This window comes from Macaca thibetana, chromosome 16 (assembly GCF_024542745.1).
Source record: "Macaca thibetana thibetana isolate TM-01 chromosome 16, ASM2454274v1, whole genome shotgun sequence".
Taxonomy (NCBI): domain Eukaryota; kingdom Metazoa; phylum Chordata; class Mammalia; order Primates; family Cercopithecidae; genus Macaca; species Macaca thibetana.
In genome coordinates, this window is record NC_065593.1 from 21324286 (window position 1) to 21396374 (window position 72089).

The following is a 72089-nucleotide window of genomic DNA, read 5'->3' on the forward strand; positions in this document are numbered from 1 at the left end:
AGAGCAACTTCTTGGAACGCTTATTTTTGGGTTTTATTTCAGGATATTTCACTGTTCGCCATAGTCTTCAATGCACAGCAAAGTATCAGTTTTTCAGTTTTGCATGAACAGTGTTCAAACACTGCCTTATGAGAAAAAGGATATAACTCACTAAGTGGAATGCAGACATCATAAAGCAGTTTCTCAGAAAGATTCTCTCCAGTTTGTATCTGAACATATCTCCTATTTCTCCAGAGGCCTGAATGTACTCCCGAATGTCCCTTCGTGAATCCGTCCATGACGCAGATTCAAAACTGCATGAGAGAAAGAAAATTTTATCTATGTGAGATGAATAGACATATCTATCCCAAAGCAGTTTCACAGCAATCTTCTTTCCATTTGTTGTCTGAGGATATTTCCTTTTTCAAAATTGCCATAGATAGAATCCTGATAGTCCCCTGGTAGCTTTTTCTCCAAATGGAATTGCCCAATCCTCTATGAGAAGAAAGGTGTAACTCTGTGATAGAATGCACAGGTCACAAAGCAGCTCATCGGAAATCTTCTCTCCAGTATCTAACTGAAGATATTTCCACTTTCACCATAAGCCTCAAAGTGCTCATGAGGCTTCCTTAGCTGACTCACCTAAAACAGTTTTAGAATACTGCTTAATGAAAACAGAAGCTTAACTGTGCGAGTGGAATTCACGTGACCTAGAGAAGTTTCACAGAATGTTTCCTTCTGGTTTTTATCGGAAGGCATTTCTTTTTCAATGCATTCTTAAGAGCGTTCACAAATGTCCTTTCTAAGCTTCCTCTAAAACAGTGATTTCAAACTGCTCAATCCAGAGAATGATTTAACTCTCTGAGATGAATACACCCAAAAGAAAGGAGTTGCCCCAAAATCTTCTCTCCAGTTTTCATCAGAACACATTTCCTTTCTCACCACAAGCCTCCGATGGCCACTTAATATCCCTTCACAGATTCCTCAAACACAGAGTTTCCAAACTGGGCAACCTAGTGAAACCTTTAACACTCTGTAATGAATGCACACGTCAGAGAGCAGTTTCCTGGAATGTTGCCTTCTGGGTTTCATTTAAGGATATTTCACTTTTCGCCATAGTCTTCAATGCCCTGCAAAATATCACTTCTTCAGGTTTACAGGAACATTGCTCAAACAGTGCCTTATGTGAAAAGAGGTATAACTCCCTGAGTGAAATGCATGCATCACAAAACAGTTTCTCAGAAAGCTTCTCTCCAATTCATTTCTGAAGATATCTCATATTTCCCCACAGGCCTGAATGTGCTTCTGAGTGTCCCTTCAGGAATCCATCCATGCCCAGATTCAAAACTGCGTAATACAAAAAAGTTTTATCGATCTGAGATGAATAGACATATCTATCCCAAAGCAATTTCACAGAAAACTTCTTTGCAGTTTTTGTCTGAGGATATTTCCTTTTTCACCATAGCCGTCCATATACTTCTGAATGTCCTCTGGTAACGTTTTCACAAATTAGGGTAACAAAATCCTCTATGAGAAGAAAAGTATAACTCTGTGAGTGGAATGCAGACGTCACATAGTAGCTCTTCCGAAATCTTCTCTCCAGTATCTATCTCATGATATTTCCGTTTTCACCGTAAGCCTCAGAGTGATCCCGAGTATCACTTAGCTGACTCACAGAAACAGTGTTAGAATACTGCTCAATGAAAACAGAAGGTAAATATGAGAGTGGAATTCACGTGAGTGTAACCTCATGTAAAAGATATAACTCCCTGAGTGGAATGCACACACAACAAAACAGTTTCTCAGAAAGCTTCCCTCCAATTTTTTTCCAAAGATATCTCCTATTTTTCCACAGGCCTGAATGTGCTTCCAAGTGTCCCTTCACGAATCCATCCATGATGCAGTTTCAAAACTGCATAATAGAGAAATGTTTTTTTCTATCTTAGATATAGCAGTTTCACAGAAAGTTTCCTTCTGGGTTTTACCAGAGGGTATTCCTTTTTCAGCATATTCTTTAGAGCGTTCCCAAATGTCCTTCTCAGGCTCCACTGAAACAGTGATTTCAAACTACTCAATCCAAAGAATGATTTAACTCTATGAGATGAACACACACATCATAAAGCAGTTGTTGTGAAAGCTTCTGTCCAGTTTTCGTCAGAAGACTTTTCCTTTCTCACCACAAGCCTCAGGGCGCCACGTAGTATCCCTTCACAGATTCCTTAAAGGCAGAGTTTCCAAACTGGACAACGTATTGTAAGCCTTAACTCTCTGAAATGATTGCACACCTCAGAGCCCAGTTTCTTGGAACACTTCTTTCTGGATTTTATTTCAGGATATTTCACTGTTAGTCGTAGTTTTCAACGCACTGCAAAGTATCAGTTTTTCAGTTTTACAGGAACAGTGTTCAAACACTGCCTTACGAATAAAGAGGTATAAATCTCTGAGTGGAATGCAAATGTCAAAAAGCAGTCTGTCAGAAAGTTTCTGTCCTGTTTTTATTGGAAGATATCTCCTTTTTCCCCACAGGCCTGAGTGTGCTTCACAATGTCTTTTCACTAATCCATCCATGACGCAGTTTCAAAACTGAGTAATAGAAAGAAAGCTTTGTTTATGTGGGATGACTAGACATACCTATCCCAAAGCAGTTTCACACAAAGCTTCTTTCCACTTTCTGTGTGAGGATATTTCCTTTTTCACCATAGCCATCCATATACTCCTGAATTTCCCCTATTAGTGATTACTTCAAAAGGGATTCCAATCCTCTATGAGAATAAAAGGGTAACTCTGTGAGTGTAATGCACACGTCACAAAGCAGCTTCTGGGAAATCTTCTCTCCAGTTGATACCAGAAGGTGTTTCCTTTTTCACTGTAAGCCTCATAGCGCTACCGAATATCACTTCGCAAACTACACAAAAACAGTTAAAATACTGTTCAATGAAAACAGAAACTTAACTGTGCGAGTGGACTTCATGTGACCTAGAGTAGTTTCACAGAAAGTTTCCCTCTGGTTTTTATTGGAGAGTATTCCTTTTTCAGCATATTCTTAAGAGCATTTCCAAATGTCCTTTCTCAGATTCCACAGAAACAATGATTTCAAACTGCTCAGTCAAAAGAATGATTCAACTCTATGAGTTGAATACACGCATCACAAAGCAGTTGCTCTCATAGCTTCTCTCCAGTTTTCATTGGAAGACATTTCCTTTCTCACCACAAGCCTCCAGTCACCATGTAATATCCCTTCACAGATTCCTCAAAGGCAGAGTTTCCAAACTGGACAACGTATTGTAAACTTTAACTCTCTGAAATCATTGCACACTTCAGAGAGCAGTTTCTTGGAACGATTATTTCTGGGTTTTGTTTCAGGATATTTCACTATTGTCTGTAGTCTTCAATGCACTGCAAAGTATCAGTTTTTCAGTTTTACAGGAACAGTGTTCAAACACTGCCTCATGAGAAAATAAGTATAACTCCCTGATTGGAATGTGTACATCACAAAGCAGTTTCTCAGAAAGATTGTCTCCAGTTTTTATCTGAAGATATCTCCTATTTCTCCAGAGGCCTGAATGTGTTCCCGGATGTCCCTTCGCGAATACGTACATCACGCGGTTTCAAAACTGCGTAATAGAAAGAAAGTTATCTATTTGAGATGATTAGACATACCTATCCCAAAGAAGTTTCACAGAAAGCTTCTTTCAAGCTTTTGTCAGAGGATATTTCCTTTTTCACCATAGCCATCCATATACTCCCAAATGTCCCCAGGTAGCATTTTCACCGAATGCGGTACCAAAATCCTCTATGAGAAGAAAAGTATAACTCTCTCAGTGGAATGCACACGTTACATAGCAGCTCCTCGGAAATCTTCTCTCCATTATCTATCTGAAGATATTTTCGTTTTCACCGTAAGCTTCAAAGCGCTCTCGAGTATCCCTTAGCTGACTCACCAAAAACAGTGTTAGAATACTGCTCAATGAAAACAGAAGGTTAACTGTGAGAGTGGAATTCACGTGACCTATAGCAGTTTCACAGAAAGTTTCCTTCTGGATTTTACCAGAGGGTATTTGTTTTTCAGCATATTTTTAAAAGTGTTCCCAAATACCCTTTCTCAGGTTCCACAGAAACAGTGATTTCAAACAGCTCATTCCAAAGACTGATTTAACTCTATGAGATGAATACACACATCACAAAGCAGTTTATCCAAAAGCTTCTGTCCTGTTTTCATCGGAAGACGTTTCCTTTCTCATCACTAGCCTCCGGGCGACACTTAATATCCCTTCACAGATTCCTCAATCACAGAGTTTCCAAACTGGGTAACGTAGTGTAACCTTTAACTCTCTGTAATGAATGCACACGTCAGAATGCAGTTTCTTAGAACATTTCTTTCTGGGTTTTATTTCCAGGTTTTTCACTTTTTGCCATCATCTTCAAAGCTCTGCAAAATATTACATTTTCAGTTTTACAGAAACAGTGTTCAAACACTGCCTTATGAGAAAAGAGATGTAACTCCCTGAGTAGAATGCACACATCACAAAATAGTTTCTCTGAAAGCTTCTCTAAAATATTTTTCTGAAGATATCTCCTATTTCCCCACAGGCCTGAATGTGCTTCCGAGTGTCCCTCACAAATCCATCCATGACACAGATTGAAAACTGCGTAATAGGAAAATATTTTATCTATCTGAGACGAATAGACATATCTATCCCAAAACTATTTCACAGAAAGCTTCTTTCCAGTTTTTTTTAGGATATTTCCTTTTTCACCATAGCCATCCATATGCTCCCGAATGTCCCCTAGTACCGTTTTCACCAAACAGGTTGCCAAAATCCTCTAAGAGAAGAAAAGTATAACTCTGTGAGTGAAATGCACAAGTCATATAGCAGCTCTTCAGAAATCATCTCTCCAGTATCTATCTGAAGATATTTCCATTTTCACCTTAAGTGTCAAAGCGCTCACGAGTATCCTTTAGCTGACTCACAAAAAACAGTGTTAGTATACTGCTCAATGAAAACAGAAGGTTGACTATGCGAGTGGAATTCACGTGACCTTTTGCAGTTTCACAGAAAGTTTCTTTCTGTGTTTTACTGGAGGGTATTCCTTTTTCAGCATATGCGTAAGAGTGTTCCCAAATGTCCTTTCTCAGGTTCCACAGAAAGATTGATTTCAAGCTGCTCAATCCAAAGAATGATTAACTTTAGGAGAGGAATACACACATCACAAAGCAGTTGCTCTGAAAGCTTCTGTCCAGTTTTCGTTGGAAGACGTTTCCTTTCTCACCACAAGCTTCCACATGACACTTAATATGCCTTCACAGATTCCTCAAACAGAGGGTTTCCAAACTAGGCAACGTAGTGTAAACTTTAACTCTCTGAAATGAATGCACAGATCAGAGAGCAATTTCTTGGAACGCTTCTTTCTGGGTTGTATTTCAGGATATTTCACTTTTCGCCATAGTCTTCAATGCACTGTAAAATATCACTTATTCAGTTTTACAGAAACAGTATTCAAACCCTGGCCCTTGAAAAAAGATGTATAACTCCATGAGTGGAATGCAAACATCAAAAATCAGTCTCTCAGAAAGATTCTCTACAGTTTTTATTTGAAAATATCTCCAATTTCTCCAAAGGCCTGAATGTGCTCCCAATGTCCGTTTGCGAATCCGTCCATGACACATTTTCAAAACTACATAATAGAAAGAGAGTTTATCTATGTGAAATGACTAGACATACCTATCCCAAAGAAGTTTCACTGAAATCTTCTTTCCAGTTTTTGTCTGAGGATATTTACTTTTTCACCATAGCTGTCCATAGAATCCCAAAAATCCCCTGGTAGCTTTTTCCCCAAATGGAATTCCCCAATACTCTATGAGAAGCGAAGTGTAACTCTGTGAATGGAATGCAGAGGTCACAAAGCAGCTCCTCGGAAATCTTCTCTCCAGTATCTATCTGAAGACATTTCTGCTTTCACTATCAGCATCAATGTGCTCCTGAGTATCCCGTAGCTGACTAACCCAGAACAGTTTTAGAATACTGATTAATGAAAACAGAAGCTTAATTGTGCGACTGGAATTCAAGTGACCTAGAGCAGTTTCACAGAATGTTTCCTTCTGGTTTTTATCGGAAGATATTTCTTTTCCAACATATTCCTAAAATCGTTCCTAAATGTCCTTTCTAAGGTTCCAGTTAAGTAGTGATTTCAAACTGCTCAATCCAAAGAAAGATTTAAATCTATGAGATAAATACACACAGCAGAAAGGAGTTGCCCCAAAACCTTCTTTCCATTTTTCATCAGAAGACTTTTCCTTTCTCACCACAAGCCTCTGGGCGCCACTTAATATCCCTTCACAGATTCCTCAAACACAGAGTTTCAAAACTGGGCAACGTAGTGTAACCTTTAACTCTCTGTAATGAATGCACACGTCAGAGAGCAGCTTCTTGGAACGCTTCTTTCTGGGTTTTATTTCCGGGTTTTTCACTTTTCACCATCGCCTTCAATGCCCTGCAAAGTATCACCTTTCCAGTTTTACAGGTACAGTGTTCAAACAATGACTGATGAGAAAAGAGGTATAACTCTCTGAATGGAATGCACACATTACAAAACAGTTTCTCAGAAAGCTTCACTCCAATTTTTTTCTGAAGATATCTCCCATTTCCCCACAGGCCTGAATGTGCTTCTGAGTGTCCCTTCACAAATCTGTTCATGACGCAGATTCACACCTGCGTAATAGAAAAAAGTTTTATCTATCTGAGATGAATAGACATATCTATCCCAAAGCAAATTCACAGAAAGCTTCTTTCCAGTTTTTGTCTGAGGATATTTATTTTTCCACCATAGCCGTCCATATACTCCCGAATGTCCCCTGGTAGCATTTTAACCAAACTGAGGACAAAAAATCCTCTATGAGAAGAAGTATATCTCTATGAGTGGAATGCGCACATCAGATAGTACTTCCTCAGAAATCTTCTATCCATTATCTATCTGAAGATATTTCCTTTTTCACCATAAGCCTCAAAGCACTCCCAAGTATCCCTTAGCTGACTCACCAAAAACAGTGTTAAAATACTGCTCAATGAAAACAGAAGTTTAATTATGTGAGTAGAATTCAGGTGATCTATAGCAGATTCACAGAAGGCTTCCTTCTGGTTTTACCAGAGGGTATTCCTTTATCAGCATATTCTTTTTTTTTTTTTTTTTTTTTTTTTTTTTTTTTTTTTTTTTTTTTTTGAGACGGAGTCTCGCTCTGTCGCCCAGGCTGGAGTGCAGTGGCCGGATCTCAGCTCACTGCAAGCTCCGCCTCCCGGGTTCACGCCATTCTCCGGCCTCAGCCTCCCGAGTAGCTGGGACTACAGGCGCCCGCCACCTCGCCCGGCTAGTTTTTTTTTTTTTTTTTGTATTTCTTAATAGAGACGGGTGTCCCTTCTCAGGTTCCACAGAAACAGTGATTTCAAACTGCTCAATCCAAAGAATGATTTAACTCTATGAGATGAATACACACATCACAAAGCAGTTGCTCCAAAAGCTTCTGTCCAGTTTTTGTCAAAAGACATTTCCTTGCTCACCACAAGCTTCCAGGCGACACTGAATATCCCTTCGCAGATTCCTGAAACACAGAGTTTCCAAACTGGGCAACGTAGTGTAAGCTTTAATTCTCTGAAATGAATGCACATGTAGGAGAGAAATTTCTTGGAACACTTCTTTCTGGGTTTTATTTCAGGATAATTCACTTTTCACCATAGTCTTCAATACGCTGTGAAATATCACCTATTTAGATTTACAGGAACAGTGTTCTAACACTGCATTATGAAAAAAGAGGTATAACTCACTGAGTGGAATGCAAACATCAAAAAGTAGTCTCTCAGAAAGCTTCTCTCCAATTTTTATTTGAAAATATCTCCTTTTTACCCACAGGCCTGAATGTACTCCCGAATGTCCCTTCGCAAATCCGTCCATGATGCAGTTTTAAAACTACGTAATAGAAAGAAAGCTTACTCTATGTGAGATCACTTGACATACCTATCCCAAAGCATTTTTACAGAAAGCTCCTTTCCAGTTTTTGTCTGAGGATATTTCCTTTTTCACCATAGCCGTCCATATACTCCTGAAAGTCCCTGGGAAGGGTTTACTCCAAACTCTATTCCCCAATCCACTATGAGAAGAAGAGTATAATTCTGTGAGTGGAATGCACACGTCTCAAAGCATCTTCTGGGAAATCTTCTCTCCAGTTGTTTTCTGAAGGTATTTCCTTTTTCACCATAACCGTCAAAGCGCTACCGAATATCACTTCACAGAATAAACAAAAACAGTGTTACAATACTGCTCAATGAAAACAGAAGCTTAACTGTGCAAGTGGCCTTCACATGATATAGATCAGTTTCACAGAAAGTTTCCTTCTAGTATTTATTGGAGAGTATATATTTTTCAGCAAATTCTTAAGAGTGTACCTAAATGTCGTTTCTCAGATTCCACAGAAACAGTGATTTCAAACTGCTCAGTCCAAAGAATGAGTTGAGTGCATGTATCACAAAGCAGTTGCTCCAATAAGTTCTCTCCAGTTTTCATCGGAAGATGTTTCCTTTCTCACCGCAAGCCTCTGGGCGCTACTTAATATCCCTTCACAGATTCCTCAAAAACAGAGTTTCCAAACAAGGCAACGTAGTGTAACCTTTAACTCTCTGCAATGAATGCACACGTCAGAGAGCACTTTCTTGGAACGCTTCCTTCTGGGTTTTATTTCCAGGTTTTTCACTTTTTGCCGTAGTCTTCAATGCCCTGCAGCATATCACCATTTCAGTTTTACAGGAACAGTATTCAAACACTGCCTTATGAGAAAAGAGTTTTAACTCCCTGAGTGGAATGCACACATCACAAAACAGATTCTCAAAACGATTCTCTCCAATTTTTTTCTGAATATATCCTATTTTCCCACAGGCCTGATGTGCTTCCAAGTTCCCTTCACGAATCCATCCATGATGCAGATTCAAAACTGCGTAATAGAAAAAAGTTTTATCTATCTGAGGTGAATAGACATATGTATTCATATACTCCCGATGTCCCCTAATAGTGTTTTCACCAAACGAGGTATGAACATTCTCTGTGAGAATAAAAGTATAACTCTCTGAGTGGAATGCACACGTCACATAGCAGCTCCTCAGAAATCTTCTCCCCAGTATGTATCTGAAGATATTTCCGTTTTTGCCCTAAGCCTCAAAGCGCTCCCGAGTATCCCTTAGCTGACTTATGAAAAACAGTGTTAGAATACTGCTCAATGAATACAGAAGCTTAACTATGTGAGTGAACTTAATGTGACCTAGAGCAGTTTCACAGAAACTCTTTCTGGGTTTTACCAGAGGGTATTCCTTTACCAGCATATTGTTAAGAGCATTCCCAAATGTTCTTTCTGAGGTTCCACAGAAACAGCGATTTCAAACTGCTCAATCCAAAGAATGATTTAACTCTATGAGATGAATACACACATCACAAAGCAGTTGCTCCGAAAGCTTCTGTCCAGTTTTCATCAGAAGACGTTTCCTTTCTCACCACAAGCCTCTGGGTGACATTTAATATCCCTTTACAGATTCCTGAAACACAGAGTTTCCAAACTGGGCAACGTATTTTAAGCTTTAACTCACTGAAATGAACGCAGACGTCAGAGAGTAATTTCTTGAAACACTTCTTTCTGGGTTTTATCTCAGGATATTTCACTTTTCGCAGTAGTCTTCAATGCGCTGCAAAATATCACTTATTCACTTTTACAGGAAGAGTGTTCAAACACTGCCTTATGAAAAAAGCGGTATAACTCCCTGAGTGGAATGCAAACATCAAATACAGTCTCTCAGAAAGCTTCTCCTCAGTTTTTATCTGAAGATATCTACTTTTTCCCCTCAGGCCTGAATGTGCTCCCGAATGTCCCTTCACGTATCTTTCCATGACGCAGTCTCAAAACTATGTAATAGAATGAAAGCTTTATCTATGTGAGATGACTAGACATACCTATCCCAAAGCAGTTTCACAGAAAGCTTCTTTCCAGTTTTTGTCTGAGGATATTTCCTTTTTCACCATAGCCGTCCATATACTCCCGAATGTCCCCTGGTAGCGTGTACCCCAAACACAATTCCACATCCTCTATGAGAAGAAAAGTACAACTCTGTGAGTGGAATGCACACTTCACAAAGCAGCTTCTGGGAAATCTTCTCTCCAGTTGCTATCTGAAGTTATTTCTTTTTTCACCATAAGCCTCAAAGCACTATGGAATATCGCTTTGCAGACTAAACAAAAACAGTGTTACAATACTGCTCAATGAAAACAGAAGCTTACTTGTGTGAGTGGACCTCACGTGACCTAGAGCAGTTTCACAGAAAGTTTCCCTCTGGTTTTTTTTTTTTTTTTTTGGAGAATATGTCTTTTTCAGTGTATTCTTAAGAGCATTCCCAAATGTCCTTTCTCAGATTCCACAGAAACAGTGATTTCAAACTGCTCAGTTCAATGAATGATTTAGCTCTGTGAGTTGAATACATGCATCACAAAGCAGTTGCTCTGATAGCTTCTTTCCAGTTTTCATCGGCAGGCATTACCTTTCTCACCAAAAGTCTCTGTGTGCCACGTAATATCCCTACATGGATTCCTCAAAGACAGATTTACCAAACTGGTCAAAGTATTTAAACTTTAACTCTCTGAAATGATTGCACACTTCAGAGAGCAGTTTCTTGGAACGCTTCTTTCTGGGTTTTATTTCAGGACATTTCACTGTTCGCCATAGTCTTCAATGCACTGCAAAGTTTCACTTTTTCAGTTTTACAGGAACAGTGTTCAAACACTGCCTTATGAGAAAAGAGGTATAACTCCCTGAGTGGAATGCATACATCACAAAGCAGTTTCTCAGAAAGAATCTCTCCAGTTTTTAACTGAAGATATCTCCTATTTCTCTAGAGACCTGAATGTGCTTCCGAGTGTCCCTTCACTAAACCATCCATGATGCAGATTCAAACTTGCATAATAGAAAAAAGTTTTCTCTATCTGAGATGAATAGACATATCTATCCCAAAGCAGTTTCACAGAAATGTTATTTCCAGTTTTTGTCTGAGGATATTTCCTTTTTCAAAATAGCTGTCCATAGAATCCTGAAAGTACCCTGGTAGCTTTTTCTCCAAATGGGAGTCCCCAATCCTCTATGAGAAGATAAGTGTAACTCTGTGAGTGGAATACATACGTCACATAGAAGGTCCTCGGAAATCTTCTCTCCAGTATCTATCTGAAGATATTTCTGTTTTCACCATAAGCCTCAAAGTGCTCCCGAATGTCCCTTAGTTGACTCAGCAAAAACAGTGTTAGAATACTGCTCAATGAAAACAGAAGGTTAACTATGCCAGTGGAATTCACGTGACCTATAGCAGTTTCACAGAAAGTTTCCTTCTGTGTTTTACCGGAGGGTATTCCTTTTTCAGTTTATTCTTAAGAGTGTTCACAAATGTCCTTTCTCAGGTTCCACAGATACAGTGATTTTAAGCTGCTCAATCCAAGGAATGATTTAACTCTGCGATATGAATACACATATCACAAAGCAGTTGGTCCAAAAGTTTCTGTCCAGTTTTCTTCGGAAAACTTTTCCTTTCTCACCACAAGCATCCCGGAGACACTTAATATCCTTTCACAGATTCCTCAAACACGGAGTTTCCAAACTGGGCAACGTAGTGTAAGCATTAATCTTCTGAAATGCATGCACACGTCAGAGAGCAATTTCTTGGTAAGCTTCTCTCTGGGTTTTATTTCAAGATATTTCACTTTTCGTCATAGTCTTCAATGCAATGCAAAATATCACTTATTCACTTTTACAGGAACAGTGTTCAAACACTGCCTTATGAAAAAAGAGATATAACTCCCTGAGTGGCATGTAAACATCAAAAAGCAGTCTCTCAGAAAGCTTCTCTCCAGTTTTTATCTGAAGATATCTCCTTTTTCCCCACAGGCCTGAATCTGCTCCCGAATGTCCCTTTGCGAATCCGTCCATGATGCAGTTTCAAAACTGCGTAATAGAAAGATAGCTTTTTCTATGTGAGATGACTAGACATATCTATCCCAAAGAAGTTCCACAGAGAGCTTCTTTCCAGTTTTCATATGAGGATATTTCCTTTTTCACCATAGCCATCCATGTACTGCTGAAAGACCCCTGATAGCGTTTACTCTACACTTGATTCCCCAATCCTCTATGAGAAGAAAAGTATAAGTCTGTGAGTGGAATGCACACGTCACAAAGCAGCTTCTGGGAAATCTTTTCTCCGGTTGTTTTCTGAAGGTATTTTCTTTTTCACTGTAAGCCTCAAAGCACTACTGAATATCACTTTGAAGACTAAACATAAACAGTTTTACAAAACTGTTCAGTGAAAAGAGAGGCTTAACTGTGCAACTGGAATTCACTTGACCTAGAGCAGTTTGACAGAAAGTTTCCTTTGGTTTTTATTGGAGTATATTTCTTTTTCAGCATATTCTTAAGAGCGTTCCCAAATGTCCTTTCTCAGATTCCACTGAAATAGTGATTTCAAACTCCTCAGTCCAAAGAATGATTTAACTCTATGAGTTGAATACACACATCACAAAGTAGTTGCTCCGATAGCTTCTCTCCAGTTTTCATAGGAAGACTTTACCTTTCTCACCACAAGCCTCCGGGCACCAGGTAATATCCCTTCACAGATTCCTCAAAGACACAGTTTCCTAACTGGACAATGTAGTGTGAGCTTTAACTCTCTGAAATGATTGCACACGTCAGAGAGTAGTTTCTTGGAATGCTTCTTTCTGGGTTTTATTTCAGGATATTTCACTGTTTGTTGTAGTCTTCAATGCACTGCAAAGTATCAGTTTTTCAGTTTTACAGGAACAGTGTTCAAATACAGCCTTACGAAAAAGGAGGTATAACTCTCTGAGGACAATGTGCACATCGCAGGGCAGTTTCTCAAAACGATTCTCGCCAATTTTTATCTGAAGATATCTCCTATTTCTCCAAAGGCCTGAATGTGGTCCTGAATGTCCCTTCACGAATCCGTCCATGATGCAGATTCAAAACTGCGTAATAGAAAGAAAGCTTTAACCATGTGAGATGAATAGATATATCTATCCCAAAGCAGTTTCACAAAAATCTTCTGTCTAGTTTTTGTCTGAGGGTATTTCCTTTTTCACCATAGCCATCCATACAATCCGGAAAGTCCCCTGGTAGCTTTTTCTCCAAACGGGATTCCCCAATCCTCTAGGAGAAGAAAAGTATAACTCTGTGAGTGGAATGCACAGGTCACAAAGCAGCTCCTCGGCAATCTTCTCTCCAGTATCTATCTGAAGACATTTCCGCTTTCACTGTAAGCCTCAAAGCGCTCCCGAGTATCCCTTATCTGACTAACCTAAAACAGTTTTAGAATACTGCTTAATGAAAACAGAAGCTTAACTGTGTAAGTGGAATTCACTTGACCTAGAGCAGTTTCACAGAAGTTTTCCTTCTGGTTTTTATCGGAAGGTATTTGTTTTTCAACATATTCTTTTTTTTTTTTTTTTTTTTTGAGACGGAGTCTCGCTCTGTCGCCCAGGCTGGAGTGCAGTGGCACGATCTCGGCTCACTGCAAGCTCCGCCTCCCGGGTTCACGCCATTCTCCTGCCTAAGCCTCCCGAGTAGCTGAGACTACAGGCGCCCACAACAGCCCCGGCTAATTTTTTGTATTTTTAGTAGAGACGGGGTTTCACCGTGGTCTCGATCTCCTGACCTTGTGATCCGCCGGCCTCAGCCTCCCAAAGCGCTGGGATTACAGGCGTGAGCCACCGCGCCCGGCCTGTTTTTCAACATATTCTTAAGAGCATTCCCAAATGTCCTTTCTAAGGTTCCACTAAAACAGTGATTTGAAACTGCTTAATCCAAAGAATGATTTATGTCTATGAGATGAATACACACAACAGAAAGGAGATGCCCAGAAACCTTCTCTCCTGTTTTCATCGGAAGACTTTTCCTTTCTCACCACAAGCCTCTGGGCACCACTTCATATCCCTTCACAGATTCCTCAAACACAGAGTTTCCAAACTGGGCAACGTAGTGTAATATTTAACTTTCTGTAATGAATGTGCATGTCAGAGAGTAATGTCTTGGAAGGCTTCTCTCTGGGTTTTACTTCCGGGATATTCACTTTTCACCATAGTCTTCAATGTGCTGCAAAATATCACTTATTCAGTTTTACAGGAACAGTGTTCAAACACTGCCTTATGAAAAAAGAGGTATAACTCCCTGATTGGAATGCAAACATCAAAAAGTAGTCTCTCAGAAAGCTTCTTTCCTGTTTTTATCTGAAGATATCTTCTTTTTCTCCACAGGCCTGAATGTGCTTCTGAATGTCCCTTCGCAAATCCGTCCATGACACAGTTTCAAAACTGTGTAATAGAAATACAGTTTTATCTATGTGAGATGACCAAACATACCTATCTCAAAGCAGTTTCACAGAAAGCTCCCTTCGAGTTTTTGTATGAGGATATTTCCTTTTTCAACATAGTCGTCCATATACTCCCGAATGTCTCCAGGTAGTGTTTACTCCAAACGTGTTTCCACAATTCCCAATTCCCTATGTGAGGAAAAGTGTAATTCTGTGAGTGAAATGCACGCATCACAAAGCATCTTCTGGGAAATATTTTCTCCAGTTGTTTTCTGGAGGTATTTCCTTTTTCACTGTAACCTTTGAAGCGCTACTGAATATCACTTCACAGACTTAACAAAAACAGAGTTACAATACTGCTCAATGAAAACAGAAGCTTAACTGTGCGATTGCACTTCACGTGATTTAGAACAGTTTCACAGAAAGTTTTCTTCTCGTTTTCATTGGAGAGCATTTCTTTTTCAGCATATTCTTAAGAGCGCTCCCAAATATCCTTTCTCAGATTCCACAGAAACTGTGATTTCGAACTGCTCAGTCCAAAGAATGATTTCACTCTGTAAGTTGAATACACGCATCATAAAGCCGTTGCTCTGAAACTTCTGTCCAGTTTTCATCGGAAGATGTTTCCTTTCTCACCGCAAGCCTCCGGGCGCTTCGTAATATCCCTTCACAGATTCCTCAAAGACAGAGATTGCAACCTGGTGAACGTATTGTAAACTTTAACTCTCTGAAATGATTGCACACGTCAGAGAGCAGTTTCCTGGAATGCTCCTTTGTGGGTTTTGTTTCGGGATATTTCACGTTTCGGTATAGTTTTCAATGTGCTGCAAAATATCACTTAGTCACTTTTACAGGAACAGTGTTCAAACACTGCCTTATGAAAAAAAAGGTATAACTCCCTGAGTGGAATGCCAACACTAAAAGCAGTCTCTCAGAAAGCTTCTCTCCAGTTTTTATCGGAAGGTGTCTCCTATTTCTCCAGAGGCATGAATGTGCTTCCGAGTGTCCCTTCACGAATCCGTCCATGACACAGATTCCAAACTGTATAATAGAAAAAAGTTTTATCTATCTGAGGTGAATAGACATATCTATCCCAAAGCAATTTCACAGAAAGCTTCTTTCCAGCTTTTGTCTGAGGATATTTCCATTTTCAAAATAGCAGTCAATATTCTCCCGAATGTCCCGTGGTAACGTTTTCACCAAACTGGGTACAAAAAAATCCTCTATGAGAGGAAGTGTATCTTGTGAATGGAATGCACACATCACATAGCAGCTCCTCGGAAATCTTCTCTCCAATATCTATCTGAAGATATTTCCTTTTTCACCATAAGCCTCAAAGCACTCCTGAGTATCCCTTAGATGACTAACCAAATACAGTGTTAGAATACAGCTCAATAAAAACGGAAGGTTAACTATGCCAGTGGAATTCACGTGACCTATAGCAGGTTCACAGAAAGTTTCCTTCTGGGTTTTACCGGAGAGTATTCCTTTATCAGCATATTCTTAAGAGCGTTCCCAAACGTCTCTTCTCAGGTTCACAGAAACAGTGATTTCAAACTGCTCAGTCCGAAGAATGATTTAACTCTACGAGATGAATACACACATCACAAAGCAATTGATCCAAAAGCTTCTGTCCAGTTTTCATCAGAAGACGTTTCCTTTCTCAGCACAAGCCTCCAGGTGACATTTAATATCCCTTCACAGATTCCACAAACACAAAGTTTCCAAACTGGAAAACGTATTGTAAGCTTTAACTCTCTGAAATATTTGCACACGTCAGAGAGCAATTTCTTGGAACGCTTCTTTCTGGGTTTTATTTCAGGATATTTCACTTTTTGCCATAGTCTTCAATGCGCTGCAAAATATCACTTATTCACTTTTACAGGAACAGTGTACAAACACTGCCTTACGAAAAAAGAGGTGTAATTAACTGAGTGGAATACAAACATCAAAAGCAGTCTCTCAGAAATCTTCTCACCAGTTTTTGCCTGAAGACATCTCCTTTTTACCCATAGGCCTGAATGTGCTCCCGAATGTCCCTTTGCGAATCCTTCCATGATGCAATTTCAAAGCTCCGTAATAGAAGAAAGCTTTCATCAATGTGAGATGACTAGACATACCTATCCCAAAGCAGTTTCACAGAAAGCTTCTTTCCAGTTTTTGTCTGAGGATATTTCCTTTTTCACCATAGCCGTCAAAACACTCTTGAATATCAACTGGTAGCATTTACCCCAAATGGAATTCCCCAATCCTGTATGAGAAGAAAATATAACTCTGTGAGTGGAATGCACACATCATAAAGCAACTTCTGGGAAATCTTCTCTCCAATTGTTATCTGAAGGTATTTCCTTTTTCACCGTAAGCCTCAAAGCACTACCGAATATCACTTTGCAGACTAAACAAAAACAGTGTTACAATACTGCTCAATGAAAACAGAAGCTTAACTGTGTGAGCGGACTTCACGTGACCTGATGCAGTTTCACAGAAAGTTTCCTTCTAGTATTTATTGGAGAGTATTTCTTTCTCAGCATATTCTTAAGAGTGTTCCCAAATGTCCATTCTGAGATTCCACAGAAACAGTGATTTCAAACTGCTCAGTCCAAAGAATAATTTAACTCTATGAGTTGAGTACAAAAATCACAAAGCAGTTGCTCCGATAGCTTCTCTCCAGTTTGCATCGTAAATGTTTCCTTTCTCACCAGAAGCCTCTGGGCGCCAGGTAATATCCCTTCACAGATTATTCAAAGACATAGCTTCCAAACTGGACAACGTATTGTAAGCTTTAACTCTCTCAAATGAATGCACACGTAAGAGAGCAGTTTCTTGGAATGCTTCTTTTTGAGTTTTATTTCAGGATATTTCACTGTTTGCCGTAGTCTTCAATGCACTGCAAACTATCAGTTTTTCAGTTTTACAAGAACAGTGTTCAAACACTGCCTTATGAAAAAAGAAGTACAACTCCCTGATTGGAATGTGCACATCACAACGCAGTCTCTCAGAAAGATTCTCTCCAGTTTTTATTTGAAGATATCTCCTATATCTACAGAGACCTGAATGTGCTCATGAATATCCCTTCGCGAATCCATCCGTGACTCAAATTCAAAACAGCGTAATAGAAAGAAAGTTTTATCTATGTGAGATGAATGTACATATCTCTCCCAAAGCAGTTTCACAGAAATCTTCTTTCCAGTTTTTGTCTGAGGATATTTCCCTTTTCACCATAGCCATCCATAGAATCCCAAAGGTCCCCTGTTAACTTTTTTTCCAAATGGGATTCCTTAATCGTATGAGAAGAAAAGTGAATCTCTGTGAGTCGAATGCACAAGTCACGAAGCAGCTCCTTGGACATCTTCTCTCCAGTATATATCTGAAGATATTTCCGCTTTCACCTTAAGACTAAAAGTGCTCCCGAGTGTCCCTTAACTGAGTAACCTAAAACAGTTTTAGAATACTGCTTATTGAAAACAGAAGATTACCTGCACAAGTGGAATTCACGTGACATAGAGCAGTTTCACAGAATGTTTCCTTCAGGTTTCAATCGGTAGGTATTTCTTTTTCAACATATTCTTAAGAGCGTTTCCAAATGTCCTTTCTAAGGTTCCACTAAAACAGTGATTTCAAATTGCTCAATACAAAGAATGACTTAACTCTATGAGATGAATACACACAACAGAAAGCGGTTGCTCCAAAATCTTTTCTCCAGCTGTCATAAGAAGACGTTTCCTTGCTCACCACAAGCCTCCGGGCACCACTTAATATCCCTTCACAGATTCCTGAAACACAGAGTTTCCAAATTGGGCAACGTAGTGTAACCTTTAACTCTCTGTAATGAATGTACACGACAGAGAGCAGTTTCTTGGAACGCTTCTTTCTGGGTTTTATTTCCGAGTTTTTCACTTTTCGCCATCGTCTTCAATGCCCTACAAAATATTACCTTTTCAGGTTTACAGGAACAATGTTCAAACACTGCCTTATGAGAAAAGAGGTATAACTCCCTGAGTGGAATGCACACATCAGAAAACAGTTTCTCAGAAAGCTTCTCTCCAATTTTTTTCTGAAGATATCTCCTCTTTCCCCACAAGCCTGAATGTGCTTCCGAGTGTCCCTTCATAAATCTGTCCATGATGCAGATTCAAAACTGCATAATAAAAAAAAGTTTTATCTATCTGAGATGAATACACATATCTATCCTAAAGCAATTTCACAGAAAGCTTCTTTCCATTTTTTGTCTGAGGATATTTTCTTTTTCACCATAGCCATCCGTATTCTCCCAAATGTCCCCTGGTAGCGTTTTCACCAAACGGGGTACCAAAATCCTCTATGAGAAGAAAAGTATATATCTGTGACTGGAATGCACACGTCACATAGCAGCTCCTCGGAAATCTTCTCTCCAGTATCTATCTCAATATATTTCCATTTCCACCATAAGCCTCAAAGCGCTCCCGAGTATCCCTTAGCTGATTCACCAAAAACAGTGTTAGAATACTGCTCAATGTAAACAGAAGTTTAATTATGCGAGAGGAATTCACGTGACCTATAGCAGTTTCACAGAAAGATTCCTTCTGGGTTTTAACGAAGGGTATTCCTTTTTCAGCATATACTTAAAAGCATTCCCAAATGTCCTTTCTTAGGTTCCACAGAAACAGTGATTTCAAACTGCTCAATCCAAATAACGATTTTAGTCTATGAGATGAATACTCACAACAGAAAGGAGTTGCCCCGAAATCTCCTCTCCAGTTTTCATCAGAAGATGTTTCCTTTCTCACCACAAGCCTCCAGGCACCACTTAATATCACTTCACAGATTCCTCAAACACAGAGTTTCCAAACTGGGCAACATAGTGTAACCTTTAACTCTCTGTAATGTATGCACACGTCAGAGAGCAGTTTCTTGGATAGCTTCTTTCTGGGTTTATTTACGGGATTTTTACCTTTCACCATAGACTTCAATGCCCTGCAACATATCACCTTTTCAGTTTTACATGAACAGTGTTGAAACTTGCTTTTGAGAAAAGAGGTATAACTCCCTGAGTGGAATGCACACATCACAAAACAGTTTCTCACAAATCTTCTCTCCAATTTTTTTCTGAACATATCTTCTATCTCTCCACAGGCCTGAATATGCTCCTGGACGTCCCTTCATGAATCCCTCCATGACATAGATTCAAAACTGCATAATAGAAAAATGTTTTATCTATCTGAGATGAATAGACATATCTATCCCAAAGCAACTTCACAGAAAGCTTCTTTCCAGTTTTTGTCTCAGGATATTTCCTTTTTCACCAAAGCCATCCATATACTCCCGAATATCCTCTGGTAGCGTTTTCACAAAACAGGGTACCAAAATTCTCTATAAGAAGAAAAGTATAACTCTGTGAGTGGAATGCACACGTCACATAGCAGCTCCTTGGAAATTTTCTCTACAGTATCTATATGAAGATATTTCCGTTTTCACTGTAAACCTCAAAGCGCTCCCGAGTATCACTTAGCTGACTCACCAAAATCAGTGTTAGAATACTGTTCAATGAAAACAGAAGGTAAACAATTCGAGTGGAATTCACGTGAATATATCCTCAAGTAAGAGGTAAAACTCCCTGAGTGGAATGCACACACAATAAAATAGTTTGTCAGAAAGTTTCCCTCCAAAAGTTCTCTGGAGATATCTCCTATTTCCCCACAGGTCTGAATGTGCTTCCAAATGTCTCCTTATGAATCCGTCCAAGACGCAGGTTCAAAACTGTGTAATAGAGAAAAGTTTTTCCTATCTTAGATATAGCAGTTTCACAGAAAGTTTCCTTCTGGGTTTTACCGGAGGGTATTCCTTTTTCAGCATATTCTATAGAGGGTCACCAATGTCCTTTCTCAGGTTCCACTGAAACAGTGATTTCAAACTGCTCAATCCAAAGAATGATTTGACTCTATGAGATGAATACACACATCACAAAGTAGTTGCTGCGAGCGCTTCTGTCCAGTTTTCATCGGAAGATGTTTCCTTTCTCACCAGAAGCCTCCGGTCACCATGTAATATCCCTTCACATATTCCTCAACACAGAGTTTCCAAACGGGGCAACGTAGTGTAACCTTTATCTCTCTGTAATGAATGCACACTTCAGAGAGTCGTTTCTTGGAACGCATCTTTCTGTATTTTATTTCCGGATTTTTCACTCTTCACCTTAGTCTTCAGTTCCCTGCAAAATATCACCCTTTCAGTTTTACAGGAACAGTGTTCAAACACTGTCTTATTAGAAAAGAGGTATAACTCACTGAGTGGAATGCACACACCACAAAACAGTTTCTCAGAAAATTTCTCTCCAGTTTTTATCTGAAGATATCTCCTTTTTCTCCACAGGCCTGAATGTTCTCCCGAATGTCCCTTCACGAATCCATCCATGACGCAGTTTCAAAGCTGCGTAATAGAAAGAAAGCTTTATCTATGTGAGATGAATAGACATATGTATCCCAAAGTAGTTTCACAGAAAGCTTCTTTCAAGTTTTTGTCTGAGGATATTACCTTTTTCACCATAGCTGTCCATATACTCCCGAATGCCCCTGGTAGCGTTTACTCCAAACGGGATTCAGCAATCCTCTATGAGAAGAGAAGTATAACTCTGTGAGTGCAATGTACACGTCACAAAGCAGCTTCTGGGAAATCTTCTATCCAGTTGTCATCTGAAGGTATTTCCTTTTTCACTGTAAGCCTCAAAGCGCTGCAGAATATCACTTTGCAACTAAAGAAAAAGAGTGTTACAATACTGCACGATGGAAGCAGAAGCTTAACTCTGCCAGTGGACTTCACATGACCTAGAGCAGTTTCACTTAAGGTTACCTTCTAGTATTTATTGGGGAGTATTTCTTTTTCAGCATATTCTTAAGAGCATTACCAAATGTCATTTCTCAGATTCCACAGAAACAGTGATTTCAAGCTGCTCAGTCCAAGAATGAGTTACCTCTATGAGTTGAATATATGCATCACAAAGCAGTTCCTCCGATAGTTTCTCTCCAGTTTTCATCAGAAGACGTTTCCTATGTCACCACAAGCCTCTGGGTGCCACATAATATCCCTTCACAAATTCCTCAAAGACAGAGTTTCCAAACAGGAAAACGTATTGTAAGCTTTAACTCTCTGAAATGATTGCACACGTCAGAGAACAATTTCTTGGAACGCTTCCTTCTGGGTTCTATTTCAAGATATTTCACTTTTCATCATAGTCTTCATTGTGCTGCAAAATATCACTTATTCAGTTTTACAGGAACAGTGTTCAAACACTGCCTAATGAGAAAAGAAGTATAACTCCCTGAGTGGAATGCGCACATCACAAAGAAGTTTCTCAGAAAGATTCTCTCCAGTTTTTATCAGAAGGTGTCTCCTATTTCTCCAGAGGCATGAATGTGCTCCCGAATGTCCCTTCCCGAATCCGACCATGACGCAGATTCAAAACTGCATAATAGAAAGAAAGTTTTACCTATGTGAGATGAATAGACATATCTATCCCAAAACAATTTCACAGTAAGCTTCTATCCAGTTTTTGTCTGAGGATAGTTCCTTTTTCATCATAGCCGTCCATATACTTGGGAATGTCCACTGGAAGCATTTTCACCAAACAGGGTACCTAAATCATCTATGAGAAGAAAAGTATAACTGTGAGTGGAAAACACACGTCACATAGCAGCTCCTTGGAAATCTTCTCTCCAGTATATATTTGAAGATATTTCCATTTTCACCGTAAGCCTCAAAGCACTCCAGAGTATCCCTTAGCTGACTAACCTAAAACAGTGTTAGAATACTGCTCATTGAAAACAGAACGGTAACTATGCCAGTGTGATTCACATGACCTATAGCAGTCTTACAGAAAGTTTCCTTCTGGGTTTTACCAGAGGGTATTCCTTTTTCAGCATATTCTTAAGAGCGTTCCCAAATGTCCTTTTTCAGGTTGGACAGAAACAGTGATCTCAAACTGCTCAATCTAAAGAATGATTTAACTCTATGAGATGAATACACACATCACAAAGCAGTTGTTCCGTAAGCTTCTGTCCAGTTTTCGATGGAAGACATTTCCTTTCTCACCACAAGCCTCCGGGTACCATGTAATATCCCTTCACAGATTGCCCAAACACAGAGATTCCAAACTGGGCAGGTAGTTTAAGCTTTAGCGCTCTGACATGATTGCACACTTCAGAGACCACTTTTTTGGAATGCTTCTTTCTGTGTTTTGTTTCAGGATATTTCACTGTTTGCCGTAGTCTTCATTGGACTGCAAAGTATCAGTTTCTCAGTTTTACATGAACAGTTTTCAAACAGTGCCTTATGAAAAAAGAGGTGTAACTCCCTGAGTGGAATGCGCACATCACAAAGCAGTTTCTCAGAATGATTCTCTCCATTTTTTATCTGAAGATGTCTCCTATTTCTCCAGAGGCCTGAATGTGCTACCTAATGTCCCATTGCGAATCCATCCGTGATGCAGATTCAAAACTGAGTAATACAAAAAAAGCTTTATCTATGTGAGATGACTAGACATACTTATCCCAAAGCAGTTTCACACAGAGCATCTTCCCGTTTTTGTCTGAGGATATTTCCTTTTTCACCATAGCTGCCTATATATTCCCGAATGTCCCCTGGTAGCATTTACTCAAAACGGGATTCCCCAATCCTCTATGAGAAGAGAAATGTAACTCTGTGAGTGGAATGCACAGGTCACAAAGCAACTCCTCGGAAATCTTCTCTCCACTATCTATCTGAAGATATTCCTGCTTTCACCATAAGACTCAAAGTACTCCCGAGTATTCCTTGGCTGACTAGCCTAAAACAGTTTTAGAATACTGCTTAATGAAAACAGAAGCTGAACTGTGTGAGTGGATTTCACGTGACTTAGAGAAGTTTCACAGAATGTTTCCTTCTGGTTTTTATCAGAAGGTTTTTTTCCAACATATTCTTAAAAACATTCCAAAATGTCCTTTCTAAGTTTCCATTAAAATGGTGATTTCAAACTTCTCAATCCAAAGAATGATTTAGCTCTATGAGATGAATACACACAACAGAAAGGAGCTGCCCTGACTTTTTCTCTCCAGTTTTCATCAGAAGACGTTTCCTTTCTCAACACAAGTCTCTGGACACCACTTAATATCCCCTCACAAATTCCTCAAACACAGAATTTCCAAACTGGGCAACATAGTGTAACCTTTAACTCTCTGTAATGAATGCACACGTCAGAGAGCAGATTCTTGGAACCCTTTTTTTCTGGGTTTTATTTCTGGGTTTTTCACTTTTTGCCATCGTCTTCAATGTCCTACAAAATATCACTTTTTCAGTTTTACAGGAACAGTGTTCAAACACTGCCTTATGAGAAAAGAGGTATAACTCCCTGAGTGGAAGGTGCACATTACAAAGCAGTTTCTCAGAAAGATTCTCTCCAGTTTTTATTTGAAGATATCTCCTATTTCTCCACAGGCCTGAATGTGCTCCCGAATGTCCCTTCGCAAATCCGTCAGTGACGCAGATTCAAAACTGCGTAATAGAAAAAAGTTTTATCTATCTGATATGAATAGACATATCTATTTCAAAGCAGTTTCACAGAAATCTTCTTTCCAGTTTTTGTCTGAGGATATTTCCTTTTTCACCCTAGCAATCCATACAATCCTGAAAGTCCCGTGGTAGCATTTTTTCCAAACAGGGTTCCTCAATCCTCTTTGAGAAGAAAAGTATAACTCTGGGAATGGAATGCACATGTCACAAAGCAGCTCCTCGGAAATCTTCTCTCCAGTAGCTATCTGAAGATATTTCAGCTTTCACCGTAAGCCTCAAAGCGCTCCCGAGTATCCCTTATCTGACTAACCTAAAACAGTTTTAGAATACTTCTTAATGACAACAGAAGTTTACCTGTGCGAGTGGAATTCACGAGACCTAGAGCAGTTTCACAGAATGTTTCCTTCTGGTTTTTAACGGAGGGTATTAATTTTTGAACATATTATTAAGAGCGTTCCCAAATATCCTTTCTCAGGTACCACTAAGACAGTGATTTCAAATTGCTCAATCTAAAGAATGATTTAACTCTATGAGATGAATACACACAACAGAAAGGTGTTGCCCCGAAATCTTCTCTGCAGTTTTCATCAGAAGACATTTCCTTTTTCACCACAAGCCTCCGCGCGCCACTGAATGTCACTTCACAGATTCCACAAACACAGAGTTTCCAAACTGGGCAATGTAGTGTAACCTTTAACTCTCTGAAATGAATGCACACGTCAGAGAGCAGTTTCTTGGAACACTTCCTTCTGGGTTTTAATTCCGGGTTTTTCACTTTTCGCCATAGTCTTCAAAGCCCTGCAAAATATCACCTTTTCAGTTTCACAGGAACAGTGTTCAAACACTGCCTTGTGAGAAAAGAGGTATAACTCCCTGAGTGGAATGCACACATCACAAAACACTTTCTCAGAAATCTTCTCTCAAATTTTTTTCTTAAGATATTTCCAATTTCCCCACAGGCCAGAATGTGCTTCCGAGTGTCCCTTCACGAATCCGTCCATAACGGATATTGAAAACTGCGTTATAAAAAAAAGTTTTATCTATCTGAGATGAATAGACATATCTATCCCAAAGCAATTTCACAGGAAGCTTCTTTCCAGTTTTTGTCTGAGGATATTTCCTTTTTCACCATAGCCATCCATATTCTCCCGAATGTCCCCTGTTAGCGTTTTCACCAAATGGGGAACCAAAATCCTCTATGGGAAGAGAAGTATAACTCTCTGGGTGGAATGCGCACGCCACATAGCAGCTCCTAGGAAATCTTCTTTCCAGTATCTATCTGAAGATATTTCCGTTTTCACCATAAGCCTCAAAGCACTCCCAAGTATCCCTTAGTTCACTCACCAAAAACAGTGTTAGAATACTGCTCAATGAAAACAAAGGTTAACTATGTGAGTGGAATTCATGTGACCTATAACAGTGTCACAGAAAGTTTCCTTCTGGGTTTTACCAGAGGGTATTCCTTTTTCAGCATATTCTTAAGAGCTTTTCCAAATGTCCTTTCTCAGGTTCCACTGAAACAGTGATTTCAAACTGCTCAATCTAAAGAATGATTTAACTCTATGAGATGAATACACACCTCACAAATCAGTTGCTCCGAAAGTTTCTGTCCAGGTTTTGTCAAAAGACGTTTCCTTTTTCACCACAAGCTTCTGGGCGACAGTTAATATCCCTTCACACATTGCTCAAACACAGAGTTTCCAAACTGGGCAACGTAGTGTAAGCTTTAACTCTCTGAAATGTATGCAGACTTCAGAGAGCAATTTCTTGGAACGCTTCTTTCTGGGTTTTATTTTCGGATATTTCACTTTTCGCCATAGTCTCCAATGCGCTGCAAAATGTCACTTATTCAGCTTTACAGGAACAGTGTTCAAACACTGCCTTATGAAAAAAGAGGTGAAACTCCCTGGGTTGAATGCAAACATCAAAAAGCAGTCTCTCAGAAAGCTTCTCTCCAGTTTTTATCAGAAGATATCTACTATTTTCCCATAGGCCTGAATGTGCTGCCGAATGTCCCTTTACGAATCAGCACATGACGAAGTTTCAAAACTGCGTAATAGCAAGAAAGCTTCATGTATGTGAGATGACTAGACATACCTATCCCAAAGCAGTTTCACAGAAAGCTGCTTTCCAGTTTTTTTCTGACGATATTTACTTTTTTAACCATAACAGTCCATATATTCCTGAATGTTTCCTGGTAGTGTTTATTCCACACGTGATTCCCCAATCCTCTATGAGAAGAAAAGTATAACTCTGTGAGTGGAATGCACACGTCACAAAGTTGCTTCTGAGAAATCTTCTGTCCACTTGTTATGTGAAGATATTTCCTTTTTCACCGTAAGCCTCAAAGCACTATGGAATATCACTTTGCAGAATAAACAAAAACAATTTTACAATACTGCTGAATGAAAACAGAAGCTTAACTCTGCGAGTGGTCTTCACGAGACCTACAGCAGTTTCAGATAAAGATTCCTTCTCTTTTATTATTGGAGAGTATTTCTTTTTCAGCATATTCTTAAGAGCATTCCCAAATGTGCTTTCTCAGATCCCACAGAAACAATGATTTCAAACTGCTCAGTCCAAAGAATGCTTTAACTCTATGAGTTGAATATTTGCATCACAAAGCAGTTGCTCCTATAGCTTCCCACCAGTTTTCATTGCAAGATGTTTCCTTTCTCACCACAAGCCTCTGGACACCACGTTATATTCCTTCACAGATACCTCTAAGGCAGAGTTTCAAACTGGACAACGTATTGTAAGCTTTAACTCTCTGTAATGATTGCACACGTCAGAGAGCTGCTTCTTGGAACACTTCTTTCTGGGTTTTATTTCAGGATATTTCACTGTTCGCCGTAGTCTTCAATGCACTGCAAAGTATCAGTTTTTCAGTTTTACAGGAAGAGTGTTCAAACACTGCCTTATGAGAAAAGAGGTATAATCCCTGAGTGGAATGCGCACATCACAAGGCAGTTTCTCACAAAGATCCTTTCCATTTTTTATCTGAAGATATCTCCTGTTTCTCCAGCGGCATGAATGTTCTCCCGAATGTCCCTTTGCGAATCCGTCCGTGACGCAGATTCAAAACTGTGTAATACAAAGAAAGTTTTATCTATCTGAGATGAATAGACATATCTATCCTAAGGCAATTTCACAGAAAGCTTCTTTCCAGTTTTTGTCTGAGGATATTTCCTTTTTCACCATAGACGTCCATATACCCCCAATGTCCCCTGGTAGCGTTTTCAACAAGCGGGGTCCCAAAATCCTCTATGAGAAGAAAAGTATAACTCTGTGAGTAGAATGCACATGTCACATAGTAGCTCCTTGGAAATCTTCTCTCCGGTATCTATCTGAAGATATTTCCGTTTTCACCATAATCCTGAAATCGCTCCCGAGTATCCCTTACTTGACTCACCAAAAACAGTGTTAGAATACGGGTCAATGGAAACAATAGGTTTACTATTCGAGTTGAATTCACGTGACCAATAGCAGATTCACAGAAAGTTTCTGTCTGGGTTTTACCAGGGGGTATTCCTTTTTCAGCATATTCTTAAGAGCGTTCCCAAATGTCCTTTCTCAGGTTCCACAGAAACAGTGATTTCCAACTGCTGAATTCACAGAATGATTTAACTCTATGAGATGCATGCAGATATCAGAAAGCAGTTGCTCCGAAAGCTTCTGTCCAGTTTTCGTCGGAAGACATTTCCTTTCTCACTACAAGCCTCCGGGTGACCCTTAATATCCTTTCACAGATTACTCAAACACAGAGTTTCCAAACTGGGCAACATAGTGGAAGCTTAACTCTCTGAAATGAATGTAGACGTCAGAGAGCAATTTATTGGAACACATCTTCGTGGGTTTTATTTCAGGATATTTCACTTTTCACCATAGTCTTCAATGTGCTGCAAAGTATCACTTACTCAGTTTTACAGGAACAGTGTTCAAACACTGCCTTATGAGAAAAGAGGTATAACTCCCTGAGTGGAATGCAAACATCAAAAAGCAGTCTCTCAGAAAGCTTCTCTCCAGTTTTTATCTGAAGATATCTCATTTTTCTCCACAGGTCTGAAGGTGCTCCCGAATGTCTCTTCGTGAATTCGTCCATGAAGCAGTCTCAAAACTGCGTAATAGAAAGAAAGTTTTATCTATGTGAGATGACTAGACATAGCTATCCCTAAGCAGTTTCATAGAAAGCTTCTTTCCAGTTTTTGTCTGATGATATTTCCTTTTTCAACATAGCCATCCATATACTACTGAAAGTCCCCTGGTAGTGTTTACTCCAAATGGGACTCCCCAATCCTCTACGAAAAGAAAAGTATAACTCTGTCAGTGGAATGCATATGTCAGAAAGCAGCTTCTGAGAAATTTTCTCTTCAGTGGTTATCTGAAGTTATTTCCTTTTTCACCATGAGCCTCAAGGCGCTACGGAATATCAATTCGCAGACTAAACAAAAAGAGTGTTACAATACTGCTCAATGAAAACAGAAGCTGTGTGAGTGGTCGTCACGTGATCTAGAGCAGTTTCACAGAAAGCTTTCTTCTGGGTTTTACCAGAGGGTATTCCTTTTTCAGCATATTCTTAAGAGCATTCCCAAATGTCATTTCTCTTGTTCCATAGAAACAGTGATTTCAAACTACTAAATCCAAAGAATGATTTAACTCTATGAGGTGAATACAGGCATCACAAAGCAGTTGCTCCAATAGCTTCTTTCCAGTTTTCATTGGAAGATGATTCCTTTCTCACCACAAGACTCCAGGCACCACGTAATATTCCTTCACAGATTCCTCTAAAACAGAGTCTCGAAACTGGGCAACGTAGGGTAACCTTTAACCCTCTGTAATGAATGCACACGTCAGAGAGCAGTTTCTTGGAAGGCTTCTTTCTGGGTTTTATTTCCGAGTTTTTCACTTTTTGCCATAGTATTCAAAGCCCTGCAAAATATCACCTTTTCAGTTTTACAGGAACAGTGTTCAAACACTGCTGTATAAGAAAAGAGGTATAACTCCCTGAGTTGAATGCACACATCACAAAAAAAGTTTCTCAGAAAGCTTCTCTCCATTTTTTTCCTGAAGATATTTCCTATTTTCCCACAGGCCTGAATGTGCTTCCGAGTGTGCCTTCAAGAATCCGTCCATGACGCAGATTCAAAACTCAGTAATGGAAAAAGTTTTATCTATCTGAGATGAATAGACATATCTATCCCAAACCAATTTCACAGATAGCTTCTTTAGAGTTACTGTCTGAGAATATTTCCTTTTTCACCATAGCCATGTATGTACTCCCGAAAGTCCTCTGGTAGCGTTTTCACCAAATGGAGTACCAAAATACTCTATAAGAAGAAAAGTATGACTCTGTGAGTGGAATGCAAACGTCACATAGCAACTCCTCGGAAATCTTCTCTCCAGTATCTATCTGAAGATATTTCCGTTTCCATTGTAAGCCTCAAAGCGCTCCCGATTATCCCTCAGCTGACTCACCAAAAACAGTGTTAGAATACTGCTCAATGAAAACGGAAGCTTAACTATGCGAGTGGAATTACCATGACCTAGTGCAATTTCACAGAAAGTTTCCTTCTGGTTTTTATTGGAGAGTATTTCCTTTTCAACATGTTCTTAAGAGCCTTCCCAAATGTCCTTTCTCAGATTCCATTTCACAGAAACAGTGATTTCAAACTGCTCAGTCCAAAGAATGATTTAACCCTATGAGTTGAATACACGCATCACAATGCAGTTGCTCTGATAGCTTCTCTCCAGTTTGCATCGAAAGACGTTTCCTTTCTCACTGCAAGCCTCAGGGCTCCATGTAACATCCCTTCACAGATTCCTCAAAGGCAGAGTTTCCAAACTGGACATCGTATTGTAAGCTTTAACTCTCTGAAATGAATGCACATGTCAGAGAGCAGTTTTTTGGAACGCTTCTTTCTATGTTTTATGTCAGGATATTTCACTGTTCACCGTAGTCTTCAATGCACTGCAAAATATCAGTTTTTCAGTTTTACAGGAACAGTGTTCAAACACTGCCTTATGAGAAAAGAGGTATAACTCCCTGAGTGGAATGCGCACATCACAAAGCAGTTTCTCAGAAACATTCTCCCCAGTTTTTATCTGAAGATATCTCCCATTTCTCCAGAGAACTGAATGTGATCCTGAATGTCCCTTCGCGAATCCGTCCATGATGCAGATTCCAAATTGTGTAATAGAAAGGAAGTTTTATCTATGTGAAATGAATAGACATATCTATCCCAAAGTAGTTTCACAGAAATCTTCTTTCCAGTTTTTGTCTCAGGATATTTCCTTTTTCACCATAACTGTCCATAGAATCACGAATGTCTCTGGTAGCTTTTTCTCCAAATGGGATTCCCCAATCATCTATGAGAAGAAAAGTGTAACTCTGCGAGTTGAATGCACAGGTCACAAAACAGCTCCTCGGAAATCTTCTCTCCAGTATCTATCTGAAGATATTTCTGCTTTCACCATAAGCCTCAAAGCGCTCCCGAGTGTCCCTTAGCTGACTCACCAAAAACAGTGTTAGAATACTGCTCAATGAAAACGGAAGGCTAACTATGCAAGTGGAATTCATGTGACCTATAGCAGTTTCACAGAAAGTTTAATTCTGGGTTTTACCAGAGGGTATTTATTTTTCAGCATATTTTTAAAAGCGTTCCTAAATGTCCTTTCTCAGGTTCCACAAAAACAGTGATTTCTTTTTTTTTTAATTATACTTTAAGTTCTAGGGTACATATGTGTAAAGTGCAAGTTTGTTACATATGTATATTTGGGTCATGTTGGTGTGCTGCACCCATCAACTCGTCAGCATCTATCAACTTGTCATTTACATCAGGTATAACTTCCAATGCAATGCCTCCACCCTCCCGCCACCCCGTGAGAGGCCCTGGTGTATAATGTTCCCCTTTCTGAGTCCAAGTGATCTCATTGTTTGATTCCCACCTGTGACTGAGAACATGCGCTGTTTGCTTTTCTGTTCTTGTGATAGTTTGCTGAGAATGATGGTTTCCAGCTGCATCCATGTCCCTACAAAGGACACAAACTCATCCTTTTTTTGGCTGCATAGTATTCCATGGTGTATATGTGCCACATTTTCTTAACCCAGTCTGTCACTGATGGACATTTGGGTTGATTCCAAGTCTTTGCTACTGTGAATAGTGCCGCAATAAACATACGTGTGCATATGTCTTCATAGCAGCATGATTTATAATCCTTTGTGTATATACCCAGTAATGGGATGGCTGGGTCACATGGTACTTCTAGTTCTAGATCCTTGAGGAATCGCCATACTGTTTTCCATAATGGTTGAACTAGTTTACAATCCCACCAACAGTGTAAAAGTGTTCCTATTTCTCCACATCCTCTCCAGCACCTGTTGTTTCCTGACTTTTTAATGATTGTCATTCTAACTGGTGTGAGATGATATCTCATTGTGGTTTTGATTTGCATTTCTCTCATAGCCAGTGACGATGAGCATTTTTTCATGTGTCTGTTGGCTGTATGAATGTCCTCTATTGAGAAATGTCTGTTCATATCCTTTGCCCACGTTTTGATGCGGTTGTTTTTTTTTTTCCTGTAAATGTGTTTGAGTTCTTTGTAGGTTCTGGATATTAGCCCTTTGTCATATGAGTAGATTGCAAAAATTTTCTCCCATTTTTTAGGTTGCATGTTCACTCTGATGGTAGTTTCTTTTGCTGTGCAGAAGCTCTTTAGTTTAATTAGATCCCATTTGTCAATTTTAGCTTTTGTTGTCGTTGCTTTTGGTTTTTAGACATGAAGTCCTTGCCCATGCCTATGTCCTGAATGGTACCACCTAGGTTTTCTTCTAGGGTTTTTATGGTATTAGGTCTAACATTTAAGTCTCTAATCCATCTTGAATTTATTTTCGTATAAGGAGTAAGGAAAAGATCCAGTTTCAGCTTTCTACTTATGGCTAGCCATATTTCCCAGCACCGTTTACTAAATAGGAAATCTTTCCCCATTTCTTGTTTCTCTCACGTTTGTCAAAGATCAGATGGCTGTAGATGTGTGGTATTATTTCTGAGGACTCTGTTCTGTTCCATTGGTCTATATCTCTGTTTTGGTACCAGTACCATGCTGTTTTGGTTACTGTAGCCTTGTGGTATAGTTTGAAGTCAGGTAGCGTGATGCCTCCAGCTTTGTTCTTTTGACTTAGGATTGTCTTGGAGATGCGGGCTCTTTTTTGGTTCCATATGAACTTTAAAGCAGTTTTTTCCAATTCTGTGAAGAAACTCATTGGTAGCTTGATGGGGATGGCATTGAATCTATAAATAACCTTGGGCAGCATGGCCATTTTCACGATATTGATTCTTCCTATCCATGAGCATGGTATGTTCTTCCATTTGTTTGTGTCCTCTTTTATATCACTGAGCAGTGGTTTGTAGTTCTCCTTGAAGAGGTCCTTTACATCCCTTGTAAGTTGGATTCCCAGGTATTTTATTCTCTTTGAAGCAATTGTGAATGGAAGTTCATCCATGATTTTGCTCTCTGTTTGTCTGTTACTGGTGTATAAGAATGGTTGTGATTTTTGCTCATTAATTTTGTATCCTGAGACTTTGCTGAAGTTGCTTATCCGCTTAAGGAGATTTTGGGCTGAGACAATGGGGTTTTCTAAATATACAATCATGTCATCTGCAAAGAGGTACAATTTGATTTCTTGTTTTCCTAACTGACTACCCTTGATTTCTTTCTCTTGCCTGATTGCCCTAGCCAGAACTTCCAACACTATGTTGAATAGGAGTGGTGAGAGAGGGCATCCCTGTCTTGTGCCAGAACCTACAAAAAACTCAAACAAATTTACAAGAAAAAAACAAACAACCCCATCAAAAAGTGGGCAAAGGATATGAACAGACATTTCTCAAAATAAGACATTCATACAGCCAACAGACACATGAAAAAATGCTCATCATCACTGGCCATCAGAGAAATGCAAATCAAAACCACAATGAGATACCATCTCATACCAGTTAGAATGGCGATCATTAAAAAGTCAGGAAACAACAGGTGCTGGAGAGGATGTGGAGAAATAGGAACACTTTTACACTGTTGGTGGGATTGTAAACTAGTTCAACCATTATGGAAAACAGTATGGCAGTTCCTCAAGGATCTAGAACTAGATGTTACCATATGACCCAGCCATCCCATTACTGGGTATATACCCAAAGGATTATAAATCATGCTGCTATAAAGACACATGCACACATATGTTTATTGTGGCACTATTCACAATAGCAAAGACTTGGAATCAACCCAAATGTCCATCAGTGACAGATTGGATTAAGAAAATGTGGCACATATACACCATAGAATACTATGCAGCCATAAAAAAGGATGAGTTTGTGTCCTTTGTAGGGACATGGATGCAGCTGGAAACCATCATTCTTAGCAAACTATCACAAGAACAGAAAACCAAACACCGCATGTTCTCACTCATAGGTGGGAACTGAACAATGAGATCACTTGGACTCAGGAAGGGGAACATCACACACTGAGGCCTATCATGGGGAGGGGGTAGGGGGGAGGGATTGCATTGGAAGTTATACCTGATGTAAATGACGAGTTGATGGGTGCAGCACACCAACATGGCACAAGTATACATATGTAACAAACCTGCATGTTATGCACACGTACCCTACAACTTAAAGTATAATAATAATAAATAAATTAAAAAAAAAGAGCGCACCCAAATATCCTTTCTAAGGTTGCACTAAAACTGTGATTTGAAACTGCTCAATGCAAAGAATGATTTAACTCTATGAGATGAATACACACAACAGAAATGAGTTGCCCTGAAAAGTTCTCTCCAGTTGTCATTGGAAGACGTTTCCTTTCTCACCACAAGCCTCCAGATGGCACGTAATACCTCTTCAAAGATTCCTCAAAGACAGAGTTTCCAAAGTGGACAACGCATTGTACACTTTAACTCTCTAAAATGATTGCACACTTTAGAGGGCAGTTTCTTGGAATGTTTCATTCTGGGTTTTCTTTCAAGATATTTCACTATTCGCTGTAGTCTTCAATGCACTGCAGAGTATAAGTTTTTCAGTTTCAGAGGAACAGTGTTCAAACACTGCCTTATGAGAAAAAAGGTGTAACTCCTTGATTGGAATGCACACATCACAAAGCAGTTTCTCAGAAAGATTCTCTCCAGTTTTTATCTGAAGGTATCTCCTATTTCTCCAGAGGCTTTAATGTGCTCCCAAATGTCCCTTTGGGAATCTGTCGGTGACGCAGATACAAAATTGCGTAACAGAAAGAAAACTTTATCTAAGTGAGATGAATAGATGTGTCTGTCCTAAAGCAGTTTCACAGAAATCTTCTTTCCAGTTTTTGTCTGAGGATATTTCCTTTTTCACCGTACCCATTCATAGAATCCCGAAGTCCTCCGGTAGCGTTTTCACCAAACGGGATACCAAAATCCTCTATGAGAAGAGAAATATAAATCTGTGAGTGGAATGCACACATCACATAGCACCTCTCGGAAATCTACTATCCAGTATCTATCTGAAGATATTTCCGATTACACCATGAGCCTCAAAGTGATCCTGAGTATCCCTTAACTGACCCACCAAAAACAGTGTTAGAATACTGCTCAATGAAAACAGAAGGTTAACTATGTGAGTGGATTATTCGTGACCTATAGCAGTTTCACAGGAAGTTTCCTTCTGGTTTTCACTGGAGGGTGTTCCTTTCTCAACATATTCTTAAGAGCGTTCCCAAATATCATTTCTAAGGTTCCACTAAAAAAGGTATTTCAAACTGCTCAATCCAAAGAATGATTTAACTCTATGAGATGAATACACACATCACAAAGCAGTTACTCCTAAAACTTCCATTGAGTTTTCATCGGAAGACGCTTCCTTTTTGACCACAAGCCTCCAGGAAACACTTAATATCTTTCACAGATTCCTGAAACACAGAGTTTCCAAACTGGGCAAAGTAGTGTAAACTTGAACTCTCTGAAATGAATGCACACGTCAGAGAACAATTTCTTGGAACGCTGCTTTCTGGGTTTTATTTCAGGTTATTTCACTTTTCACCATAGTTTTCAATGCGCTGCAAAATATCACGTTTTCAGTTTTACAGGAACAGTGTTCAAACACTGTCTTATGAAAAAAAGAGGTATAATTCCCTGAGTGGAATGCAAATATCCAAAATCAGTCTCTTAGAAAGCTTCTCTCCAGTTTTTATCTGAAGATATCTCCTTTTTCCCCAAAGACCTGAATGTGCTTCCAAATGTCCGTTCACGAATCCGTCCATGATGCAGTTTCAAAGCTGCGTAATAGAAAGAAAGCTTTTTCTATTTGAGATGACTAGACATACCTATCCCAAAGCAGTTGCACAGAAAGCTTCTTTCCAGTTTTTGTCTGAGGATATTTCCTTCTTCACCATATTTGTCTCTCTGAAATGATTGCACTCGTCAGAGAGCAGTATCTTGTAACGCTTCTTTCCGGGTTTTATTTCAGGATATTTCACTGTTCACCATAGTCTTCAATGCACTGCAAAGTATCAGTTTTTCAGTTTTACAGGAACAGTGTTCAAACACTGCCTTATGAGAAAAGAGGTATAACTCCCTGAGTGGAATGCGCACCTCACAAAGCAGTTTCTCAGAAAGATTCTCTACAGGTTTTTTCTGAGGATATCTCCAATTTTTCAGAGGCCTCAATGTGCTCCAGAATATCCTTTCAAAATCCGTCCGTGACGAAGATTCAAAACTGCGTAATAGAAAGAAAGTTTTATCTATGTGAGATGAATAGACATATCTATCCCAAAGCAGTTTTACAGAAATCTTCTTTCCAGTTTTGTCTGAGGATATTTACTTTTTCACCATAGCCGTCCATACAATCCCGAAAGTCCCTTGGTAGCTTTTTCTCCAAACGGGATTTCCCAATCCTCTATGAGAATAAAAGTGTAATTCTGTGAGTGGAATGCAAAGGTCACAAAGCAGCTCCATGGAAATCTTCTCTCCAGTATCTATCTGAAGACATGTCCGCTTTCACCATAAGCCTGAAAGTGCTGCCAAGTATCCCTTAGCTGACTAACCTAAAACAGTATTAGAATACTGCTTAATGAATACAGAAGCTTACCTGTGCGAGTGGAATTCACGTGACCTATAGAAGTTTCACACAATGTTTCCCTTGGTTTTTTTTGGAAGGTATTTCTTTTTCATCATATTCTTAAGAGCGTTTTCAAACATCCTTTCTGAGCCTCTCCTAAAACAGTGATTTCAAACTGCTCAATCCAAAGAATGATTTAAATCTATGAGATGACACACAACAGAAAGGAGTTTCCCCGAAATCTTCTCTCCAACTTTCATCGGAAGACATTTCCTTTTTCACCACAAGCCAGTGGGCGCCACTTCATATCCCTTCACAGATTCCTCAAAAACAGACTTGCCAAACTGGGCAGCATAGTGTAACCTTTACCTCTCTGTGATGAATGCACACGTCAGAGAGCAGTTTCTTGGAACAATCCTTTCTGGGTTTTATTTCCGGGTTTTTCACTTTTCATCGTAGTCTTGAATGCCTTGCAAAATATCACCTTTATGGTTATACAGGAACAGTGTTCATACACTGCTTTATGAGAAAAGAGGTAAAACTCCCTGAGTGGAATGCACACGTCACAAGAAAGTTTCTCAGAAAGCTTCTGTCCAATTTTTTTTCTGAAGATATCTCCTACTTCCCCATAGTCCTGAATGTGCTTCCGAGTGTCCCTTCATGAATCTGTCCGTGACGCAGATTCAAAACTGCCTAATAGAAAAAAGTTTTACCTATCTGAGATGAATAGACATATCTATCCCAAAGCAATTTCACAGAAATTTTCTTTCCAGTTTTTGTCTGAGGATATTTCCTTTTTCACCATAGCCCTCTATATACTCCTGAATGTCCCCTTGTAGCGTTTTCACCAAACGGCGTACCAAACTCCTCTATGAGATGAAAAGTATTACGTTGTGAGTGGAATGCACACGTCACACAGCAGCTCCTCGGAAATCTTCTCTCCAGTAACGATCTGAAGATATTTCCGTTTTCACCATAAGCCTCAAAGCACTCCCGAGTATCCCTTAGCTGACTAAACTGAAACGGTGTTAGAATACGGCTCAATGTAAACGGAAGGTTAACTATGCGAGTGGAAATCACGTGACCTATATCAGTTTCACAGAAAGTTTCCTTCTGGGTTTTACTGGAGGGTATTCCTTTTTTAGCATATTCTTAAGAGCATTCCCAAATGTCCTTTCTTAGCTTTCACACAAACAGTGATTTACAAATGTGCAATCCAAAGAATGATTTAACTCTACGAAATGAATACACACATCACAAAGCAGTTGCTCCGAAAGCTTCTGTCCAGTTTTCGTCAGAAGACGTTTCCTTTCTCACCACAAGCCTCCGGGCAACACTTAATATCCCTTCACAGATTCCTCAAACACAGAGTTTCCAAACTGGGCAACGTAATGTAAACCTTAACTCTCTGAAATGAATGCAGACGTCAGAGAACAATTTCTTGGAATGTTTCTTTCTGCGTTTTATTTCAGGATATTTCCCTTTTCGCCATAGTCTTCAATGCACTGCAAAATATCACTTATTCAGGTTTACAGGAACAATGTTCAAACACTGCCTTATGAAAAAAGAGGTATAACTCCCTGAGTGGAATGGAAACATCAAAAAGCAGTCTCTCAGAAAGCTTCTCTCCATTTTTTATCCTAAGATATCTCCTTTTTCCCCACAGGCCTGAATGTGCTCCCTAATGTCCCTTCACAAATCCATCCATGACACAGGTTCAAAACTGCGTAATAGAAAGAAAGAAGTATCTATGTGAGATAAACAGACATATCTATCCCAAAGCACTTTCACAGAAATTTTCTTTCCAGTTTTTGTCTGAGGATATTTCCTTTTTCACCATAGCTGTCCATAGAATCCCGAAAGTCCCCTGTAGCTTTTTCTCCAAAAGCAATTCCTCAATCCTCTATGAGAAGAAAACTGTAACTCTGTGAGTGGAATGTACAGATCACAAGGCAGCTCCTAGAAATATTCTCTGCAGTATCTATCTGAAGATATTTCCGTTTTCACCATAAGCCTCAAAGCACTCCTGAGTATCCCTTTGCTGACTCACCAAAAAGAGTGTTAGAATACTGTTCTATGAAAACAGAAGGTTAACTAAGCGAGTGGAATTCATGTGACCTATAGCAGTTTCACAGAAAGTTTCCTTCTGGGTTTTACCGGAGGGTATTCCTTTTTCAGCATTTTCTTAGGAGCATTCCCAAATGTCCTTTCTCAGGTTCCACAGAAACAGTCACTTCAAACTGCTCAATTCAAAGAATGATTTAATTCTATGTGATGAATACACACATCACAAAGCAGTTGCTCTGAATGCTTCTGTCCAGTTTTTGTCAGAAGACATTTCCTTTCTCACCACAAGCTTTCGGGTGACACTTAATATCCCTTCACAGATTCCTCAAAGACAGAGTTTCCAAACTGAGCAACATAGTGTAAGCTTCAACTCCCTGAAATGAATGCACACGACAGAGAGCAATTTATTGGAACGCTTCTTTCTGGGTTTTATTTCAGGATATTTCACTTTTAGCCATAGTGTTAGTTGTGCTGCAAAATATCACTTATTCAGTTGTACAGGAACAGTGTTCAAGTACTGCATTATAAAAAAAGAGGTATATCTCCCTTAATGAAATGTACACATCATAAAGCAGTCTCTCAGAAAGCTTCTCTCCAGTTTTCATCGGAAAGTATCTCCTTTTTCTCGTAGACCTGACTGTGTTCCCAAATGTCCCGTCGTGAATCAGTCCATGACGCAGTTTGAAAACTACATAATAGATAGAAAGTTTTATCTAGGTGAGACTACACATACCTATCCCAAAGCAGTTTCACAGAAAGCTCCTTTCCAGTTTTTGTCTGAAGGTATTTCGTTTTTCACCATAGCCATCCATATACTCCCGAATGTCCCCTGGTAGCGTTTACTCCAAACGCGATTCCCCAATCTTCTATGAGAATAAAAGTATAACTCTGTGAGGGGAATGCACACTTCACAAACAGCTTCAGGGCAATCTTCTCTCCAGTTGTTATCTGAAGGTATTTCCTTTTTCACCATAAGCCTCATGGCGCTACTGAATATCAATTCGCAGACTAAACAAAAACAGTGTTACAATACTGCTCAATGAAAACAGAAGCCTAACTCTGTGAGTGGACTTCACGTGACCTAGAGCAGTTTCACAGAAAGTTTCCTTCTGGTTTTTATTGGAGAGTATTTCTTTTCCAGCATATTCTTAAGAACGTTCCCAAATGTCATTTCTCAGATTCCACAGAAACAGCGATTTCAAACTGCTCAGTCCAAAGAATGATTTAGCTCTGTGAGTTCAATACAGACATCACAAAGCAGTGTCTCTGATAGCGTCTCTCCAGTTTGCAACAGAAGACGTTTCCTTTCTCACCACAAGCCTCCAGGCGCCACAAAATATCCCTTCACGGATTTCTCAAACACAGGGTTTCCAAACTGGACAACGTAATGTAAGTTTTAACTCTCTGAAATGATTGCACACGTCACAGAGCAGTTTCTTGGAATGCTTCTTCCTGGGTTTTATTTCCGTATTTTTCGCTTTTTGCCATCATCTTCAATGCCCTGCAAAATATCACGTTTCCAGTTTTACAGGAACAGTGTTCAAACACTGTCTTATGAGAAAAGAGGTATAACTCCCTGAGTGGAATTCACACATCACAAAACAGTTTCTGAGAAAGCTTCTCTCCAATTTTTTTCTGAAGTTATCTCGTATTTCCCCACAGGCCTGAAGGTGATTCCAAGTGTCCCTTTATGAATCCATCCATGACTCAGATTCAAACCTGCATAATAGAAAAAAGTTTTACTTATCTGAGATGCATAGACATACCTATCTCAAAGCAATTTCACAGAAATCTTCATTCCAGTTTTTGTCTGAGGATATTTCTTTTTTCGCCATAGCCATTCATATGCTCCCAAATGTCCCCTGGTAGTGTTTCCACCAAATGGGGTACCAAATTTCTCTATGAGAAGAAAAGTATAACTCTGTGAGTGGAATGCTCACATCGTATAGCAGCTTCTCAGAAATCTTCTCTAAAGTATCTATCTCAAGATATTTCTGTTTTCACCGCAAGCCTCCAAGCGATCCTGAGTATCCCTCAGCTGACTCACCAAAAACAGTGTTAGAATACTACTCAATGAAAACAGAAGATTAGCTATGCGTGTGGAATTCACGTGACCTATAGCAGTTTCACAGAAAGTTTCCTTCTGAATTTTACCAGAGGGTATTCCTTTTTCAGCATGTTCTAAAGAGCGTTCCCAAATGTGCCTTTCTCAGGTTCCACAGAAACAGTGATTTCAAACTGCTCAATCCAAAGAATGATTTACCTCTATGAGATGAATATACACATCACAAAGCAGTTGCTCCAAAAGCTTCTGTCCAGTTTTCATTGGAAGACATTTCCTATCTCACCACACTCCTCCAGGTGACACTTAATATCCCTTCACAGATTCCTCAAACACAGTTTCCAAACTGGGCAACGTAGTGTAAACCTTAACTCTCTCAAATGAATGCAGACGTCAGAGAACAATCTCTTGGAATGTTTCTTTCTGCGTTTTATTTCAGGATATTTCCCTTTTCGCTATAGTCTTCAATGCACTGCAAAATATCACTTATTCAGGTTTACAGGAACAGTGTTCAAACACTGCCTTATGAAAAAAAAAAGGTAAAATTCCCTGTGTGGAATGGAAACATCAAAAAGCAGTCTCTCAGAAAGTTTCTCTCCAGTTTTTATCTGAAGATATCTCCTTTTTCCCCACAGGCCTGAATGTGCTCCCTAATGTCCCTTCGCGAATCCATCGGTGATGCAGATTCAAAACTGCGTAAGAGAAAGAAAGTTCTATCTATCTGAAATGAATAGATATATCTATTCCAAAGCAGTTACACAGAAATTTTCTTTCCAGTTTTGGTCTGAGGATATTTCGTTTTTCACTGTAGCCATTCATAGAATTCTGAAAGTCCCCTGGTAGCTTTCTCTCCAAACGGGATTCCCCAATCCTCTATGAGAGGAAAAGTGTAACTCTGTGAGGGCAATGCACAGGTCACAAAGCAGCTCCTTGGTAATCTTCCTCTCCAGTATCTATCTGAAGATATTTCCACTTTCACCATAAGCCTCACAAGGCTCCCGAGTATCCCTAAGCTGACTTACCTAAAACACTTTCAGAATTCTGCTTAATGAAAACAGAAGCTTAACTGTGCGAATGAAATTCACATGACCTAGAGAACTTTCACAGAAGGTTTCCTTCTGGATGTTATTGGAAGGTATTTCTTTTTCAGCATACTCTTAAGAGCGTTCCCAAATGTCCTTTCTAAGGTTCCAATAAAACAGTGATTTCAAACTGCTCAATCCAAAGAATAATTTAACTCTATGAGATGAATACACACAACAGAAAGGAGTTGTGCCAAATCCTTCTCTCTAGTTTTCATCAGAAGACGTTTACTTTCTCACCACAAGATTCCGGGAGCCACTTAATATCCCTTCACAGATTCCTCAAACACAGAGTGTTCAAACTGGGCAATGCATTGTAACCTTTAACTCTCTGTAATGAATGCACACCTCAGAGAGCAGTTTCTTGGAACACTTCTTTCTGGGTTTTATTTCCGGGTTTTTCACTTTTCACCATCACCTTCAATGCCCTGCAAAATATCACCTTTTCAGTTTTACAGAAAGAGTGGTCAAACACTACCTTATGAGAAAAGAGGCATAAGTCCCTGAATGTAATGCACACATCACAAAACAGTTTCTCAGAAAGCTCCACTCCAATTTTTTTCTGAAGATATCTTCTATTTCCCCACAGGCCTGTAAGTGCTTCTGAGTGTCCTTTCACGAATCTGTCCATGAAGCAGATTCAAACCTGCTAATAGAAAAAAGTTTTATCTATCTGAGATGAATAGAAATATCTATCCCAAAGCAATTTCATGAAAGCTCCTTTCCATTTTTTGTCTGAGGATATTTCCTTTTTCACCATAGGCGTCCATATACTCCCGAATGTCCCCTGGTAGCTTTTTCACCAAACTGAGTAGAAAAATCCTCTATGAGAAGAAGTATATCTCTGTGAGTGGAATACACATGTCACATAGCACTTCCTCCCAAATTTTCTCTCCATTATCTATCTGAGAATATTGCCTTTTTCACCGTAAGCCTCAAAGCGCTCTGGAATATCCCTTATATGACTCATCAAAAACAGTGTTAGAATACTTCTCAATGAAAACAGAAGGTTAACTATGCGAGTAGAATTCATGTGATCTATAGCAGATTCACAGAAAGTTTCCTTCTGGGGTTTACTGGAGGGTATTCCTTTATCAGCATATTCTTAAGAGCGTTCCCAAAAGTCCCTTCTCAGGTCCACAGAAACAGTGATTTCAAACTGCTCAATCCAAAGAATGATTTAACTCTATGAGATGAATACACACATCACAAAGCAGTTTCTCCGAAAGCTTCTGTCCATTTTTTGTCAGAAGACATTTCTTTTCTCACCACAAGCTTCCGGGTGACACTTAATATCCCTTCACAAATCCCTCAAACACAGAGTTTCCAAACTGGGCAACCTAGTGTAAGGTTTAACTCTCTGAAATGAATGCATACGTCAGAGAGCAATTTCTTGGAACGCTTCTTTCTGGGTTTTATTTCAGGATATTTCACTTTTCACCATAGTGTTCAATATGCTGCAAAATATCACTTATTCAGTTTTACAGGAACAGTGTTCAAACACTGCACTTGAAAAAATAGTTATATCCCCCTGAGTGGAATGCAAACCTCAAAAATTAGTCTCTCAGAAAGCTTCTCTCCAGTTTTTACCTGAAGATATCTCCTTTTTTCCCTCAGGCCAGACTGCTCCCGAATGTCCCTTCGTGAATCCATCCATGACGCAGTTTCAAAACTGCGTAATAAAAAGAAAGCTTAATCTATATGAGATCACTAGACATACCTATCCCAAAGCAGGTTCACAGAAAGCTCATTTTCACCATAGCTGTGCATATACTCCTGAAGGTCCCCAGGTAGCGTTTACTCCAAACGCGATTCCCCAATCCACTATGAGAAGAAAAGTATAATTCTGTGTGTGGAATGCACAGGTCACAAAGCAGTTTCTGGGAAATCTTCTCTCCAGTTGTTTTCTAAAGGTATTTCCTTTTTCACCGTAAGCCTCCAAGAGCTACCGAAATATCACTTCGCAAAATAAACAAAAACAGTGTTACAATACTGCACAATGAAAACAGAAGCTTAACTGTGTGAGTGGCCTTCACATGACCTAGAGCAGTTTCACAGAAAGTTTCCTTCCAGTATTTATGGGAGAGTATATATTTCTCAGCATATTCTTAAGAGCGTTCCACAGAAACAGTGATTTCAAACTACTCAGTCCAAAGAATGAGTTGAGTGCATGCATCACAAAGCAGTTGCTCTGATAGATTCTCTCCAGTTTTCATCGGATGATGTTTCCTTTCTCACAGCAAGCCTCTGGGTGCCACTTAATATCCCTTCACAGATTCCTCAAAAACAGAGTTTCCAAACTGGGCAACGTAGTGTAACCTTTAACTCTCTGTAATGAATGCACACGTCAGACAGCACTTTCTTGGAACGATTCCTTCTGGGTTTTATTTCCAGGTTTTTCACTTTTCACCATAGTCTTCAATTCCCTGAAAAATATCACATATTCTATTTTACAGGAACAGTGTTCAAACACTCCCTTATGAGAAAAGAGGTTTAACACCCTGAGTGGAATGCACACATCACAAAACAGTTTCTCAGAACACTTCTCTCCAATTTTTTTCTGAAAATATCTCCTATTTCCCCACAGGCCTGAATGTGCTTCCGAGTTCCCTTCACGAATCTGTCCATGATGCAGATTCAAAACTGCGTAATAGAAAAAAGTTTTATCTATCTGAGATGAATAGACATATATATCCCAAAGCAATATCACTGAAATGTTATTTCCAGTTTTTGTCTGAGGATATTTCCTTTTTCACCATAGCTGTCCATATACTCCCGATGTCCCCCGATATTGTTTTCACCAAACAGGGTAACAAAATCCTCTCTGAGAAGAAAAATATAACTCTCTGAGTGTAATGCACAAGTCACATAGCAGGTCCTCAGAAATCTTCTCTTCAGTATGTATCTGAAGATATTTCTGCTTTCACCTTAATCCTCAAAGCACTCCTGAATATGCCTTAGCTGACTCACCAAAACCAGTGTTAGAATACTGCTCAATGAAAACAGAAGTTTAACTATGTGAGTGGACTTCACGTGACCTATAGCAGTTTCACTGAAAGTTTCCTTCTTGGTGTTACCGGAGGGTATCCCTTTTCCAGCATATTCTTAAGAGCGTTCCCAAATGTTCTTTCTGAGATTCCACAGAAACAGCGATTTCAAACTGCTTAATCCAAAGAATGATTTAACTCTATGAGATGAATACACACATCACAAAGCAGTTGCTCCGAAAGCTTCTGTCCAGTTTTCATCGGAAGACATTTCCTTTCTCACCACAAGCCTCTGGGTGTCACTTAATATCCCTTCACAGATTCCGCAAACAGAGTTTCCAAACTGGGCAACCTAGTGTAAGCTTTAACTCTCTGAAATGAATGAACACTTCAGAGAGTAATTTCTTGAAACACTTTTTTCTGGGTTTTATCTCAGGATACTTCACTTTTCGCAGTAGTCTTCAATACGCTGCAAAATATCACTTATTCACTTTTATAGGAACAGTGTTCAAACACTGCCTTATGAAAAAGGCGGTATAACTCCGTGAGTGGAATGCAAACCTCAAAAAGAGCCTCTCAGAAAGTTTCTCTCCAGTTTTTATCTGAACATATCTACTTTTTACCCACCAGCCTGAGTTGCTCCTGAATGTCCCTTCACGTGTCTTTCCATCATGCAGTCTCAAAACTACGTAATAGATAGAAAGCTTTATCTATGTGAAATGGCTAGACATACCTATCCCCAAGTCGTTTCACAGAAAGCTTCTTTCCAGCTTTTGTCTGAGGATATTTCCTTTTTCACCATAGCTGTCTATATACTCCTGAATGTCCTCTGGTAGCGTTTACCCCAAACGTGATTCCACAATCCTCTATGAGAAGAAAAGTACAACTCTGTGAGTGGAATACACACGTCACAAAGCATCTTCTGGGAAATCTTCTTTCCAGTTGTTATCTGAATGCATTTCCTTTTCCACCGTAAGCCTCAAAGCACTATTGAATATCACATCGCAGAATAAACAAAAACAGTGTTACAATACTGCTCAATGAAAACAGAAGATTAACTGTGCGAGTGGAATTCACGTGAACTAGAGCAGGTTCACAGAAAGTTTCCTTCTGGTTTTTATTGGAGAGTATTTATTTTCCAATATATTCTTAGGAGCATTCCCAATTGTACTTTCACAGATTCCACAGGAACAGTGATTTCAAACTGCTTAGTCCAAAGCACGATTTAACTCCAAGAGTTGAATACACACATCACAAAACAGTTGCTCCGATAGTCTCTGTCCAGTTTTCCTTGGAAGATGTTTCCTTTCTCACCAGAAGCCTCTGGGGAATACATAATATCCCTTCACAGATTCCTGAAAGACATAGTTTCCAAACTGAGCAGCGTAGTGTAAGCTTTCACTCTCTGAAATGAAAGCACACGTCAGAGAGCAATATCTTGGAATGCTTCTTTCTGGGTTTTATTTCAGGATATTTCACTTTTCGCAGTAGTCTTCAATGCGCTACAAAATATCACTTATTCACTTTTACAGGAACAGTGTTCAAACACTGACTTATGAAAAAAGAGGTAAACTCCCTGAGTGGAATGCAAACATCAAAAACAGTCTCTCAGAAAGCTTCTCTCCAGTTTTTATCTGAAGATATCTACTTTTTCCCCACAGGCCTGAGTGTGCTCCCGAATGTCCCATCACATATCTTTCCATGACGCAGTCTCAAAACTACATAATAGAAAGAAAGCTTTATCTTTGTGAGATGACTAGATATACCTATCTCAAAGTCGTTTCACAGAAAGCTTCTTTCAAGTTTTTGTCTTAGGATATTTCCTTTTTCATCATAGCTGTCCATATACTCCCGAATGTCCCCTGGTAGCGTTTACCCCAAACGTGATTCCACAATCCTCTATGAGAAGAAAAGTATTTCTCTGTGAGTGGAATGCATACGTCACAAAGCAGCTTTTGGGAAATCTTCTCTCTAGTTGTTATCTGAAGGTATTTCCTTTTTCACCATAAGCCTCAAAGCGCTACCAAATATCACTTCGTAGACTAAACAAAAACAGTGTTACAATAATGCTCAATGAAAACAGAAGTTTAAGTGTGTGACTAGACTTCATGTGACATAGAGCTGTTTCACAGAAAGTTTCCTTCTGGTTTTTATTGGAGAGTATTTCTTTTTCAGCATATTCTTAAGAGTGTTCCCAAATGTCCTCTCTCAGATTCCACAGAAACAGTGATTTCACACTGCTCAGTCCAAAGGATGATTTATCTCTATGAGTTGAATAAACGCCTCACAAAGCAGTTGCTCCGATAGCTTTTCTCCAGTTTTCATCGGAAGATGTTTCCTTTGTCACCACAAGCTTCTGGGCGACACATAATATCCCTGCACAGATTCCTCAGACACAGAGTTTCCAAACTGGACAACGTATTGTAAGCTTTAACTCTTTGAAATGATTGCACACCTCAGAGAACAGTTTCCTGGAATGCTTCTTTCTGGGTTTTGTTTCAGGATATTTCACTATTGGCTGTAGTCTTCAATGCACTGCAAAGTGTCAGTTTTTCAGGAACAGTGTTCAAACACAGCCTTACGAGAAAAGAGGTATAACTCCCTGAGTGGAATGAGCACAGCACAAGGCAGCTTCTCACAAGGATTCTCACCATTTTTTACCTGAATGTGCTTTCAATTCACAAATCTGTCCATGACGCAGATTCAAAACTGCGTAATAGAAATAAGTTTTATCTATCTGAGATGAATAGACATATCTATCACTAAGCAATTTCACAGAAATCTTCTTTTGAGTTTTTGTCTGAGGATATTTCCTTTTTCACCAAGCTGTCCATAAACTCCCAAATGTCCCCTGGTAACTTTTTCACGAAACGGGGTGCCAAAATCCTCTATGAGAAGAAAAGTATAACTCTGTGAGTGGAATGCACACGTCACATAGCAGCTCCTTGGAAATCTTCTCTCCAGTATCTATCTGAAGATATTTCCGTTTTCACCATAAGCCTCAAAGCGCTCCAAAGTATCCATTAGCTGACTCACCAAAAACAGTATTAGAATACTGCTCAATGGAAACAGAAGGTTAAAGATGCGAGTGGAATTCATGTGACCTATAGCAGTTTCACAGAAAGTTTCCTTCTGGGTTTCACCTCAGGGTATTCCTTTTTCAGCATATTTTTAAGAGCATTCCCACATGTCCCTTTTCAGGTTCCACAGAAACAGTGATTTCAAACTACTAAATCCAAAGAATGATTTAACTCTACAAGATGAATACACACATCACAAAGCAGTTGTTCCAAAAGCTTCTGGCTGGTTTTCATCGGAAGACATTTCCTTTCTTACCACAAGCCTCCGAGCGACACTTAATATCCCTTCACAGATTCCTCAAACACAGATTTTCCAAACTGGGCAACGTAGTGTAAGCTTTAACTCTGTAAAATGAATGCACCCGTCAGAGAGCAATTTCTTGGAATGCTTCTTTCTGGATTTTATTTCAGGATATTTCACTTTTCGCCATAGTCTTCAATGCGCTGTAAAATATCACTTATTCAGTTTTACAGGAACAGTGTTCAAACACTGCCTTATGAAAAAAGGGGTATAATCCCCTGGGTTGGATGCAAACATTAAAAAGCAGTCTTTCAAAAAGCTTCTCTCCAGTTTTTATCTGAAGATATCTCCTTTTTCCTCACAGATCTGATTGTGCTTCCGAGTGTCCCTTCGCAAATCCATCCATGACGCAGTTTCAAAGCTGCAAATAGAAAGAAAGCTTTATCTATATGAGATGACTAGACATATCTATGCAAAAGCAGTTTCACAGAAAGCTTCTTTCTAGTTTTTGTCTGAGGATATTTCCTTTTTCACCATAGCCATCCATATATTCCCTAATGTCCCCTTTTATCCTTTACTCAAAACTGGATTCCACAATCTTCTATGAGAAGAAAGGCATAACTCTGTGAGTGGAATGCACACGTCACAACGAAGCTTCTGGGAAATCTTCTCTACAGTTGTTATCTGAAGGTGTTTCCTTTTACACCGTAAACCTCAAAGCGCTACCAAATATCACTTCACAGAATAATCAAAAACGGTGTTACAATACTCCTCAATGGAAATAGAAGCTTAAATTTGCGAGTGTGATTCACGTGACCTAGAGCAGTTTCACAGAAAGTTTCCTTCTGGTTTTTATTGGAGAGTATTTCTTTTTCAGCATATTCTTGAGAGCGTTCCCAAATGTCCTTTCTCAGATTTCACAGAAACAGTGATTTCGAACTACTCAGTCCATAGAATGATTTAACTCTATGAGTTGAATACATGCATCACAAATCAGTTGCTCCAATAGCTTTTCTCCAGTTTTCATCGGAAGACGTTTCCATTCTCACCACAAGCCTCCGGGTGCCTCATAATATCCCTTCACATATACCCCAAAGGCAGAGTTTCCAAAATGGACAACATATTGTAAGCATCAACTCTCTGAAATGCTTGCACCAGTCAGAGAGCAGTTTCTTGGAAAGTTTCTTTCTGGGATTTATTTCAGGATATTTCACTGTTCGCCATAGTCTTCAATGCACTGTGAAGTATCAGTTTTTCAGTTTTACAGGAACAGTGTTCAAACATTGCCTTATGAGAAAAGAGGTATAACTCCCTGAGTGAAATGCACACATCACAAAGCAGCTTCTCAGAAGAATTCTCTCCAGTTTTTATCTGAAGATATCTCCTATTTCTCCAATGGCCTGAATGTGCTCTCGAATGTCCCTTCGCGAATCCATCAGTGATGCAGATTAAAAACTGCGTAATAGAAAGAATACTTGATCTATGTGAGATGAATAGACATATATCTCCCAAAGGTGTTTCACAGAAATCTTCTTTTCAGTTTTTGTCTGAGGATATTTCCTTTTTCACCATAGCCGTCCATAGAATCCCAAAAGTCCCCTGGTAGCTTTTCCTCCAAATGGGATTCCCCAATTGTCTATGAGAAGAAAAGTGTAACTCTCTGAGTGGAATGCACAGGTCAAAAAGCAGCTCCTCGGAAATCTTCTCTCCAGTATCTATCTGAAGACATTTCCACTTTCACCATAAGCTTCAAAGCGCTCCCAAATATCCCTTAGCTGACTAACGTAAAACAGTTTTAGAATACTGCTTAATGAAAAGAGAAGCTTATGTGTGCAAGTGGAATTCAGGTGACCTAGAGAAGTGTCACAGAATGTGTCCTTCTGGTTTTTATCAGAAGGAATTTGTTTTTCAACATATTCTTAAGAACTTTCCCAATTGTCCTTTTTAACGTTCGACTGAAACAGTGATTTCAAACTGCTCAATCCAAAGAATGATTTAACTCCATGAGATGAATACACACAACAGTAAGGAGTTGCCCCGAAATCTTCTCTCCAGTTTTCATCAGAAGACGTTTCCTTTCTCACCACAAGCCTCCAGGCTTCACTTAATATCACTTCACAAATTCCTGAAACACAGAGTTTCCAACCGGGGCAATGTAGTGTAACCTTTAACTGTCTGTAATAATGCACACGTCAGAGAGCAGTTTCTTGAAACGCTTCTTTCTGGGTTTTATTTCTGGCTATTTTACCTTTCGCCATAGTCTTCAATGCCTGCAAAGTATCACTTTTCACTTTTACAGGAACAGTGGTCAAACACTGCCTTATGAGAAAAGAGGTATAATTCCTTGAGTGGAATGCACACATCACAAGAAGTTTCTCAGAAACCTTCTCTCCAATTTTTTTCTGAAGATATCTCCTATTTCTTCACAGGTCTGAACGTGCTTCCTAGTGTCCCTTCACGAATCTGTCCATGACGTAGATTCAAAACTGCGTAATAGAAAAAAGTTTTATCTATCTGAGATGAATAGACATATCTATCCTAAAGCAATGTCACAGATATTTTCTTTCCAGTTGTTGTCTGAGGATACTTCCTTTTTCACCATAGCCGTCCATATACTCCCGAATGTCCACTGGTAGCATTTTCACAAAATGGGGTACCAAAATCCTCTATGAGAAGAAAAGTGTAACTCTGTGAGTGGAATACACAGGTCACATAGCAGCTCCTTGGAAATCTTCTCTCCAGTATCTATCTGAAGATATTTCCGTTTTCACCATAATCCTCAAAATGCTCCGAAGTATCCATTAGCTGACTCACCAAAAACAGTGTTAAAATACTGCCCATTGAAAACAGAAGGTAAACGATGCGAGTGGAATTCACGTGAGTGTAACCTCACGTAAGAGGTATAACTCCCTGAGTGGAATGCACATACAACAAAACAGTTTCTCAGAAAGCTTCCCTCCAATTTTTTTTCTGAAGATATCTTCTTTATCCCCACAGGCCTGAATGTGCTTCCGAGTGTCCCTTCACTAATCCATCCATGATGCAGATTCAAACTTGCATAATAGAAAAAAGTTTTCTCTATCTGAGATGAATAGACATATCTATCCCAAAGCAATTTCACAGAAAGCTTCTTTCCAGTTTTTGTCTGAGGATATTTCCTTTTTCACCATAGTCGTCCATATGCTCCTGAATGTCCCCAGGTAGCGTTTTCACCAAACGGAGTACCAAAATCCTCTATGAGAAAAAAAGTATAACTCTGTGTGTGGAATGCATACGTCACATAGCATCTCCTTGGAAATCTTCACTCCCGTATCTATCTGAGGATATTTCCGTTTTCACCATAAGCTTCAAAGTGCTCCCGAGTATCCCTTAGCTGACTAACCAAAAACACAATTAGAATACTGCTCAGTGAAAACAGAAGGTTAACTATGCGAGTGGAATTCACGTGAGCTATTGCAGTGTCACACAAAGGTTCCTTCTGGGTTTTACCATAGGGTATTTCTTTTTCAGCATCTTCTTAAGAGCATTCCCAAATGTCCTTTCTCAGGTTCCACAGAAACAGTGATATCAAATGGCTCAATCCAAAGACTGGTTTAACTCTATGATTTGAATACACACATCACTAACCAGTTGCTCCGAAAACTTCTGTTCAGTTTTCGTCGGAAGACGTTTCCTTTCTCACCACAAGCCTCCGGGTGACACTTAATATCCCTTCACAGATTCCTCAAACACAGAGTTTCCAAACTGGGTAATGTAGTGTAAGCTTTAACTCTCTGAAATGAATGCACACGTCAGAGAGCAATTTCTTTGAAAGCTTCTTTCTGGGTTTTATTTCCGGATATTTCACTTTTCGCCATAGTCTTCAATGCGCTGCAAAATATCACTTATTCAGTTTTACAGGAACAGTGTTCAAACACTGCCTTATGAAAAAAGAGGTATAACTCCCTGAGTGGAATGCAAACATCAAGACACAGTCTTTCAGAGAGCTTCTGTCCAGTTTTTATCTGAAGATATCTCCTTTTTCCCCAGGCTGGAATGTGCTCCCGAATGTCCCTTCGCGAATACATCCATGATGCAGATTCAAAACTGCGTAACAGAAAGAAATCTTTATCTATGTGAGATGACTAGGTATACCTATCCCAAAGCAGTTTCAAAGAAAACTTCTTTCCATTTTTGGTCTGAGGATATATCATTTTTCACCCTAGCCGTCCATATACTCCCGAATGTCCTCTGGTACCGTTTACTCCAAAAGCGATTCCCAAATCCTCTATGAGAAGAAAAGTATAACTCTCTGAGTGGAATGCACACGTCACAAAGCAGCTTCTGGGAAATCTTCTCTCCAGTTGTTATCTGAAGGTATTCCCTTTTCACCGTAAGCATCAAAGCGCTATGGAATATCACTTCGCACACTAAACAAAAACAGTGTTGCAATACTGCTCAATGAAAACAGAAGCTTAATTGTTCGAGTGGACTTCTTGTAACCTAGATCAGTTTCACAGAAAGTTTCCTTCTGGTTTTTATTGGAGAGTATTTCTTTTTCAGCATATTCTTAAGAGCGTTTCCAAATGTCCTTTCTCAGATTCTACAGAAAAATTAATTTCAAACTGCTCAGTCGAAAGAATGATTTAACTCTATGAGTTGAATACACACATCTCAAAGCAGTTGCTCTGATAGCTTCTCTCCAGTTTTCATCGGAAGACGTTTCCTTTATCACCACAAGCCTCCAGGCGCCACGTAATATCCCTTCCCAAATTCCTCAAAGACAGAGTTTCCAAATTAGAAAACGTATTGCAAGCTTTAACTCTCTGAAATGATTGCGCACGTCAGAGATCAGTTTCTTGGAATGCTTCTTTCTGGGTTTTATTTCAGGATATTTCACTGTTCGCCATAGTCTTCAAAGCTTTGCAAAGTATCTGTTTTTCAGTACTGCAGGAACAGTGTTCAAACACTGCCCTATGAGAAAAGAGGTATTACTCCCTGAGTGGAATGCACACATCACAAAGCAGTTTCTCAGAAGGATTCTCTCCAGTTTTTATCTGAAGATATCTCCTATTTCTCTAGAGGCCTGAATGTGCTCCTGAATGTTCCCTCACGAATTCATCCATGACTGAAATTCAAAACTGCATAATAGAAAGAAAGTTTATCTATGTGAGATGAATAGACATATCTATCCCAAAGCAATTTCACAGAAATCTTTCCAGTTTTTTTCTGAGGATATTTCCTTTTTCACCATAGCCGTCCATAGAATCCTGAAAGTCCCTTGATAACTTTTTCTCCAAACGGGATTCCCCAGTCCTCCAGAAGAAGAAAAGTGTAACTCAGTGAGTGGAATGCACAAGTCCCAAAGCAGCTCCTCATAAATCTTCCATCCAGTATCTATCTGAAGATATTTCCGATTTCACCATAAGCCTCAAAGTGCTCCCGAGTATCCCTTAGCTGACAAACCAAAAACAGTTTAAGAATATTACTTAAAGAAAACAGAATCTTAACTGTGCAACTGTTATTTCCATGACCTAGAGCAGTTTCACAGAATGTTTCCTTCTGGTTTTTATGGAAAGGTATTTATTTTTCAACATATTCCTAAGAGCGTTCCCAAATGTCTTTTCTAAGGTTCCACTAAAACAGTGATTTCAAACTGCTCAATCCAAAGAATCATTTAACTCTTTGAGATGACTACACACAACAGAAAGGAGTTTTCCCAAAATCTTCTTACCAGTTTTAATCATAAAACGATTCCTTTCTCACCACAAGCCTCTGGACGCCAGGTAATATCTCTTCACAGATTCCTTAAACACAGAGTTTCCAAAATGGGCAACGTAGTGTAAGCTTTAACTCTCTGTAATGAATGCACACGTCAGAGAGTAGTTTCTTGGAATGCTTCCTTTGGGGTTTTATTTTCAGGTTTTTCACTTTTCGCCATAGTTTTCAATGCCCTGCAAAATATCACCTTTTCAGTTTTACAGGAACAGTGTTCAAACACTGCCTTATGAAAAAAGAGGTATAACCTCCTGAGTGGAATGTGCACATCACAATGGAGTTTCTCAGAAAGATTCTCTCCAGTTTTTACCTGAAGATATCTCCTATTTTTCAGAGGCCAGAAAGTGCTCCCGAATGTCCCTTCGTGAATCCATCTGTGACGCAGATTCAAGACTGCATAATAGAAAGAAAGTTTTATCTATATGAGATGAATAGACATATCTATCCCAATATGGCTTCACAGAAATCTTCTTTCCAGTTTTTGTCTGAGGATATTTCTTTTTTCACCATAGCCATCCATAGAATCCCAAAAGTCCCCTGGTAGCTTTTTCTCCAAACGGGATTCCCCATCCTCTATGAGAAGAAAAGTGTCAGTCGGTGAGTGGAAGGCACAGGTCACAAAGCAGCTCCCCAGAAATCTTCTCTCCAGTATCTATCTGAAGATATTTCCATTTTCACTGGAAGCCTCAAAGCGCTTCCAAGTATCCCTTAGCTGACTAACCGAAAACAGTGTTAGAATACTGCTCAATGAAAACAGAAGGTTAACTGTGCGAGTGGAATTCAAGTGACCTATAGCAGGATCACAGAAAGTGTACTTCCGGGTTTTACTGTAGGGAATTCCTTTCTCAGCATATTCTTTAGAGCGTTCCCAAATGTCCTTTCTGAGGTTCCACAGGAACAGTGTTAAAACACTGACTTATGAAAAAAGAAGTTTAACTCCCTGAGTGGAATGCAAACATCAAAAAACAGTCTCTCAGAAAGCTTTTCTCCAGTTTTTATCTGAAGATATCTCCTTTTTCCAAACAGGCCTGAATGTGTTCCCTAATGTCCCTTCACGAATCCTTCCATGATGCAGATTCAAAACTGAGTAATAGAAAGAAAGTTTTATCTATGTGAAATGAATAGACATATCCAACCCAAAGCAGTTTTACAGAAATCTTCTTTCCAGTTTTTGTCTGAGGATATTTCCTTTTTCACCATAGCTGTCCATAGAATCCCTAAAGTCCCCTGGAAGCTTTTTCTCCAAATGGGATACCCCAATCCTCTTTAAGCAGAAAAAAGTAACTTCGTGAGAGGAATTTACAGGTCACAAAGTACCTCCTCAGATATCTTCTCTCCAGTATCTATCTGAAGATATACCCGCTTTCACCATAAGCCTCAATGCGCTCCCCAGTATCCCTTAGCTGACTAACCTAAAACAGTTTTAGAATACTGCTTAATGAAAACAGATGCTTAACTGTGCGAGTGAAATTCATGTGACCTAGAGCAGTTTCGCAGAAGGATAAACTTCTGGTGTTCATCGGAAGGTATTTCTTTCCAACATATTCTTAAGAGCGTTCCCAAATGTATTTTCTAAGGCTCCACTAAAACAGTGATTTCAAACTGCTCAATCCAAGGAATGATTTAACTCTAGGAGATGGATACATACATCACAAAGTAGTTGCTCTGAATACTTCTGCCCTGTTTCGTCAGAAGACGTTTCCTTTCTCACCACAAGCCTCTGGGCGCCACTTAATATCCCTTCACAGATTGCTCAAACACAGAGTTTCCATACTGGGCAACGTAGTGTAAGCTTTAACTCTCTGAAATGAATGCAGATGTCAGAGAGCAATTTCTTGGAATGCTTCTTTCTGTGTTTTATTTCAGGATATTTCACTGTTCACCATAGTCTGCAATGCACTGCAAATTATCAGTTTTTCAATTTTACAGGAAGAATGTTCAAACACTGCCTTATGAGAAAACAAGCATAACTCCCTGAGTGGAATGCGCATATCACAAAGCAGTCTCTCAGAAAGCTTCTCTCCATTTTTTATCTGAAGATATCTCGTTTTTCCACACAGGCCTGAATGTGCTCCCAAATGTCCCTTTGTGAATCCGTCCAAGATGCAGTTTCAAAGCTGTGTAATAGAAAGAAAGCTTTGTGTATGTGAAATGACTAGACATAACTATCCCAAAGTAGATTCACAGAAAGTTTCTCCCAGTTTTTGTCTGAGCATATTTCCTTTTTCACCATAGCTGGCCATATACTCCTGAATGTCCCCTGGTAGCGTTTACTCCAAACGGGATTCCCCCATCCTCTATGAGAAGAAATGTATAACTATGTGAGTGGAATACACACGTCACAAAGCAGCTTCTGGGAAATCTTCTCTCCAGTTGTTGTCAGACGGTATTTCGTTTTTCACCATAAGCCTCTAAGCACTATGTAATATCACTTCACAGAATAAACAAAACAGTGTTACAATACTGCTCAATGAAAACAGAAGCTTAACTCTGCGAGTGGACTTTACATGACCTAGAGCAATTTTACAGACAGTTTCCTTCTGGTTTTTATTGGAGAGCATTTCTTTTTCAACATATTCTTAAGAGCGTTCCCAAATGTCATTTCTCAGATTCCACAGAAATAGTCATTTCGAACTACTCAGTCCAAAGAATGATTTAACTCTATCAGTTGAATACTCGCATCACAAAGCAGTTGCTCTGATAACTTCTCTCCAGTTTTCATTGGAAACATTTCCTTTCTCACCACAGCCTCCGGGTGCTGTGCAATATCCCTTCACAGATTCCCCAAAGACACAGTTTCCAAACTGGACAACGTATTGTAAGCTTTAACTCTCTGTAATGATTGCACACGTCAGAGAGTCAATTTCTTGGAACGCTACTTTCCTGGTTTTATTTCAGGATATTTCACTGTTCGCCATAGTCTTCAATGCACTGCAAAGTTTCAGTTTTTCAGTTTTACAAGAAGAGTATTCAAACACTGCCTTATGAGAAGAGAGGTATAACTCCCTGAGTGGAATGCACACATCACAAAGCAGTTTCTCAGAAAGATTCTCTCCAGTTTTTATCTGAAGATATCTCCTATTTTTCCAGAGGCCTGAATGTGCGCCTGAATGTCCCTTTGCGAATCTGGCCATGACACAGATTGAAAACTGCGTAATAGAAAGAAAGTTTTATCTATGTGAGATGTATAGACATATCTATCTCAAAGCAGTTTCACAGAAACCTTCTTTCCACTGTTTTCAGAGGATATTTCCTTTTTCTCCATAGCCATCCATAGAATCCCAAAAGACCCATGGTAGCTTTTTCACCAAACGGGGTTCCCCCAACCTCTATGAGAAGAAAAGTGTAACTCTGTGAGTGGAATGCACAGGTCACAAAGCAGCTCCTCAGAAATCTTCTCTCCAGTATCTATCTGAAGATATTTCCACTTTCACCGTAAGCCTCAAATCGCTCCCGAGTATCCCTTAGCTGACTAACCTGAGACAGTTTTAGAATACTGAAAACAGAAGCTTAACTGTGCGTGTGGAATTCACGTGACCTAGAGCAGTGTCACAATGTTTCCTTCTGGTTTTTATTGGAAGGTATTTCTTTTTCAACGTATTCTTAAGAGCATTCCCAAATGTCCTTTCTCAGGTTCCACTAAAACAGTGATTTCATACTGCTCAATCCAAAGAATGAATTAACTCTATGAGATGAATACACACAACAGAAAGGAGTTGCCCCAAAATCTTCTCTCCAGTTGTCATCAGAAGTCGTTTCCTTTCTCACCAGAAGCCGGTTTTCATTGGAAGGCATTTCGTTTCTCACCACAAGCCTCCCGGCGATACTTAATATCCCTTCACAGATTCCTCAAACACAGACTTTCCAAATTGGGCAACGTAGTGTAGCCTTTAACTCTCTGTAACGAATGCACACGTCAGAGAGCAGCGTCTTGGAACGCTTCATTCTGGGTTATATTTCTGGGTTTTTCACTTTTCCCCATTGTCTTCAATACCCTGCAAAATATTACCTTTTCAGTTTTACAGGAACAGTGTTCAAACACTGCCTTATGAGAAAAGAGGTATAACTCCCTGAATGGAATGAACACATCACAAAACAGTTTCTCAGAAAGCTTCTCTAAAATTTTTTTCTGAAGATCTCCTATTTCCCCACAGGTCTGAATGTGCTTCCAACTGTCCCTTCACAAATCCATCCATGATGCAGATTCAAAACTGCGTAATAAAAAAAAAAGTTTTATCTATCTGAGATGAATAGACATATCTATCCCATAGCAATTTCACAGAAAGCTTCTTTCCATTTTTTGTCTGAGGATATTTCCTTTTTACCATAGCCGTCCATATTCTCCCGAATGTCCCCTGTAAGTGTTTTCACCAAACGGGGTACCAAAATTCTCTATGAGAAGAAAAATATAAATCTGTGAGTGGAATGCACACATCCCATAGCAGCTCCTCAGAAATCTTCTCTCCAGTATCTATCTCAATATATTTCCGTTTCCACCGTAAGCCTCATAGCGCTCCTGAGTATCCCTTAGCTGACTCACCAAAAACAGTGTAAGAATACTGCTCAATGTAAACAGAAGTTTAGATATGCGAGACGAATTCACGTAACCTATAGCAGTTTCAGAGAAAGATTCCTTCTGAGTTTTACCGGAGGGTATTTCTTTTTCAGCATATACTTAAGAGCATTCCCAAATATCCTTTCTCACGTTCCACAGAAACAGTGATTTCAAACTGCTCAATCCAAAGAATGATTTAAAACTATGAGATGAATACACACAACAGAAAGGAGTTGCCCCGAAATCTCCTCTCCAGTTTTCATCAGAACACGTTTCCTTTCTCACCACAAACCTCTGGACGCCACTTCATATACCTTCAAAGATTCCTCAAACATAGAGTTTCCATACTGGGCAATGTAGTGTAACCTTTAACTCTCTGTAATGAATGCACACGTCAGAGAGCAGTTTCTTGGAATGCTTCTTTCTGGGTTTTATTTCCGGGTTTTTTAACCTTTCACCATAGACTTCAATGCCCTGAAAAATATCACCTTTTCAGTTTTACATGAACAGTGTTCAAACTTGCTTTTGAGAAAAGAGGTATAACTCCCTGAGTGGAATGCACATATCACAAAACAGTTTCTCACAAAGCTTCTCACCAATTTTTTTCTCAAGATATCTTCTATTTCCCCTCAGGTCTAAATGTGCTTCCGAATGTCCCTTCATGAATCCCTCCATGAAGCAGATTCAAAACTGCACAATAGAAAAAACTTTTATCTATGTGAGATGAATAGACATATCCATCCCAAAGCAATTTCAGAGAAAGCTTCTTTCCAGTTTTTGTCTGAGGATATTTCCTTTTTTACCATAGCCGTCCATATAGTCCCGAATGTCCCCTGGTAGCGTTTTCATCAAATGGGGTACCAAAATCCTCTATGGGAAGAAAAGTAAACTCTGTGAGTGGAATGCCCACATCACATAGCAGCTCCTCAGAAATTTTCTCTCCAGTATCCTTCTGAAGATATTTCCGTTTTCACCGTAAGCCTCAAACTGCTCCCAAGTATCCCTTAGCTGACTCACCAAAATCAGTGTTAGAATACTGCTCAGTGAAAACAGAAGGTAACCAATGCGAGTGGAATTCACGTAAATGTATCCTCACGTAAGAGGTATAACTCCCTGAGTGGAATGCACACACAACAAAACAGTTTCTCAGAAAGCTTCCCTCCAATTTTTTTCTGAAGACATCTCCTATTTCCCCACAGGCCTGAATGTGCTTCCATTGTCCTCTTACGAATCTGTCCATGACACAGATCCAAAACTGTGTAATATAGAAAAGATTTTTCTATCTTAGATATAGCAGTTTCACAGAAAATTTCCTTCTGGGTTTCACCGAAGGGTATTCCTTTTTCAACATATTCTTTAGAGTGTTCCCAAATGTCCTTTCTCAGGTTCCACTGAAACAGTGATTTCAAACTGCTCAATTCAAAGAATGATTTAACTCTATGAGATGAATACACACATCACAAAGCAGTTGCTGCAGAGCTTTTGTCCAGTTTTCATCGGAAGACGTTTACTTTCTCACCACAAGCCTCTGGGCACCACGTAATATACCTTCACAGATTCCTCAAAGGCAGAGTTTCCAAACTGGACAATGTCGTGTAAGCCTTAGCTCTCTGAAATGATTGCACACATCAGATCCCAGTTTCTTGGAACACTTTTTTCTGGGTTTTATTTCAGGATATTTCTCTGTTCACAGTATTCCTCAATGCACTGCAAAGTATCAGTTTTTTAGTTTTACAGGAACAGTGTTCAAACTCTGCCTTATGAAAAAAGAGGTCTAACTCCCTGAGTGGAATGCAAACATCAAAAATCAGTCTCTCAGAAAGCTTCTCTCCAGTTTTTATCTGAAGATATCTCCTTTCTCCCCACAGGCCTGAATGTGCTCCCGAATGTCCCTTCGCGAATCCATCCATGACGCAGTTTCAAAACTACATAATAGAAAGAAAGTTTTATCTATGTCAGATGACTAGATATACCTATCCCAAAGCAGTTTCCAGAAAGCTTCTTTCCAGTTTGTGTCTGAGGATATTTGCTTTTTCACCATAGCCGTCCATATACTCCCAAATGTCCCCTTGTGGCATTTACTACAAACGCGATTCCATAAACCTCTATGAGAAGAAAAGTATAACTCTGTGACTGGAATGTACACGTCACAAAGCAGCTTCTGGGATATCTTCTCTTCAGTTGTTATATGAAGGTATTTCCTTTTCACCGTAAGCCTCAAAGCGCTACCAACTATCACTTCAAAGACTAAACAAAAACAGTGATGCAATACTACTCAATGAAAACAGAAGCTTAAGTATGCGAGTGGACTTCATGTGACCTAGAGCAGTTTCACAAAAAGTTTCCTTCTGGTTTTTATTTGAGAGTATTTCTTTTTCAGCATATTCTTAAGAGCATTCCCAAATGTCCTTTCTCACATTCCACAGAAACAGTGATTTCAAACTGCTCAGTCCAAAGAATGATTTAAATCTATGAGTTGAATACACGCATCACAAACCAGTTGCTCTGATAGTTTCTCTCCAGTTTTCATTGGAAGACGATTACTTTCTCACCACAAGCCTCTGGGCCCCAGGTAATATCTCTTCAAATATTCCACAGACACAGAGTTTCCAAACTGGACAAGGTATTGTCAGTTTTAACTCTCTGAAATGATTGCACACGTCAGAGGTAGTTTCCTGAAATGCTTATTTCTGGGTTTCATTTGAGGATATTTCACTGTTCGCCATATTCTTCAATGCACTGCAAAGTATCAGTTTTTCAGTTTTAGAGGAATAGTGTTCAAACACTGCCTCATGAGAAAAGAGGTATAACTCCCTGAGTGGAATGCACACATCACAAAGCAGTTTCTCACAAAGATTCTCTCCACTTTTTATCTGAAGATATCTCCTATTTTTCCAGAGGCCTGAATGTGCTCCCGAATGTCCCTTCGTGATTCTGTCTGTGACACAGATTCAAAACTCGTAATAGAAAGAAAGTTTTATCTATGTGAGATGAATAGACATATCTATCCCAAAGCAGTGTCACAGAAATCTTCTTTCCAGTTTTTGTCTGAGGATGTTTCCTTTTTCACCATAGCCATCCATATACTCCCGAATGTCCCCTGGTAGCATTTACTCCAAACGGGATTCCCCTATCCTCTATGAGGAAAACAGTAGAAGTCTGTGAGTGGAGTGCACAGGTCAAAAAGCAGCTTCTGGGAAATCTTCTCTCCAGTTGTTTTCTGAAGGTATTTCCTTTTTTACCGTAAGCCTCAAAGTGCTCCCAAGTATCTCTTAGCTGACTAACCTAAAACAGTTTTAGAATACTGCTTAATGAAAACAGAAGCTTAACAGTGCAATTGGACTTCACGTGACCTAGATCCGTTTCAGAGAAAGTTTCTTTCTGGTTTTTATTGGAGAGTATTTCTTTTTCAGCTTATTCTCCAGAGCGTTCCCAAATGTCCTTTTTCAGAATCCACAGAAACAGTGATTTCTAACTGCTCAGTCTAAAGAATGATTTAACTCTATGAGTTGAATATATGCATCATAAAGCAGTTGCTCCGATAGCTTCCCTCCAGTTTTCATTGGAAGACATTTCCTTTCTCACCACAAGCCTCTGGGCGCCATGTAATATCCCTTCACGGATTCCTCAAAGGCAGAGTTTCCAAACTGGACAGCGTATTGTAACCTTTAAATTTCTGAAATGATTTCACACGTCAGAGAGCTGCTTCTTGGAATGCTTCTTTCTGGGATATTTCACTGTTCACAGTAGTCTTCAATGTAAGGCAAAGTATCAGTTTTTCAGGTTTAGAGGAACAGTGTTCAAACACAGCCTTATGAGCAAAGAGGTATAATTCCCTGAGTGGAATGCACACATCACAAAGCAGTTTCTCAGAAAGATTCTCTCCAGTTTTTATCTGAAGATATCATCTATTTCTCCAGAGGCCTCAATGTGCTCCCGAATGTCCCTTCACGAATCCGTCCATGACGCAGATTCAAAACAGCGTAATAGAAAGATAGTTTTATCTATGTGAGATGAATAGTCATATATATCCCAAAGCAGTTTCACAGAAATCTTCTTTCCAGTTTTTGTCTGAGGATATTTCCTTTTTCACCATAGCTGTAAATAGAATCCAAAATGTCCCCTGGTAACTTTTTCCCCAAACAGGGTTTCCCAATCCTGTATGAGAAGAAAAGTATAACTCTGTCAGAGGAATGCAGAGGTCACAATGCAGCTCCTCGGAAATCTTCTCTCTGGTATCTATCTGAAGATATTTCCGCTTTCACCATAAGACTCAAAACGCTCCCGAGTATCCCTTAGTTGACTAACCTAAAACAGTTTTAGAATACTGCTTAATGAAAACAGAAGCTTACCTGTGCGAGTGGAATCCAAATGACCTAGAGCAGTTTCACAGAATGTTTCCTTCTGGTTTTTATCGGCAGGTATTTCTTTTTCAACATATCCTTAAGAGCTTTCCCAAATGTCCTGTCTAAGGTTCCACTAAAACAGTGATTTCAAGCTGCTCAATCGAAAGAATGATTTAACTCTATGAGATGAATACACACAACAGAAAGAGTTGCCCCGAAATCTTCTCTCCTGTTTTCATCAGAAGATGTTTCCTTTCTCACCACAAGACTCCGGGCGCCACTTAATATCCCTTCAAAGATTCCTCAAACACAGAGTTTCCAAACTGGGTAACGTAGTGTAACATTTAAATCTCTGTAATGAATGCACACGTCAGAGAGCAGTGTCATGGAACAGTTTTTTCTGGGTTTTATTTCTGGGTTTTTCACCTTTGGCCATAGTCTTCAATGCCCTGCAAAATATCATGTTTTCAGTTTTACAAGAACTGTGTTCAAACACTTCCTTATGACAAAAGAGGTATAATTCCCTGAATGGAATGCACACATCACAAAACATTTTCTCAGAAAGCTCCTCTAAAATTTTTTTCTGAAGATATCTCCTATTTCCCTACAGGCCTGAATGTGCTTTGAAGTGACCCTTCACAAATCTGTCCGTGACACAAATTCAAAACTGCCTAATAGTAAAACGTTTTATCTATCTGAGATGAATAGACATATCTATCCCAAAAGCAATTTCACAGATATTTTCTTTCCAGTTTTTGTCTGAGGATATTTCCTTTTTCACCATAGCCCACCATATACTCCTGAATGTCCCCGGGTAGCGTTTTCACCAAACGGGGTACCAAAATCCTCTATGAGAAAAAAAGTATAACTCTGTGAGTGGAATGCACACGTCACATAGCAGCTCCTCGGAAATCTTCTCTCCAGTATCTATCTGAAGATATTTCCGTTTTCACCGTAAGCCTCAAAGCACTGCTGAGTATCCCTTAGCTGACTAAACTGAAACGGTGTTAGAATACGGCTCAATGAAAAGAGGAGGTTAACTATGCCAGTGGAATTCACGTTACCTATAGCAGTTTCACAGAAAGTTTCCTTCTGGGTTTTACCGGAGGGTATTCCTTTTTCAGCATATTCTTAAGAGCGTTCCCAAATGTCCCTTCTTAGCTTCCACAGAAACAGTGATATCCAAATGCGCAATCCAAAGAAAGATTTAACTGCATGAGATGAATTCACACATCACAAAGCAGTTGCTCCGAAAGCTTCTCTCCAGTTTTCCACCGAAGATGTTTCCTTTTTCTCCACAAGCGTCCAGGCCACACTTAATATCCGTTCACACATTCCTCAAACACAGAGTTTCCAACCTGGACAACGTAGTGTAAGCTTTAACACTCTGAAATGAATGCTCACGTCAGAGAGCAATTTTTTGGAATGATTTTTTCTGGGTTTATTTCAGGATATTTCACTTTTCGCCATAGTCTTCAAAGCACTGCAAAATATCACTTTTTCAGTTTTACAGGAACAGTGTTCATACACTGCCTTATGAAAAAAGAGGTAAAACTCCCTGAGTGGAATGCAAACATCAAAAAGCAGTCTCTCAGAAAGCTTCTCTCAAGTTTTTATCTGAAGATATCTCCTGTTTCCCCTCAGGACTGAATGTGCTCCCGAATCTCCCTATGGGAAGTCATCCATGACACAGTTTCAAACTGCATAATAGAAAGAAATCTTTATCTATGTAAGATGACTACACATAGCTATCCCAAAGCAGTTTCACACACAGCTTCTTTCCAGTTGTTGTCTGAGGATATTTCCTTTTAGACCATAGCCGTCCATATACTCCCAAATGTCCCCTGGTAGCATTTACAACACACGTGATTCCCCAATCTTCTATGAGAAAAAAAGTATAACTCTGTAAGTGGAATGCACATGTCACAAAGCAGCTTCTGGGAAATCTTCTCTCCAGTTGTTACTTGAAGGTATTTCCTTTTTCACCATAGGCCTCAAAGTGCTATGGAATATCACTTCTCAAACTAAGCAAAAACAGTGTTACAATACTGCTCAATGAAAACAGAAGCTTAACTGTGCGAGTGGACTTCACGTGACCTAGAGCATTTTCACAGAAAGTTGCCTTCTGGTTTTTAGTGGAGAGTATTTCTTTTTCAGTATATTCTTAAGAGCATTCCCAAATGTCATTTCTCACATTCCACAGAAACAGTGATTTCAAACTGCTCAGTCCAAAGAATGATTTAACTCTATGAGTTGAATACACATATCACAAAGCAGTTGCCCCGATAGCTTCCCTCCAGTTTTCATCAGAAGACGTTTCCTTTCTCATCAAAAGCCTCTGGGCGTCATGTGATATTCCTTCACAGATTCCTCAGAGGCAGAGTTTCAAACTGGACAACATATTGTAGGCTTTAACTCTCTGAAATGATTGCACACGTCAGAGAGCAGCTTCTTGGAACACTTCTTTCTGGGTTTTATTTCAAGATATTTCACTGTTCGCTGTAGTCTTCAATGCACTGCAAAGTATCAGTTTTTCAGTTTTACAGGAACAGTGTTCAAACACTGCCTTATGAGAAAAGAGGTATAACTCCCTGAGTGGAATGCGCACATCACAAGGCATTTTCTCACAAAAATTCTCTCCAGTTTTGATCTGAAGATATCGCCTATCTCTCCAGAGGCCTGAATGTGCTCCTGAATGACCCTTCACGAATCCATCTGTGACGCAGATTCAAAACTGTGTAATAGAAAAAAGTTTTATCTATGTGAGATGAATAGACATATCTATTTTATGGCAATTTCACAGAAAGCTTCTTTCAAGTTTTTGTTTGAGGATATTTCCTTTTTCACCACAGCCATCCATATACTCCCATATGTCCCCTGGGTAGCGTTTTCAACAAGCGAGGTCCCAAAATCCTCTATGAGAAGAAAAGTATAACTCTGTGAGTGGAATGCACAAATCACGTAGTAGCTCCTCAAAAATCTCTCCACTATCTATCTGAAGATATTTCCGTTTTCACCGTAAGCCTCAAAGCGCTCCTGAGTATCCCTTAGTTCACACACCAAAAACAGTGTTAGAATACTGCTCAACGAAAACCAAAGGTTAACTATGCGAGTGGAATTCATGTGACCTATAGCAGTTTCACAGTTTCCTTCTGGGTTTTAGCGGAGGGTATTCCTTTTTTAGCATATTCTTAAGAGTGTTCCCAAATATCTTTTCTCAGGTTCCACAAAAACAGTGATTTCAAACTGCTCACTCCAAAGAACAATTTAACTCTACGAGATGAATACACACATGACAAAACAGTTGCTCTGAAAGCTTCTTTGCAGTTTTTGTCGGAAGACGTTTCCTTTCTCACTACAAGATACCGGGTGACACTTAGTATCCCTTAACAGATTCCTCAGACACAGAGTTTCCAAACTGGGCAATGTAGTGTAAGCTTTAACTCTCTGAAATGATTGTACACGTCAGAGAGCAATGTTTTGGAACGCTTCTTTCTGGGTTTTATTTCAGGATATTTCATTTTTTGCCGTAGTCTTCCATACGCTGCAAATTATCACTTATTCAGTTTTACAGGAACAGTGTTCAAACACTGCCTTATGAGAAAAGAGGTATAACTCCCTGAGTTGAATGCAAACATCAAAAAGCAGTCTCTCAGAAAGCTTCTCTCCAGTTTTTATCTGAAGATATCTCATTTTTCTCCACAGGTCTGAATATGCTCCGAAATGTCACTTCGCACATCCATCCATGAAGCAGTTCCAAAATTGCATAATGGAAAGAAAGCTTTAACTATGTGAGATGACTAGACATACCTATCCCAAAGCAGTTTCACAGAAAGCTTCTTTCCAGTTTTTTCTGAGGATATTTCATTTTTCACCATAGCCATCCATATACACCCGAATGTCCCCTGGTGCTGTTTACTCCAAATGGGATTCACGAATCCTCTATGAGAAGAAAATTATAACTCTGTGAGTGGAATGAACACGTCAGAAATCAGCTTCTGGGAAATCTTCTCTTCAGTGGTTATCGGAAGGTATTTCCTTTTTCACCGTAAGCCTCGAGGCACTACTGAATATCCCTTCGCAGACTAAACAAAAACAGTGTTACAATACTGCTCAATGAAAACAGAAGCTTAACTGTGCGAGTCGACTTCACATGACCTAGAGCAGTTTCACAGAAAGTTTCCTTCTGGGTTTTACCAGAGGGTATTCCTTGTTCAGCATACTCTTAAGAGCGTTCCCAAATGTAATTTCTCATATTCCACAAAAACAGTGATTTCAAACTACTAAATCCAAAGAATGATTTAACTCTATGAGATGAATACACACATCACAAAGCCGTTGCTCCGTAAGTTTCTGTCCAGTTTTCGACGGAAGATGTTTCCTTTCTCACCACAAGTCTCCGGGCCCACATAGTATCCCTTCATAGATTGCTCAAACAAAGAGATTCCAAACTGGGCAAAGTAGTTTAAGCTTTAACTCTCTGAAATGATTGCACACGTCAGAGAGCAATTTCTTCGAAATCTTCTTTCTGGGTTTAGTTTTGGGATATTTCACTTTTCGCAATAGTGTTCAATGCGCTGCAAAATATCACTTATTCAGTTTTACAGGAACAGTGTTCAGGTACTGCATTAAGAAAAAAGACGTATAACTCCCTGAGTGGAATGCAAACATCAAAAAGCAGTCTCTCAGAAAGCTTCTCTCCAGTTTTTATCAGAACATATCTCTTTTTTCCCGCAGACCTGAATGTGCTCCCAAATGTCCCTTCGCGAATCTGTCCATGATGCAGTTTCAAAACTGCGTAATAGATAGAAAGTTTATCTATGTGAGACTGGACATACCTATCCCAAAAGTGTTTCACAGAAAACTTTTTTCCAGTTTTTGTCTGAGGATATTTCCTTTTTCACCATAGCCATCCATATATTCCTGAATGTCCCCTTGTAGGGTTTACTCCACATGTGATTCCCCAATCCTCTATCAGAAGAAAAGTATAACTCTGTGAGTGGATGTTACGTCACAAAGCAGATTCTGGGAAATCTTCTCTCCAGTTTTTATCTGAAGGTATTTCTTTTTTCACCGTAAGCCTCAAAACGCTACGGAATATCACATTGAAGACTAAACAAAAACACTGCTACAATTCTGCTCAATGAAAATAGAAGCTTAACAGTGCAAGTGAACTTCACGTGACCTAGATCAGTTTCACAGAAAGTTTCCTTCTGGTTTTTATTGGAGAGTATTTCTTTTTCAGCATATTCTTAAGAGCGTTCCCAAATGTCCTTTCTCAGATTCCACAGAAACAGTGATTTCAAACTGCTCAGTCCAAAGAATGATTTAACTCCATGAGTTGAATACATGCATCACAAAGCAGTTGCTCCGATAGCTTCCCTCCAGTTTTCATCAGCAGACGTTTCCTTTCTCACCATAAGCCTCCTGGCGCCACGTGTTATTCGTTCACAGATTCCTCAAAGGCAGAATTTCAAGATGGACAACGTATTGTAAGTTTTAACTCTCTGAAATGATTGCAAACGTCAGAGAGCAACTTCTTGGAACACTTCTTTTGGGTGTTATTTCAGGATATTTCACTGTTCACCGTAGTCTTCAATGCACGGCAAAGTATCAGTTTTTCAGTTTTACATGAACAGTGATCAAACACTGCCTTATGAGAAAAGAGGTATAAGTCCCTGAGTAGAATGCACACATCACAAAGCAGTTTCTCAAAAAGATTCTCTCCAATTTTTATCTGAAGATACCTCCTATTTCTTCAGAGACCTGAATGTGCTCCTGAATGTCCCCTCATGAGTCTGTCCGTGACACAGATTCAAAACTCCGTAATAGAAACAAAGTTTTATCTGTCTGAGATGAATAGACATATCTTTCCAAAGGCAATTTTACAGAAAGCTTCTTTCCAGTTTTTGTCTCAGGATATTTCCTTTTTTACCATAGCCGTCCATATACTCCTGAATGTCCCCTCATAGCATTTTCAACAAGCGGGGCACCAAAATCCTCTATGAGAAGAAAAGTATAACTCTGTGAGTGGAATATGCACGTCACATAACAGCCCCTCAGAAATCTTCTCTCCACTATCTTTCTGAAGATATTTCCGTTTTCACCATAATCCTCAAAGTGCTCCCGAGTATCCCTTAGTTGACTCACCAAAAACAGTGTTAGAATACTGGTCAATGAAAACAAATGGTTAACTATGCAAGTGGAATTCACGTGACCAATAACAGTTTCACAGAACGTTTCTGTCTGGGTTTTACCTGGGGGTATTCCTTTTTCTGCATATTCTTAAGAGCGTTCCCAAATGTTGCCTCTCAGGTTCCACAGAAACAGTGATTTCAAACTGCTCAATCCAAAGAATCATTTAAATCTAGGAGATGAATACACACATCACAAAGCAGTTGCTCCAAATCTTCTGTCCAGTTTTCGTCAGAAGACGATTCCTTTCTCACCACAAGCCTCCGGGGGACACTTAATATCCACTCACACATTCCTCAAAAACAGAGTTTCCAAACTGGGCAACATTATGTAAGCCTTAACTCTCTGATATGAATGCACAGGTTAGAGAGCAATTTCTTGGAATGCTCTTTCTGGTTTTTAATTCAGGATATTTCACTTTTCGCCATAGTCTTCAATGCGCTGCAAAATATCACTTACTCAGTTTTACAGGAACAGTGTTTAAACATTGCCTTATTAAAAAAGAGGTATACCTCGCTGAGTGGAATGCAAATATCATAAACCAGTCTCACCGAAAGCTTCTCTCCAGTTTTTATCTGAAGATATCTCCTTTTTCCCCACAGGCCTGAATGTGCTCCCGAATGTCCCTTCGCAAATCCGTCCGTGACGCAGATTCAAAACTGTGTAATAGAAAGAAAGTTTTATCTATGAGAGATGAATAGACATATCTATCCCAAAGGAATTTCACAGAAATCTTCTTTCCATTTTCAGTCTGAGGATATTTCCTTTTTTACCATAGCCGTCCATAGAATCCCAAAAGTCCCCTGGTAGCTTTTTCTCCAAATGGGATTCCACAATCCTCTATGCGAAGAAAAGTGTAACTCTGTGAGTGGAATGCACAGGTCACAAAGCAGCTCCTCAGAAATCTTCTCTCCAGTATCTATCTGAAGATATTTCCGCTTTCACCGTGAGCCTGAATGTGCTCTCGGGTATCCCTTAGCTGACTAACCTAAAACAGTTTTAGAATACTGCTTAATGAAAACAGAAGCTTAACTGTGCGAGTGCAATTCATGTGACCTAGAGCAGTTTCACAGAATGTTTCCTTCTGGTTTTTATCGAAAGGTATTTGTTTTCCAACATATTCTTAAGAGGGTTCCCAAATGTCCTTTCTAAGGTTCCACTGAAACAATGATTTCAAACTCCTCAATCCAAAGAATGATATAAGTCTATGAGATGAATATACACCACAGAAAGTAGTTTCCCCGAAATCTTCTCTCTGGTTTTAATCTAAAGACGTTTCCTTTCTCACCACAAGCCTCCAGGCACCACCTCATATACCTTCACAGATTCCTCAAACACAGAGTTTCCAAACTGGGCAACGTAGTGTAATCTTTAACTCTCTGTAATGAATGCACACGTCTCGAGCAGTGTCTTGGAATGCTTCCTTCTGGGTTTGACTTCCGGGTTTTTCACTTTTCTCCATATTCTTCAATGCAATGCAAAATATCACCTATTCAGTTTTACAGGAACAGTGTTCAAACGCTGCCTAATGAGAAAAGAGCTATAACTGCCTGAGTGGAATGCACATATCAAAAAACAGTTTCTCTGAAACCTTCTCTCCAATTATTTTCTGAAGATATCTCCTATTTCCCCAAAGGCCTGAATGTTCTTCCAAGTGTCCCTTCATGAATCCGTCCATGACGCAGATTCAAAACTGCGTAATAGAAAAAAGTTTTATCTATCTCAGATGAATAGACATATCTATCCCAAAGAAATTTCATAGAAAGCTTCTTTCCAGTTTCTGTCTAAGGTTATTTCCATTTTCAAAATAGCGGTCCATATACTTCTGAATGTCCCCTGGTAGCATTTGCACCAAATTGGGTATGAAACATCCTCTATGAGAAGAAGTGTGTCTTTGTGAGTGGAATGCACACGTCACATATCAGCTCCTCGGAAATCTTCTCTCCAGTATCTATCTGAAGATATTTCCTTTTTCACTGTAAGTCAAAGCGCTCCCGAGTATCCCTTAGATGACTCATCAAAAACAGTGTTAGAATACTGCTCAATAAACCAAAAGGTTAACTATGCCAGTGGAATTCACGTGACCTATAGCAGATTCACAGAAAGTTTCTCTCTGGGATTAACTGGAGGGTATTCCTTTATCAGCATATTCTTAAGAGCATTCCCAAATGTCCCTTCTCAGGTCCACAGAAACAGTGGTTTCAAACTGCTCAATCCAAAAAATGATTTAACTCTACGAGATGAATACACACATCACAAAGCAGTTGCACCGAAAGCTTTTCTCCAGTTGTCATAAGGAGACGTTTCCTTTCTCACCACAAGCCTCCGGACGCCACTTAATATCCCTTCACAGATTGTGGAAACACAGAATTTCCAAATTGGGCAACATAGTGTAACCTTTAACTCTCTGTAATGAATGCACACCTCAGAGAGCAGTTTCTTGGAACGCTTCCTTCTGGGTTTTATTTCCGGGTTTTTCACTTTTCACCATCGTCTTCAATGCCCTGCAAAATATCACCTTTTCATTTTACAGGAACAGTGTTCAAACACTGTCTTATGAGAGAAGAGGTATAACTCCCTGAGTGGAATGCACACATCACAAAATAGTTTCTCAGAAAGCTTCTCTCCAATTTTTTTCTGCAGATATCTCCTATTTCCCCACAGGCCTGAATGTGCTTCCAAGTGTCCCTTCACAAATCTGTCCATCATGCATATTCGAAACTGCGTAATAGAAAAAAGTTTTATCTATCTGTGATGAATAGACATGCCTATCCCAAAGCAATTTCACAGAAAGCTTCTTTCCATTTTTTGTCTGAGGATATTTCTTTTTTCACCATATACGTCCATATTCTCCCGAATGTCGCCTGTTAGCATTTTCACCAAATGGCGTACCAAAATCCTCTATGAGAAGAAAAGTATAAATCTGTGAGTGAAATGCACACGTCACATAGCATTTCCTCGTAAATCTTCTCTCCAGTATATATCTCAATAAATTTCCGTTTCCACCATAAGCCTCATAGCGCTCCTGAGTATCCCTTTGCTGACTCACCAAAAACAGTGTAAGAATACTGCTCAATGTAAACAGAAGTTTAATTATGCGAGAGGAATTCACATAGGCTATAGCAGTTTCACAGAAAGATTCCTTCTGGGTTTTACCGGAGGGTATTCCTTTTTCAGCATATACTTAAGACCGTTCCCAAATGCCCTTTCACAGATTCCACAGAAACAGTGATTTCAAACTGCTCACTCTGAAGAATGATTTAAAACTATGAGATGAATACACACAACAGAAAGCAGTTGCCCCGAAATCTCCTCTCCAGTTCTCATCAGACGACGTATCCTTACTCACCACAAGCCTCCAGGTGCCACTTCATATACCTTCAGAGATTCCTCAAACACAGAGTTACCAAACTGGGCAACGTATTGTAAACTTTACTCTCTATAGTGATTGCACATGACAGAGAGCAGTTTCTTGGAATGCTTCTTTCTGGGTTTTATTTCTGGGATTTTTAACCTTTCTCCATAGACTCCAATGCCATGCAAAATATCACCTTTTCAGTTTTACATGAATAGTGTTCAAACTTGCTTTTGAGAAAAGAGGTATAACTCCATGAGTGGAATGCACACATCACAAAACAGTTTCTCAGAAAGCTTCTCTAAAATTTTTTTCTGAAGATGTCTTCTATTTACCCACAAGTCTGAATGTGCTTCCGAATGTCCCTTCACAAATCCGTCCATGATGCAGATTCAAA